At 46.6% G+C, this 69,642-nt stretch overlaps 7 protein-coding genes across 9 annotated transcripts in view; 3 read left to right on the top strand and 4 right to left on the bottom strand.

The window, feature by feature from the left end:
* Window positions 1-7,310: 7,310 nt before the first annotated feature.
* Window positions 7,311-9,826, bottom strand: LOC117854629 (uncharacterized). Its single transcript, XM_034736859.2, has 3 exons — window positions 9,472-9,826; window positions 8,938-9,060; window positions 7,311-7,721 (listed from the first exon to the last, which is right to left on the bottom strand). Exons 1-3 carry the CDS (start codon window positions 9,662-9,664, stop codon window positions 7,504-7,506), a joined length of 534 nt encoding a protein of 177 aa, XP_034592750.1. The 5' UTR covers window positions 9,665-9,826; the 3' UTR covers window positions 7,311-7,503.
* Window positions 9,827-16,207: 6,381 nt separating this feature from the next.
* Window positions 16,208-16,657, bottom strand: LOC140222867 (uncharacterized). Its single transcript, XM_072293994.1, has one exon. The coding sequence runs from the start codon at window positions 16,655-16,657 to the stop codon at window positions 16,208-16,210; it is 450 nt and encodes a 149-aa protein (XP_072150095.1).
* Window positions 16,658-33,880: 17,223 nt separating this feature from the next.
* Window positions 33,881-42,663, bottom strand: LOC117858325 (protein ANTI-SILENCING 1). 2 transcript variants are annotated; one of them, XM_034741373.2, is made up of 11 exons: window positions 42,506-42,663; window positions 39,492-39,867; window positions 38,293-38,461; window positions 37,655-38,196; window positions 37,145-37,168; window positions 36,883-36,975; window positions 36,147-36,225; window positions 35,415-35,499; window positions 34,686-34,797; window positions 34,458-34,574; window positions 33,881-34,369 (listed from the first exon to the last, which is right to left on the bottom strand). In XM_034741373.2, exons 2-11 carry the CDS (start codon window positions 39,822-39,824, stop codon window positions 34,304-34,306), a joined length of 1,620 nt encoding a protein of 539 aa, XP_034597264.1. In that variant the 5' UTR covers window positions 39,825-39,867; window positions 42,506-42,663; the 3' UTR covers window positions 33,881-34,303. The 2 variants fall into 2 exon arrangements, with proteins under 2 accessions (XP_034597264.1, XP_034597265.1); XM_034741374.2 differs by having other exon boundaries at window positions 34,686-34,782.
* A 1,345-nt stretch (window positions 42,664-44,008) lies between these two features.
* Window positions 44,009-47,459, bottom strand: LOC117858747 (V-type proton ATPase subunit c''2). Its single transcript, XM_034741872.2, has 4 exons — window positions 47,208-47,459; window positions 47,016-47,093; window positions 44,546-44,716; window positions 44,009-44,454 (listed from the first exon to the last, which is right to left on the bottom strand). Exons 1-4 carry the CDS (start codon window positions 47,318-47,320, stop codon window positions 44,286-44,288), a joined length of 531 nt encoding a protein of 176 aa, XP_034597763.1. The 5' UTR covers window positions 47,321-47,459; the 3' UTR covers window positions 44,009-44,285.
* Window positions 47,460-54,543: 7,084 nt separating this feature from the next.
* On the top strand, window positions 54,544-58,063 carry LOC117856393 (L10-interacting MYB domain-containing protein). 2 transcript variants are annotated; one of them, XM_034738771.2, is made up of 4 exons: window positions 54,550-55,087; window positions 56,760-56,870; window positions 56,952-57,257; window positions 57,348-58,063. In XM_034738771.2, the coding sequence occupies exons 1-4, from the start codon at window positions 54,653-54,655 to the stop codon at window positions 57,927-57,929; spliced, it is 1,434 nt and encodes a 477-aa protein (XP_034594662.2). In that variant the 5' UTR covers window positions 54,550-54,652; the 3' UTR covers window positions 57,930-58,063. The 2 variants fall into 2 exon arrangements, with proteins under 2 accessions (XP_072149704.1, XP_034594662.2); XM_072293603.1 differs by lacking the exon at window positions 56,952-57,257 and having other exon boundaries at window positions 54,544-55,087.
* A 2,577-nt stretch (window positions 58,064-60,640) lies between these two features.
* LOC117856392 (uncharacterized) lies at window positions 60,641-62,101 on the top strand. The gene has a single exon (XM_034738770.2). The coding sequence runs from the start codon at window positions 60,928-60,930 to the stop codon at window positions 61,510-61,512; it is 585 nt and encodes a 194-aa protein (XP_034594661.1). The 5' UTR covers window positions 60,641-60,927; the 3' UTR covers window positions 61,513-62,101.
* Window positions 62,102-66,345: 4,244 nt separating this feature from the next.
* The window catches only part of LOC117856821 (ABC transporter G family member 37), an 8,038-nt gene continuing 4,741 nt past the window's right edge, over window positions 66,346-69,642 (top strand). The window contains exons 1-6 of the mRNA XM_034739237.2: window positions 66,346-67,141; window positions 68,282-68,615; window positions 68,698-68,774; window positions 68,871-68,924; window positions 69,024-69,114; window positions 69,255-69,556. Of these exons, the coding sequence (XP_034595128.1) occupies window positions 66,692-67,141; window positions 68,282-68,615; window positions 68,698-68,774; window positions 68,871-68,924; window positions 69,024-69,114; window positions 69,255-69,556 (1,308 nt within the window). The 5' untranslated portion in view covers window positions 66,346-66,691. The remainder of the gene's footprint in view (window positions 67,142-68,281; window positions 68,616-68,697; window positions 68,775-68,870; window positions 68,925-69,023; window positions 69,115-69,254; window positions 69,557-69,642) is intronic.

The raw sequence follows: 69,642 nt of genomic DNA, 5'->3' as shown, positions 1-69,642 counted from the left end.
GGTACTGAGCACATGGGGGTACAGTGCATCTCCATCTCAACATTCCATATATTGGACCTCCCTCTCCCGTATCCTTCCACACCACTAAGCAGGAGCAAGAACAATGACATCCGCAAGAGGAAGAGGTCGTGGGAGGAGGGGAAGAGGAGGGGATGTGTAACATCCGCAAAATCACCAACCTAAATCACCCGTTAAAAATCGTTTTCAAAATCTTTTTACCGCTGAGCTCTCGGAATTCTAAAACCTTCCCGGCGATTTCGCCATCCCGGCACCCAAGCCGACAGCCATCATTTTATCCGTGCCCGTAACTGTCACCGCATGCTGTCGTCAGACCGCCGCGCGCGTGCTCCGACCGCGTGCCGCAATCGCCGTCGGTCTCCCCTATTTCTTTTCTCTTTTCCCCCTCCCTTTTTCTTTTTCTTTTTCTCCTTCCCTTCTTCTTTCTTCTTCCTCCTTCCTCCTTCTCTCTCCTCTTCCTTTCTTCTTCCTGGTTCCTGGCGCCACTCCTCCAGCCGGACCCCAGCTGGCCCCTCCTCTCGGGCGGTGCCCAACCGGCCCCTCTTCCCCGCATTAACTGCCTGGCGTGCCGCCCGGCGCCTCGCCGGCTAAACCCCGCGAGCGTGCCGCGCCGGTGCCCCTCGGGCCGCGCGCACACACCCTCCCGGTGGCCGGCCGTGCCAGGCCCCTACGCCGCCGCCGGCCCGGCCCCACCTCACGCTCCGCTCCGCGCCGCCGCACGCCACCGGTGCCGTGCCGCCCGCCGCACCTTGCCGGCCCCGTCCCCCACCGCCGGCGCCGCCTGCCCGGTCCCCCACCGCCGGCACCCATGGCCTCCGCCGGCCCCATCTCACCCCGGCTGCCCCCCCCCCCTCGCCGGCCTATAAAAGGCCTCAACGCCCCGGCTCTCCCCATCCTCCATCCACCAACACTACCCCTCCCTCGCTAAGCACCGCCGTCGCCATGCGCCGCTCCTCCCGTGCGCCGCTGCCACCCGGGCCACCACCGGCCGCCCCTTCCCATCTCCAACCCCCCAAGGTAAGGGGTAAAATGGAGCCCCCTCCCTTTCCTCCGCTGCCCCCGGCCCTCGGCTCGCCGCCGGCAAGACCCGGCCGGCCGGCCGCCGTCGGCCACCCTCTATCTCTCTCTCCCTCTCCAAGTTCCTGGAGAAGAAGATAAGAATGCCCCAGATTTTTGATCCGACCCCCTCTTTCTTCCTATTTACAAATCAGTCCTTCCACCACCCTCATAACCCTCTTCACAGATAAGCCCCTCCACCTCCAGAAATAATTACAGATAGGTCCCTGGTTCCCCGCAAATCAGTCCTAAACCTCCTTTTTAAGCACTAATCCATGTTTAACTCGTCATTTCATGCGCCAAACTTCCTCCAATTAATCCCAAATTCGACCACGGCATCCTCCGGTATACTTCCGCCGATCCATATCCAAATTTTCGAAAAATACTCTTTCTACCTATTTTTCGTTCGCGTTTTCTGTTCGGAGCTCAACGGGTAAAAACCGATTTTCTTTTATTTATTTGTGTGCCCATTTGTGTGTGCCGTAGATCGCGGAGTACCCGAGGAGGAGCCCGAGGAGGAGTTTGACCGCGAGCCCGAGCCCGAGGACCAGCAGCACGAGCCGGAACTCCTGGAAGGCTTTGAAGACGGCAAGTCCAATCTCACCCTTTGATGCATACTTAGTACCTAGTTTTGCAAACACAACCTATCGGCCTGTTTTATAAAATGCATATTGATTTATTGCAAGACATGGTTGGATAGCCACCCCTTGATTGTTACGATCATTCCTTGATGCCCTATGTTTATCTCTAAATATGACTTGCTCTGTTTAGATGATAACTACTGCTAGAATGCTTAGGAATTTGTTACACAACTTCAATCATTATTACAATGGTTTGTTTGGAGAATGAATGCGTGTGCGTGTTCAAATGGGAAAATGGGTTTCCGGGTTCAAAGGCAAGGAATGTGTAGATGAGATGGATGGGTGTTTCTTGTGTGAAATGCCAGGATGTGGTGCTCGTACCTTAGTGGTTGAGCAAAGTTGGGAGATATCCATCTTGTCATGGTTAAGGACCGAGTTGATGTGTCATCTTGCCTAATTCAACCATCGTGCAACCACTCGACCGTTGTATGGGCAACGGCTTAGCATAAATCCCACTAGCTGAACTGTTAGTCTTCAGGTGTGCTGGTGAGCAACGGGAGCCCATGAAAAAGGAGTAAGGTCTTGGTGACTTAGGTTCCGGTTACGGTCTCATGGATGAGTTGTTAACCCCTTGGGTGCTTCCATGTGGACTAGTCCGTCTTAGCTAAGGTGGGTAATAGCTTTGTTAGGATCCGCACCGGCACTAAGGTGATCGTGCTACGGTACCCTACTTGTGGAAAAAGTGTACAACCTCTGCAGAGTTAAACCTATCTGGGTAGCCGTGTCCATGGCATTGGACGAGTTATGGCTTGGTCACATAACTAGCACTTGGGAATGGATGATTACAGGTGTGTGTGTGTGTTGGATTTTGGAAGTGTCCGGCAGTTGTGCCGTGAGCTATGGCGGACGGGGAGTCCGATAGCAATAAAATTTGGATCCTTTGTGTAGGATCAACCCCACTCAACGTTTCAGTCACTAAAGAAAAGCTCTACAAAAACTCTTTTGAAAACAAGCCCGTGCATGTGTTGAAAATCTAGCTTTATTGCAAATGAACCCTAGCCTATCCTTGTTATATCCTGTGCATACAATTGTTTGTATCCCCGTCCGTGGATGGGGTTGGACTTGTTGAGTACGTTTGTGCTCACCCTTGCTTCGTTGCTACAGAGGAAGACTCGGACTTCATCGTCGAGGAGTTTGAGTAGGAGGTTGTGTCTGCACCCAACGCTGCCTGTGGTGTTGGCCTTTCCAAGATGCTTTTGCTGCCGTGTAGTCCCGAGTGCTGTCTTTTGGCAGTCGCTTGGTTAGCTGTGGTTATTTATTTACTTCTTATCGCTACGTGACTTTCACGCCCACTCCCTCGGGAGTTGTACGGTAACTGAATTATCTGTCGAATAAATGGGTTATCAGCCTCCTGGGACTGATATTTGCATCACATTTAGTCTCTACTTTTGTGGGGACGCTTCAGGATGCTCCTATTCCTACCATCACTTGGCCAGGTTCTTTTGGCCCAACGGAGTATGAGGCACCCTTCGACGACTTCCTTCTGTATGACGGGGCTAACTACGCCCCTCCAAACTCCATTATGCCTTATGACGACTGCCATGATGCGTGACCAATGTGTCACCATGGCGTGGCTTGTGTCGTCCAGATGAAGCCGGCATTTCTTTCGATGCCCGTATTTCTTGGTGAGTCAAGTTATTACTTCCTTACTCTTCCTAAGCTTTTCGTGCTACAGATTAACATCACGTTCAGTCTTATCTCGATGAAGAAAACTGTCACTATACGAAGTGGATCGATCCTCCACTTCCTGAGCCAACCCAAGAGTACATCTACTACCTTAAGTGCAAGTCGAGGATCTTCAATCTGAAGTTGATGCAAATCCTTGGGCGGTTAACATCGCAGGTGACTTGATTTGTACTGATCCATGGTGCAAGTGCCCCTACCACCACAACAAGGATTGCCCCTCGTCTCCACCATCTCTGGGGGTGGTGGCTACTATGAGGCTAGGCCCTCCCAGCTCTCGCAAAGCTAGTTCTACTAGAAAGTAGAGATGGCTTTATCCCCGACTATTTCAATTACCTAATGCATGTTAGGTTTAGCAACGGCACATGTTTAGGATAGCATTCGTGCCGCACATGCCACTGCAATCTATAATTAATTGTTCACTCTAGAGTCGTTGGTGTTCGTATGTTGTGCACGAATTTTGTTTCTATCTATTGTAATTTTGCTGGAAACAGCTATGTATCTAATGGCTGGGAGTTAATTCATTTTCAATTATTTCCTCGAAGCGCTCTACCTCTCTCAAATTAGGAAGTTTCATATTGCAACCAATAGTGATATATCCGAATATTTAGTACTTCCAATGTAACTTGATATTTTTTTAACTCGGAGAAAAAATTGCACAAGAACATAAAAAAAACCAAGTTATAGCCGTTTGAACCGGCTATAACTGGATCCACACAACGCAACCGGCGGTTGAAGGGGAGTGCCTAGCTACCGCCGATTGAAAGGGCGGCGGCTACCGCCGTTTCAAATGGGGGTAGCTAGGTCCACCGCTCCAACCGCCATTTGAACACGCTACCGCCGTTTGATCCAACGGCAAGGGTTCATTTCTGCAATTTTTTGGATCGCCTATTTATTTCTGCAAATTTGTAAAATAAAAAATATAAATTTTTTTTGAACCTATATAGGTTCCACAAGTTTTTTTTTACATGGCTTGGTGTTTGAGATCCGTGCTATAGTATATGTATAGCTAAGATAAGGTGGGGTAATCCAACCATACATAAATACCTCATCTCCCAAGCTAACTACAAATAAATATCTGACCCTCATGACATCTTGAATTAGCCTATTCAAAATGTTGTATCAGGTTTGCAGATTGTTGAATCAGTTATAAGAAAATGTTGAAGCGTGTATGATATGTGGAAAAATCTTGGTAAGGTGAGGGAGCAAGTCAAAAATAAATATCTGATCTCCATGCAATGTTAAGTTTGCCTATTCGAAAAGTTGACATAGAACTTATGTGTTGTTGAATCAAGTGTAAGGAAATGTTAAATAATATTCGTGGAAGAACATTGATAGGCTGCAATAGTTGTGATAGATGAGCCTAACGGGTTTCAAAGTTGCGTGGATTAACTGCTTCCACAAGCCACATGAGAGCCCCCATCAATCAGTTATAAGAAAATATTGAAGCGTGTATGACATGTGGAAAAATCTTGGTGAGGTGGGGGAGCAAGTCAAAAATAAATATCTGATCTCCTCCGTACAATGTTAAGTTTGCCTATTCGAAAAGTTGACATAGAATTTATGTGTCGTTGAATCAAGTGTAAGGAAATGAAGATTGATAGGCTGCAATGGTTATGATAGATTAGCCTAACGAGTTTTAAAGTTGTGTGGCTCAGAGCAACACAAAGAGTTTCTCAAAAAGTTCTTCCAAAATTGTTTTTTCCAAAAACATATCAGCCCACAGCAGATCACTAATAACTAATCTCTAATATTTCAAACAACTAACATCACCATAATTGGACCTATTAGTTGGGCTGCTCACCTGCTCCTCACGCACCTCCCCCTCGCGATCTCCAGTGCCGCCGCCAGGAGCTCACGCCGCCGGCCCCTGCGCGCACGGAGGAATTTTCAGGCGCACGGAGCAAACATTAAAATCACCGCAAGACGCTTCCAATCCACGTCAACACCATATTACAGCAAGAAATTGTGTTGGTTAGTTGGTTACCTTCTGGGAACAAAGGAACAGATATATTCTGAGATAAAATCAAATACTGAGCAAACATTAAAATCACCACAAGCTGCTACTACTCTTCGGGAGGCACGGATCCTGTATCGATGCTGACGCCGATGATGAAGCAGACGGGAAAAAGAAAATCATGACGAACAAGGAACACCAAAGAAAGGACAAATCAGTGGCGGGCGTGCCGGCGACCGGCAGTCAGATCAAGCCGGCGGCACGCCGCCGCCACCGCTGCCCTCGTCGCTTCCGTCCGTATTCTGCTGGCGCGACACTTCAGGATGTGACTGGCCCGACGACGATGGCGGCGGGGATTGCTCCATCTGGTACGTGAGCGCCTGCGACGGCGGCGGTTGCTGCTGCTGCTGGAAGAGGAAACCGCCCTCGTACGGCACCGCGTCGGGCGGCACGACGGCGACCGTGGCGCCGGCGCTGCTCCCGGGCACGGCGTGCGCGTAGGCCGCGGCCTGCCTCATCATGAGGTCCTGCTCCCTGGCGACCTCCAAATCCGGCTGGTCGCGCGCGCGGGAAGGGTCCGATTGGGGGAGGAGGCTGGTCGCGCGCGCGGGAAGGGGTCGATTGGAGGAGTCTGCTGCTCATGAAAATATATATGCGCGGTGACAGGTTGTGTTTCGACATCGTGATTGGGGAAGTTTTTTGAGAGCTGATAGAGTTTTTTCTTCTTTTTTTCTTCCTAAACACAAGGTATTAAAGGTAGGATACACTTTTTTTTTTAAGTTAGAGATAGTACACACATTTTTTTGAATCATTTTTAACTGCTTCCGCAAGCCACCTACCCAGTTCCTTACGTCCAGCTAGACCCTTCTATAACCTTCCTTGCGTGTTTGGATACGAGGTACTAAACTTTAGCAAGGTCACGTCGAATATTCAGATGCTAATTAGAAGAAATAAACATGAGCTAATTACAAAACTAATTGCACAGATGGAGTCTAATTCGCGAGACGAATCTATTAAGCCTAATTAGTCCATGATTTGACAATGTGGTGCTACAGTAACCATTTGCTAATGATGGGTTAATTAGCCTTAATAGATTTGTCTCGCGAATTAGACTCCATCTGTGCAATTAGTTTTGTAATTAGATTATGTTTAATACTCCTAATTAGTATCAAACATCTGATGTGACAGGTGCTAAAATTTAGCACGGTATTCCCAAACACCCCCCGCTTGCGAGATGTTACCGTGTTGAACTGTTGAATCAAGTAGATAAATTTGTGACAAATGGCATCAAAGCCATCATCCGTGTGTCGACGAGCCTATCTCCAATCCGCTCACCATGAGCTTCGAGGAAGAGTGCCGCCATGTCTAAAGAGCAAGACCTGATTCATCTACTTCCTTCATTTCATCGTTTTAATTTTTTAGGTTGTATTTGGAATAGAAGACCTGATTCATCTACTCCCTCCATTTCAAATTATAGATCGTTTTAATTTTTTAGTTGTATTTGGAATAGAAGACCTGATTCATCTACTTCCTCCATTTCAAATTATAGATCGTTTTAATTTAAATTAATTTTTTTAAGTTGTGTTTGGAATAGAGGGAGTACATGGTCAATGCATCCGAACACTAACGGCAACATCACCGGCTATGCGACATCGCCTACTTCACCAACATCCCCGGCCATCGATAACTCCGCCGAAGTTCACTGCATATCGAGCGCTTCATACGGCAGAAACATAGCATCACAAAAGAATGAAGGCCTACCATGACACATCTGAACCGTCATGACTCTTAACCAAAACGAGCATGCCAAAGATCCTGACATCATGATTCATCAAAATACAAGCCCGAACCTATGCCGATTTTTCCCATGTAACATCATAGCTCTCCCACGAACACATCGAACCAAGAAACCGTTGGGGCACGAATCCATGTAGCAGCCTGGCCGTTGGGGCAAGTGGAAAAAAAAGAGCAGTCTCAATGTAAAATGATAGTCTCAGTGCTGTATAGCAAGGCTACCCAGACGTCTATAGCGTTAGAGCTCACAAAAATGGAAACACAGCACGAACTGCCACAGAACAGCAACTATCTCCACCAGAACTCAGGAGGTGGTGGTGGTGGTGGTCTCACAAAAGGTGGGCGGGTGGCTGATCATTTCTTTGTAGCAGCCTGGCCGATAAATTTTGTAAGAACATAGCAATCTGGCGGCGTTATGTTCATGTAGTAGTTATGTATCGTCTGTGTTATTTCAAACCCAAACTTCTTGTAGAAAGCGATGGCGTCGTCGTTATTTGTCTGAACATGCAAGTATATCTCAGAGATGTTCTGCTTCGCAGAGAGATCAAAAACATGGTTCAGCAGCTTTGTACCTGTCAACATAAAATCAATCAATTATAAGATGCTATAGATCTTATTATGCAGAACATTCTTATGTTCAGAGTGCAAAATTTCAGAATGATGTTTTCTTTTTGCAATTTGTAGCCCAACCATGAGAAGTCAACCAAAAAAAATATTCATATTCTTTTTCAACTAGCTTCCATCTACGCAAGCAAGAAACAGCACAGGTAGCAAACCAAAGTTGATAAGGAATAACATCCGGATACAAACTTTCTTATCAAATGCTTTCTTGCGTCTTTATTTATAAAACCACCATATGGACCTATTTGCTCTTAGAATGGACTCAAATGTAAAAGGCAAAAATTGCAGCACAATGTCCACAAGTAGCATCAGATTTTATTGTTAGCTCCTAAAACTCTATCTGGAATCTATGAAACTTGATGGCGAGAAAATTCATGAGCCTGTTTCTGGTTCTTTACTTTATGGAAACAATAGCAGAGTCAACAAGTGGTGTTACCTTAGTATTTAGCTAACTCTGAAACAATCACGGGAGTAAAATGACCAAGAGGCTAGCTGTCAAAGGCTAACCTTATGAGCTCCAGTGTCGGGGCTTAAAACATGTGTGTTTGGATTTTTGGTTAAAAAAAACACGGTTACAGGCGAAATTCTACACAAAGTCATTATCATGCTACACAGTTATTGCGCAATGATTCTTTAACCTTCCTGTTGAAGTTAGAAAGTATTTTATATTTGACATGAAAAGAACAATCAAGTAATAACACTGATTATTTAACATGAGGCTTCAGTTGTGCCAAAGAACAAGCACACTAAATTTTAATATGTGATTTTCTGTAGTGACACTTGAAAATTATTGCTTAAGCATTGAAAAGAAGCAGCAATATGCACCAACTCTACTAGCAGGATCAGAAAGCCATATGCGGTTAAATGCAAACAAGTTGAGAAGACAGTACTAACCCAAATGGTATCAGCACTTTGGAGATGCTCTAGCAAATAAACAGCTGTAGTTCAATTTTTTTATATGTTTTAACAGAAGGTGTCACTTAACAATAATATTGTCAACTAAAAAGCACATACGATGTTCTACACAAGATGTAGTCATCGCATATCAATCCAAATTAATGATGATGTACGCATATCTATTCACTTCCGGAGCATCGACCACGGCAAAAAGGTTGATCTTCACAGTCCACATACATGAAAAAATGAATTAGAAGGCGAAACACTCACCAATACCAAGGCCACGATACGGCGCCAATACACCCAAGGTCATGATGTAAACTCGGACCGCCCCTCCTTCCTTCTTCTCCAGGCGACATGCTATCGCACCGACACATATATCGCTGTAGTAAGCTGCACAAATGCAGGGAAACGAGCAGAAGCTATCAGCATCACCCCCAAGAGGGGCAGCAACCGATTCCAAACGGAATCAGCTGGACCCAACAAAAGAATCAATATAAACAGTATCTGCCCCAAATGCATCGGTACAGCATGGGGCAATCACATTACATTGCCCAGCCAAAACACCACAGCTACCAATAGCCTCCAAGATCGGCGCTAACCAAACAAATCACCCCTTTTACACATCGCCTCCGTCTGAATCCTAACGGCCTGTTCTTAAATCAGGCCGCAAATGCTCATATTTTGGGGCTCTAATCGCAGATCCAATGACTCAAGGGAACCAATCATGGATTAAACAATCGAACAGAGGATAAAGGGGGGCGAGACGGAGAGGGGAGGGGTGGGATGGGTGGACGGGCGCACCGAGCTTGGAGAAGTCCTTGGATGCGATGGCGTCCTGGTAGTACTTGTCGTTGTAGCGGACGGGGAAGAGCGCCGTGTTGAGCTTCTTGAGCTGCATCACGTTCTTGTCCCGCACGCCGTCCAGCGACGTCCGCTCGGCGCCGCCGCCGCCCTTCTCCTTGCTCGCGGCGACCTCCCCGTCCCCCGCGCCCATCCTCGCACTCCCTCCTTCCCGTACGGCTCCTGTCCTCTTCCCTCCTTGGCCGCTCTTTCTCGTCGGAGGAGTTTGAGCGTTGCGTGCGGCGCGAGCAGGGGCGGCGGTGGCGTCTGGCTGACCTTCCTCCCTGGTGCGGTTGGTCTCCCAGCCAAAAACCCTTCTTCCGGCTCTCCTTTTGGCTGTTCCCGGCTCCTCTCGCTGGTACGTGGGGCCCACCCTGCAGCCACGGTGGAGAGGTGGTCTGCAAAGAGCCAAAGATGATGTTGCGTTGCGTGCGCTAGCAAGTTGCAACCAGATCACACCTTGTTCTTTATTCTCCTTTTAGCCTTTTATAGGTAGAAAAATGATGCGAGTATTTCCAAATTCCAAGCGATTGAATCGCTTTATACTTTTATATGAAATATGATCAATTTCTTTCTATCACAAGAGTTTACTAGACCGGTCCATATTTTCGACAATAAGATATGATTAACTGCAAACTAATTCGGTTGTTCCAAATATCAAATAATTTTGAGCGGAGGGAATATTACGAATATGATGTTCGCATTCAAGCTTACTTGTAAAGCTTCAAAACAAGAGAAGAGAGGCATGGAGGTTACATCCACGGCAATATACGTACTGAGTTTAGAAAAAGAAAGGTATATTATGTTACCCTCAACAACTTTTGATCGTTTCACCTCTGTATAAAATATCACCTCAATTTGGTCCCATATACAATTCAAATTTACCCACGTCACCCCTAGTGAATTTATATTCTTTTTTTCCCTAATGCAACTTGTGTTGGAATATTGTGAGTGGTAGTTAACACTATGAGCTATGTTAGAAAAGTAGTTCAAAAATTTTCGTGATTAGTTTTATCAGTTGTGAGCATATGATATATTTTATCCTTCAGATATAAAATGCATGAAAACTACAAAAATTATTGTAGCATTTTTCTAATTTAACCTACAATGGCATGTATGATCTTACAAAACTTAAATCCAAAACACAACACAACTCACACATTGGAGGGGGGGGGGACTAGTTTCTTTATAGGGTGAATTAGATCACATTTCAAGAGCTATCAAGTTGTGATATTTATTACAAAGATTAAATAGACAAAGCGAATTATTTTGTGTTATAAAATTAGGTTTAACATCTGAAGTAACAAATCCTTTCAAATATCTACACAGGCGACTGGCAAGTGTAATACCTGCGCAGAACGGGTAGTCCAGGGAGTCCAGGGTGCCATGGCGATGCAGAGACTCCCCGGTACGCGTGCGTTCGTGACGGAGGATCCAGAAGACAATTTGGACCTTTTTGGGCGTGAAGGTGTCCCAGTTGAGCTCCGTCATCGGTGGAGCCCCAATTGGCGCCCGGAGGGCGTTGTAGAAGTCGGTCACCCGCGGCTTGGCCACGTGCGCTCCGGGCACCCATCGATGGTTGGGGCGACGGTGCAGCTCAAGGCCAGCCACGGCGCCCACGAGCCGGTCCAGCTCCGCCACTGCGGCCATCGTGAGCTGGGGCTGCAAGTCGCCGTAAGGGATCCCCCTCTACCGTGGCCACCTCCGCCACGGTGATGTTGACGTCGAGGCAGTGCAAGACGAGGGAAAGGAGGGCGTCCCGGAGCATCCCAACCTCAGCCCAGCGGTCGTACCAGAAGGAGGTCGTCTCCCCATCCCCCACTAATACCATGGTCAGGGCGCGGTTGTGGCGGAACCGTCCAAATTAACCTGACTAAAATGCACTTAAGTCGTTTGACACGCGATCATGCACTTTAAGCAAGTCAACTTGGTCGTCCGTCGGATTTCATCCGATAAACCACTTACTCAGAATCGAGAAGCATTGCTCACACGAAGGTGAGTGGGCACAGAGATTACAACATTCCCATCACATTAACATAGTTCAATAATTTATTACATCAGAGTTTTCGAAACTCAAACAGAGTTTGCAAGGTTGTAAACAACGAAGAAGTAAAATAGGCGGAAGCTAAACGTCGATACATAATATCATGGCGAAGCCGACCATAATATCAATGATCCCTGTCCCCGCCATCCGAGGAGGGATCCCACTCGACTGTCCAACCCGGAGGGAGCTGGGTAAGCCAAGTGGCGCTAGTAGCCAAACTATCAACATTACCTGAAAAGTTATGCCACAAGCAAGGTTGAGCAACTAATACTCAGCAAGACTGACCCGACAGGTGATAACTACTTCACCGACTCCTAGACATGCAACGCTTTTTAGCTGTGGGTTTGTTTTTGCCAAAAGTGACTAAAGTTGGTCCTTACTTTCAACATTTTAGCTCAAGTTTTAAGTTCATTGACCAGTCTAAATTAGCAACTTATACTAAGCAAACATAGTTTCCAAACAATTAATGACAAGCATCAAGATTAATATCATCATCATGTTCCATCTTTACTCAATGCGGAATAGCGATCAAGCAGTCCCGAACTGTGAGAGGCAGACGAATCGATTTGAATTTATTAACCGTGCATGGCGAACCTAATCCCATGACATCCATGCACCACGAAGGGTCGCTTCACTTGTCAGTTGTCCCCATCGATCCCCAGGCACGTGTCAGGGCCAAACTTCCCTTGGCATGCAATGCTCCACAGTCCCAACCTCTTGCCGTACTGTGACCGCACTTGCACCCACATGATGCACCATGGGAACCTCGTTCCAGGGACAGCAGGAGTATAAACCATGCCCCAGTTCAATCAGGTAGTAGGCTTCCCCATCCCATACTAGGTATGAGATTAGTACTTTCAAACACTTGATCACGAACGCCGACACGTTTTGACCTTAGCAAGTTCATTACTAGACAAACGGGGCAAACCACCACATTGGAACCATTCCCGGTCCTGTCCGTCATCCTTATGGTTGTAGTATGAGTAAACAACAACTCCTATAACTTGCGAGTGACAGGCAATCACTCGACTTTTACCGAGTCCTATTTAGCACAGCAACTACTCGACTTTAGCAACTAGTATTCAAATCAAGGTACTAAGTTCATGCATCTAAAGTTTCAATCAACTCCTATAAACGTAAATGCACAATTATAAGCATCAACATATTGCATAATTTAAAAACAAGGAAGCATACACGTGATGTAGCTCTGCGGCGGGTTCCTCTTCCGGCGTAGGATGGAAGTCATAGGTTCCGTCAGCGATATTAGCTTCTACACGACATGCATATGCAGAAAGTTCAAATTTTTCATGCTTTTGTATGAAGGATGCAAGACATGAATTTTGTTTAAGTGTAAGTTGCATTTCGACCACATTCACCTAAGCAAGGTTCTAAACTTTCATTATCTTCATGAAGTAAGGTGTGTTGTGGTTTAAAACTCGGGGTTGACTTTGATGGTGATTGTATACATATATAAGGTTCTTACAACTTAGAGCTTCAAAAGGAAGGTGGGGGTCGCTTTTAGGATTGCTCGGGGTTCATTTGGAAAGTCATTTATTTCTGAATGTTTTTATGTACCTCTTCCAAAAATTACCATTTACGCTTACTAGGACTTAACATTTTCTTTATTCATTTAAACTGATTCATCTTCCAAAACATGTTTCCATATTTAAACAGTAACATATGACACTGAGAAATTAGCAGTATCTCACTCATGTCATCAATGAGTTACTTTAAAAATTTGGGATCCAAAGGATTAGTACAAAAATAATTAAAACTATTTTATTACCCAACGGTAGCATGTACTTCACCATTTTTATCTCAAAACCTACAGTGATTCTGAGGGTGAAACTTTAACAGTAGGTTGAAGGCATGTTGCAAAGACTTTGGTGAAATTTTTATGATTTATAGTGAAGGACCACTATTTCCCACATTTATGTTCAATTTATCTTTCTTCAAACATAAAGGCATGCCTCAACATGTTACATTTAGTGTTTCATACTTTTCCTAAGAACTACTCTTCAAAACCAGGGTACTCCAAGTGGTTTCATATTTTTCTCTGCTCTGGATTAAAACTTATGCAAAAAGAAAGATTTAACCTTAGACTTCAAAGATAAAGTTAAAATAGGGAATTAAAGTTCTACACCAGGGTCTTAACTATTTTTCCAAGCTTCTGTTCAATGAAACAGACATTTTAAGGGTGGATTTGTCATTTTTACATTTCTCTGTGATTTACCATGATTTAAACGGCCTAAGCAAGAAATAAAACTATAGGGTATTATTTCTAACAGTAACATGAGAAAGGTTATTTTTTCATGAAACTATGTACTTCAGTGAGTCCAACAAAATTTATTTGACTTTTTTCTGAACTTCCTACATTTTTCAGTTCATTTCCAAAGTTCATTCATTTTTCTGCCGAAATAAAACAACAAAATCGAAACGACTTTACAGCCAGGCCCCTAGAGTTTTCAAAACATCACACGTATGCCCTTGGTTCTAACAAAAAGATCCCTGCGGTGTTTTCCCAATCACACCCGTGCCCTTATGGCGGGTGCGGTGGCGGGAATGAAATTCCAGCGAGCCTAAGGGCCAAACGATGCGAACAACGGGCGGGAAATGTGTGGGTGCTCATCGTGCCGGGATTCGGTGAAGGTCGGGGCGGCGGAGAAGGCGTGCGGACGACGAACGGCGGTGGGGATAAAACACGGTCAGCGGAGGAGGATTCTCCGGTGTTCCGACACCGGCGGTGCTTCGGGCGGCCAACGGAGGGGCTGTGAACTGCGCGTGGTGTTGATGGAGCTTGCGGAGGTGTTGGCGAGGTGTGGGGTGGCGCAGAGCAGGGAGCTCCACGGAGGGGTGGTGCGGCGGCGCTGAGAGAAGAGGGGGCAGAGGACCTTTGCGGGTGCGGGGAGCTGCGCAGGCGGCGCATTGATCCCTTTTATAGGCCCGGGAAGGTGCGGAGGGCGGGGGCGGAGCCAATGCTGGCGGTGGACATTGCCAGGGGCGAGCGGGGGAGAAGAACAGGGTGGCGCCATTGGCCGGCGGTGCTCAGTGGCGGAGGGAAGATGCGGTTGCGTGCGAAGATCTTCCGGCGATTGGACGGGGGAGATAGGAGGTGTGTGAGATTCTCTTTGTCTGGCGGAGCGATTGGGCAAGCCGGGCGTCATCCTATCACCGTCGAGCGGCGGATTGGGGAGGCAGAGCTCGACCAACATGCAGCAAAGGCATGGCGGCGGGAAGCAGCAGAGGCGTGGTGCGGCATTGGACGGAGATGCTCGGGCAGGGGGAGGATAGGGTCGCGCGGTCATTGGGCAAGGCGGCGTGTCGACCCATGTCATCCTAGCGCGGATAGGTCACAGCGGCTCACCGGTGGGGGATGTCCACGTGGCGGCGGCGAGCTGGGCAGGCAAGCACTGCACGCGCTCTGGAGCGGGGGCGACGTGAGGCAGGCCAAAGGGCCGAAGTTTAGGCCGAGCTTAAGCTAGATTTTTGAACTAAACTCCAACTTCTGCCTTTCTAAGATCTGTAGCCCTTAAACCAAAGTTTAAAACTTACAAAAGGTGTTACTTCCAAAATGGAACAGATTTGAAGTTATGAGGTTCCAAAGTTTGTTAGAACGCCGGTCATCCAGACTTTGGTAGATTTGGAAGTTTGCTGATTTTCAGAGTTTTTGCTGTTTTTGACCCGAAATTCGAATGGTTTCCTAATTGAATTAGGCCAAGGTGTTATTGACAAAGTTGTTTTATAGACTGAGTACTAAAATGCTTATAAAGGGTTTTTCTTAAGTTTAGTTTAAGTTTTGTGAGTAAAAAGCTTGCCAAGATACAAACTTTGAACTGCTCTCAGACTTGGCATCTTTTTTATGTTTTGGCTGGGTTGACCATTTTGGTCGACTTTGACCTGACTTTTGAAGGATTTTTGTGCAGATTTTGGCCAAACTCCAGTAATCAAAGTTGTCAAAGACTTGTAGCACTAAAACTTTTAGATACCATTTGACTTGAGCTCATATTAGAAAATTTGAGAAAAAGGGCTGCAAAGTTGGGGAAATTCACTGGTTTCAGCACTTAGAGTTTTTGAAGTGAGTTTCAAAAGTTACTGATTTTAATTCTAGTTTTTGAACCTCTTCCACTCCAAACTAGCGAAAGTGCTAATAAAGAAAGTTGTTAGAAGTGTAAAACTCTACAGTTTTAGTTTGGCAAAACTTTAAGTTTCTATACAAAATTTCAAGTTTTGAAATAACTCCAAACTTAAGCTGTTAAGGGCCAAAAGGACTTTTCATGAGCTAGATTAGTGTCTCAGCTTCCAATTTCAGCTTAACCAAGTTTAGTTAAGTAGAGTTGTTACAGTGGTACTGGGGATTAGGGCCTTGATCGCGCTCCAGCACGACGTCTCCTCATTGGCAAGCTTGTCATTGTACCAGAGTCGCACCTAGTCTGTCCACGGGTTGCTTTCACCGGAGAAGAGCTTGTGGACGTGTTTGAGGAGGAGGCTCTTGGTGGGAGGAAGAGGGCGGCGGACATCGTGTAGATCTCTTTGCACCGTCAGAATGACCTCAGCGAGTGTGAGCCAGCCCCCCTTGGAGAAGAGGCCTGTGCGCCACCCGGGGATCGCGCGCTCCACCTTGACCACCAGGGAATCTAGTGTTGCCACCGAGAGCTAGGCGGTGGAGAATGACAGCCCCGGGTACGTCTGAGGGAAGGACGCCACCGGGCACCCGAGCTTGGCCACCAGCTCGGCGGCGTGCCCATCATCGACATGGAGGGGGACAAAGGTACTCTCGTGGTAGTTGATGTGGAGCCCAGTTGCTGCTGCAAAAGAGTCCAGTACCTGCTTCAACCACTGGACCTGATCCTCCTCCGTCCAGACCAAGATCAAGGTGTCGTCGGCGTACTGGATGACGGCGCAGTGGAGGTCGTCGATGAGCAGGTGTAGCGGCCCAACTTCTTGGTGCACCACCATCCTATGGAGCAAGTCCGTAATGACAAGGAACAGGTAGGGACTGATAGGTTCACCCTGCCTCAAGACCCAACGACACTGCATCCAGGGTCTTGGGACGCTGTTCAGCAAGACGGCGATCTTGCCCGTGGCAAGGAGCGAGGCAACCATGCCGCGCCATCGGTCCCCAAAGCCTCGCACTGCCAACACCGCATCAAGGGCCGTGGTGCTCACTGCAGCATTAGACGAGCTTCGTTGCGAAGAGGAAATTATCTGTGATACACCACCCTTGGATGAAGCCAGTTTGGAGATCAGACACCAACGCTGTGATGTGGCTCTGGAGGAGCATGGTCAGGATCTTGGACGCGATCTTTGGGGTGCAATTTTTGAGACTGACCGGGTGGAAGTCTGTCGCCGCCATGATGACCTCCTTCTTCGGGATCAAGACGACGTAGGCCCGATTCACTGCGTCCATGTTAGTGCGGCCCCTGTGGAAGGTGCTGAGGAAGTGCATAACCGCCTCGCCCACCACCGGCCAGAAGGAGCGGAAGAAGGCAAGGTCGAATCCATCCAGGCTGGGGCTTCTGCCGGTGTGCATGCTCCATAGTGCACCTTTGGCCTTCGCCTCCCTTAACGGGTCGACGAGGCACGCTAGCCCTGGGACCGGTGGGACCACCGCCTCCAAGTCGAAGTCATGCATTGTAGGTTGCCTAGTGCCTAGAAGCTCCGAGTAGAAGGTGTGGAACACGCATTCCTTGCTCACATGGGTGTAGATAGGCACACCGTCACTGTGTAGGACAACGATGCGGTTGCGGCGGAGCCGAGCAGACGTGTAGGCGTGGAAGAATCTCATGTTTTCATCCCCCAATTTGCACGCCTTGAAGGTGTACCGCTATCTCCAATACACAGCAAGGGCTTGGTTGTCCGCTGAGAGCTTCGTCTCCACCAGACCGTGGAGTAAGAACTCGCCGGCAGAGAGGCGACAATGCTCCTCCACAAGATCCAAGAGGCCGAGCGTGGCGGAACCGCCCAAATTAACCTGACTAAAATGCCTTGTAGTCGCCTGACACGCGATTAAGCACTTAAATCAAGTCAACTTGGTTGACCATCGGATTTCATCCGATTAACCACATAAACAGGATCGAGAAGCATCGCTCACGCGAAGGTGAGTAGCACAGAGGTTACAACAATCCATCACGACAACATAGTTCAACAATTTATTACATCAGAGTTTTCGAAATTCAGACCCAAATTTGCAAGGTTGTAAGCAATAAGAGTAAATCAAGCGGAAGCTAAACGTCAATACATGACATCACGACGGAGCTGATCATGACATCAAAAATTCCTTCCCTCGTCGTCCGAGGAGGGATCCCACTCAACTGTCCAGCCTGGAGGAAGCTGGGTAGGCCAATTGGTACCAGCAACCAAACTATTGACATCACCTGAAAAAGATTAGCCACAACAAGGTTGAGTATACTAATACTCAACAAGGCTTACCCGTCAGGTGGTAACTACTCCACCTTACTCCTAGACATGCAAGGCTTTCTGGCTCTGGGATTTCTTTGCCAAAAGCGTCTAAAGTCGGTCCTTACTTTCAACATTTTAGCTCATGTTCTATGTTCTTTATCCAGTCTAGATTAGCAACTTATACTAAACAAGCATGATGTCCAAGCAATTTAAGAACAAGCATCAAGATTAATATCATCATCATGTTCCATCTTTACTCAGTGCAGAATAGCGATCAAGTAGTCCCAAACTGTGAGAGGCAGACGAATCGATTCGAATTTATTAACCATGCACGGCCAACCTAATCTCATGACATCCGCGCACCACGAAGGGTCGCTTCATTTGTCAGCCGTCCCCATCGATCCCTTAGGCACGTGTCAGGGCCAACTGCCTTTGGCGTGCAATGCTCCACAGTCCCGGCCTATTGCTGCACTGTGACCGCACTTGCACCCACATGATGCACCATGGGAACGACGTTCCAAGGACAGCCGGAGGGTATGCCACGTCCCAGTTCAATCAGGTACTAGGCTTCCCCATCCCATACTAGGTATGAGATTAGTACTTTCAAACACTTGATCACGAACGCCGACACATTTCGACCTTAGTCCAATTTCATTTAGACAGATGGGCAAAACCACCAAGTATCGAACATAAGCCTGACCCCGTCCGTCATCCTTATAGTTGCGACATAACTGAAACATTCAACTCCTATAACTCGCGAGTGACAGGAAATCACTCGACTTTTACCGGGACCTATTAAGCATTGCAACTACTCGACCTTAGCAACTAGTATTCAAAACAAGGTACTAAGTTCATGCATCTACGGTTCCAATCAACTCCTACCAACGTAAATGCACAATCATAAGCATCAATAAGTGGCATAAAAGTAAAACAGGGAATTCATGCACCGGGGCTTGCCTTTAGGAAAAGTTAGTGGGTCCTCGGGGTCTTGCTCCGGTTCGGGCTCGCCTTCGAAGGGGTGAAGCTCCTCAGCGGGGTCTTCTTTCGTTGCCGGGTGGAGCTCATACATTCCATCGGCGAGATTTAACTCTACACGGAAATGCAATGCAGGGGTTAAACATTTTAAACGGTTATTTCAACACACTCGCACGTTTTAACTCAGACACTTGTAGCAAAGCTACAGGAAATGTGGGGGAGTCCAACTTCAGTTGGTGGAGAACATGATAAAAGGGTCGGATTTGGAGAAACTGATGGTCTGACCCTCAGATTTAAGGAAAAACCGTACCGAGGTCCTCAGACTCAACATAGAGAAATCCCCGAAAATATTTCACCGATACCCTTGGGTCAAAGAAAAAGATACAGCCGAGCCCTCAGGCGAGGCGGAGAAGGGTCGGCGAAACTGACAGGGTCGGGCGAGACGAAAAGAAAAGGGATCGGGTGACACGAAAAGAAAAGGGGTCGGGCGACCGAACAGAAAGGGGTCGAGCGAACCGAACAGAGAGCGGTCAGGCGAACCGAACAGAAAGGGGTCGGGCGAACTGAAACAAAAGGGGTCGGGCGAACCGAAACAAAAGGGGTCAGCGGCTTACCTCCAGGTCTACCGGTGAAGCCTTGGGGTCGAAAAGGAGTAGACTTGGGCGGAAGGTCGTACGCACTAAGGCTTGGGCGGCGGCGAGGCTTCGACGGTACTCCGGCGGTGGCGGAGCTTCTTGTGGACAACTAGCAAGCTCTAGCACCGTGCGTAGGAACAGGCGGCTGGTGGGTTGGGAGAAGCGGCTTGAGCGGAGAGGGAAAACTTCCTCAAGAGTGTGGTGGCGAAGTTGCCGGAGTGTGGGGTGGTGCAAGAGGTGAGCTCCACGGAAGCTCAGCAGCGGCGCAGAGGAGAAAGCGGTGGCTCAGAGGAGAAAGCAGCTGCGCGGGTGCGGGCGGTGGCAAAGGGGTGGTGTTGCCGGTGAGGGGGGTTTCTTTAATAGGGCCGTGGTGGGGCGGAGGGTCGAGGCGGGGCTCCGGTGGGGAAAGGATAAGGCTGGGAGCGGCGAGTGCGCGGGCAAGGCGGCCATTGGCCAGCGGCGCCATTGGGCAGAGGAGGCAGAGCTCTGGGTGGTCTTCGGCGGTGATTGGCCTTGGGCGGCGCGCGTTTGGGGCTTCCGGTCTGTCGGGCGGGCGAGGCGAAGGGATACCGTGGGGGTTGGGCGAGCAGGTGGAGGCGTGGGACGCCGTAGGCATGGCAGCTTTCTCGGCGGACGGGCAGAACGGGGTTGGCGGAGCAGAGCCGTGGCAGGCGGAAGGCGGCACGCGCGCGGCCGGCGGTTGGCTAGCCCGGCGTTTGCCCCGTCCTGTCGCGGGCGCGGGTTGGGCGCCGTGGCTCTCGTCCTTTCGCTATCGCGCTGGTGATAGGGCGCCGACGAGCTGCCGGTGGCCGGCGGCCACGCGGCGCGCGGCGCGCGAGCGAACATGCTCTGGCGCGCGGGCGTCGAGGCTCCCTTCGGGTAGCAAGCCCGACCAGCTTTGGGGAGATCTTTCTCCGGATTTTCCAACACAACTTCCAAAATTCTTTTAAACAAACTTGCTCAACTTTGGACGTCCTTCGAACTTTGTTTAAGGTGTCGGTTTAGATTGTGAAAGGATTCAAAGATATTTCATGCCAAAGTTAGCCAAAAATCTGGAATTTCAGACTTAGGATTTTAAGGCATCAGGGGTGAGTTGACTGTTTTACCTCACTTTGACTAGGGTTTTGAACAGGTTCGGGCCCGATTTGGATCTGGGTCCGTGTAACAAAGTTGGAACACACTCGAGGTACTGCAACTTTTATTAAGGCTCTGACTCGAGTTTAGATAGGAATTTGGGAGATGAAAGCTTGCAAAGATGGAGGAAAACTCGAATTCTAGGACTTAAAGAGATTTTTAGGGTCCTATAGTAAACCGGTTTTGATTGCTGTTTTTGACTTCCTTCCACTCCGAATTAGTTAAAGTGTCTTTAACAAAAGTTGTTTGAATTAAAAAGTTTTACAACTCTTATTTGGGCAGAAACTTAAGTTTCTATATAAAATTTCAAGCTTTATTTCAAACTCCAAAAAGAGCTTCTTAGGGTTAATAAGGTCATTTCACTTCTTTAATTAGGGATTGATCACTGGTTTATAGTTAAAAGCACTTAATTTAGGGAGAGTCGTTACACCGAGCACCACGCGGCAGTTGTGCACGACCTTAGCGGGCTGCTTGCATTCGCGGGCCCATTTCTTGCTTTCAGCCCAAACCCATTTCAACAAGCGGACCAGGCGTTGAGCAGGCCGGGCGTCCTGGTTCTGCGGCCTAGCTCAGACATCAGCTACCAGGTCGCGGTACTAGGCCACAAAGGCCCAGGTCTTCTCGTAGAGGAAGACGCATGACACCGGCACCCGGGATGCCGCCGCCATGATGATGAGCACATGGTCCGAGGTGGGGCGGGGCAAGGAGCTGAGGACGGAGTTGAAGAGGACATCTCCCCAGGCGGCGTTGATGAAGGCCCTGTCAAGGCGCACCAGGGTCGGCACCTCACGGCAGTTGCTCCAAGTGAACTGCCTGTCAGAGAAAGGCAGTTCTTGGAGCAACGTGGTGTCAACGGTGGAGTTGAAGCTGAGAGCCGCCGCCACGTCGAATTTGCCATTTTTGCGGTCAGAGGAGTCACGCATCAGGTTGAAGTCCCAGAAGACCAACCAAGGGACGGCAGTGAGGGCCCCCGCCAGGCGAACCAGCTCATTGAGGAAGAGGGGCCGGAGGTCGTGGGCGCACGGAGCGTACACGCTAGTGATGGCCATCCAGGAGTCGTCTGCTAGGAGCACGAGTTCGACAGTGACGGAGAAGTCGTCAACGGTTGAGCAGATATAGCGCACAACGCCTAAGTGCTAGGCCACCAGAACGCTACCAGAGGCCCCCAACTGCTAGCACTTACATCCTCAATCAGAAAGGGCATGTCTGCCCTATAGTCCCTAGAAGAACAGAACGTGCTCACGTAGGAGCGGGGACAGGGCTCCTCACGCAGGAGTGGGGGCATGTAGATGAGGGGAGCCCATGCACAAAATGGGGTGTGATGCGGCGGCGCTTAGCCGCAGGAGGCGGCTCTAACATCCGGACGGAGGGGGCTCTAGCTCGCAAGCCGTGCCCACGGCCTCGATGTTTGGCAGGTCGAGCTGACAAGCACGAGGCATGGTCTTCAGCTTGAGGGAGGTGAGCGTCGCGGGCACCTTGGAGGAGGTTGTGGGCTCACCCAGGTAGCGGGCCTTGAGGTTCTCTGCCATGGCCGCAATCTTGACAAACTTGGCATCATCCTTGTCCCGGAGCCATGAGCTGAAGTGGGAAGCCTTGACGGGAGAGCGGACGAGCTTGTGGCGCTCCTCCGGGGGAGCTAGCGCAGGATCTGCTGTGGGCGAGGGGACCATGGAACTCAGGTCACTCTGGTCAGGTGCCATGGTCACCGCGATGCCCAGAGCAGCATCTGGACCCACGTGCGTGCGCGCCACATCTGCCATGGCAAAGGCGATCACCTCAGAGGAGGAGCGGATCTCAACGGCCACCAGACGTTGGCAAACGATATCCCGGGGGCAGCCTGGGGGCATACCCACGCTACGGATGAGGCTAATGGAGCCGGAGATCACGTTCACCATGGGGATGCCCTGCGGGCTATTGGTGCCTGTCGGTGTTTAGACCCCACAACCTACCGAGGGGGGTGGTCGAGGTAGTGTTTTGGTTAGTGGGGTTCATCTAGATTAGGAACTCAAAGGTAACGCAGACACACAATTTAGACAGGTTTGGGCTGCTAGATTGCGTAATACCCTATGTTATGTGTGTTGGTTGGATTGAATTGCTTTGGAGGGAGTCCCTGCCTCGCCTTATATTGCTGGGGGCAGTGTTACAAGTCGGTTGGTTACAAGAATACTGGTCGGATACGACTAGAGGAGTTCTACTCTTATTACAACGAGTGCTTTCCTAATCCTTGATTAGTTCCTGTCTTTCCATGGAGACTACACCGTCCTGCGCTATGGTCTCTATGTGAGATGCGTCTCGATGTCAAGCCCTATATTTAGGACTATCCAGACCTTCTGGTGGGCCCATAGATGTATGCACGACAAGCCCCCTAGTACTTTTTAGTCAAATGCAGCAGTTCTAAGTACTTTTGTAGACTTCACCGACTAGTTTTGGTGCTCTTCGAGTACTTCATCTGGTTGAATCTTCAAAGGTACCCAAAAACTGTCATGCGGCTAGAATATGCTCAAGCCTCATTTAACTTAGCCTTCTATCTTTCAACCTTGAATTTTACATGAAAGTGCGATGAAAGTCGCACTCCATATGGAGTAGCCCTCGAGCCTTAGGTTGAATTGAAGAATCAAGCTGAGGGTCAAACTGTAATTTGCATCATTTTCCCTTTAAAACCCGGAGAAAAAACTTTTTATCGATCGACACATGGCACACAGCCCCTGAGCCTTTAGCCGACTAGTTTGGTAGGTAAAAGGGTTAACCTTTAGTCAACGTGACCATTTGTGGAAGGAGATCTTATCTCCCTCTGAAATACTAGTAACTGCCAATCAGGTGTTCAAAATTTTGGGGATCTTTTAAATCGAAATCCCTTTAATTGCGCAATTTTTACCACGCTACTATTATAAATGATGGAGGAAGTTATCCCTTTTGTCTTACCCTTGCCATTTGCCTTTCCAACTTCCACGCTTTAGTCCTAGCGCCGTTGCTGCCCGATCTCCGAGCGCTAGCGCCCCTGTCCTCCCACCAAAGAGCCCCCGAGCGTACGTAACAAAAGAAGCTCGTGATATCAAGGATCAGTAGGAAAACTGCTGCGTCCAAATCAGGCAAAGACGAGAAGAAGAAGACATCTGACAAGAAGAAAGAGCTGCAGTTGCCGGCACCCAAATACGGGAAAACTGATCAGACCACATCGCCAAATCCCATTTGTGACTGGAAGCGGTCAACTCTGAAGGAGGAGGATATCAAGGCGCTCGTAGCCGCCAATTTACTGCAAGATCATGACTTCATCAAATGGTGATCTGCATATGGCCACGCCTGCCCTTTGGATACCTATCCAGATAAGACGGTAATTTTTGCCCACTTCATCGAGCGAGGCCTTGCATTGCTATCTTCAGATTTCTTCCGAGGCTTACTCCATTATTATAAATTGGTGTTGGTGCATCCAAACCCCAATATGATCCTTCATACTGCAATCTTCATTCATTTTTGCGAAGCCTTTCTGGGATCAGGCCGCACTTTCAGTTATTTCAGAAGTTTTTCCGTGTAAAGCCACAACCCTCAAAAGATCATACTCTCCTAGTTGGAGGCGCCAGGATCCTGATGTAAGAGAGTGAGCGGCTAGTATCTAGAACGAGTTGATAGATTCCAATGCCGGGTGGAAAGAAAAGTGATGCTACATTAGCAACCATGATCCAAAACTACCCAAACTCTTAAGTCACCGTCCCTCTTGGAACAACCGGTGGCTTGATGAGCCAAAGCATGACGATTGCCTACAGTTGCCCAAGCTGATTGCTAGGATTGCTCAGTTGAAACAAGAAGGGCTTACTGGCATTGGAGTAGCTTTCAACTTTATGAAGCGCCGCATCCAACCTCTGCAGCAGTGGTGCCGTTACATCTATGAATACACCATCCTGGACGATTCTTCCAGATTCTCTCCAAAAGAGATTTGCACTCATGAAGTCATGGTGAAGCTCAAACGGATGTTCAAAAATGTGGGCGAGATCCCTACTATTGTGCGGGAATTCAGTGCCGCCAACCTACCAAAGCCTATAAGTACCCATGGTCGTAGCCCCCGAGTACTTATTTGAAATTGTTAGGTTTGCTAAATTGTCTTTCTTTGTAGGAAGATATTGCTTTGTACTTCTCTCCTCCTCCTCCTCCTCCTCCCGGATCGGATGTTACTTGCGAAGCTGCTCCTCGCGTGTATACGGTGGAGAGCGCAAAGAGTGATGACGACCAGGAGGAGGAAGTACTCCAGTCCTCCAGTGGCACTAGCTCTAATGTCGTGGATGAAGTCAGGGCTCAGCCATCTACTAAGGCTGGGTCTTCCTCCGGAACAAGGAAATGCTCGACTGCTGATGAGTTTGAAGCTATGATTCCTCCACCGTCAAAGAAAAAGCGATCCGTTATAGCCAAACGGGTCGTGAAGAAGTCTGTCATTGTAGAAGATGTCCCTCCCGCGATAATTACTTATGAGGAAGGACAAGATCCTGAGAATTGTGTATTCCTAATAGGCGATTTCAATATCACCACCATGTCTCCTCAAGATGACGTTGGTGGTTTGCAGGTACTCAAAGAGGTGACCAGAATGGAGAAGGCGGCTGTTGTGGCTGCTCAAAACAAGTCGCCAATCGAAATTGAGGATGATCCAGAGCCTCAAGATGTCGCTTAGGGTGATCCTCAAGTAATGAACCCCACTAGCACAGATACAACTCAAGCAGCAGAGGCAGAGCTCAAAGCTGGCCAAGATCCTATTGTGGATGTGCCAACCGCGCCGAAAGCACCGTCTCCAGCTGTGAAGCTGCTACAGTGGTTTGGAGAACCCACACTGAAGCTGAGGAGATCGTCAAGGTAATCTTTTATGCTCTTTCTAAGTACTAATTGTAACTCAAAATCGACTTGTTGTGTCACTAAAGCTTTGTCTTATGCAGGAAATCCTCTAATATGGACATTGGAGGGCCTAGCTTGAGGCCCGTGATTGATGGCGGTAGCCTCTCAGTCCAGGACGTTGCCCCGGCCCAAGCAAGTCCACAGCTAGAGAATCAGTCCGCGATGACAAGTAGTCCAGGTGATGTCTTTTGCAGTAGCATTGATGCGAGAAGTCTTTTCATTTTTACTAATGTTGTACTGCCAGCCCCCGAGCAACAAGTACTAGAGGATACGGTGGCTGCTGTGGACATGGAGACTGCTTCTGCAACCCCCAAGGAACCGATTGTGGTTGAGGCGACGACTACCTCTAGCATCGTGGCTGCGAATCTAGCCCCCAAGCCAGAGATAGATGTCGAGACGACGACAGCCCTCGAGGCCGTAGCTGTTGATTCATCCTCCAAGCCTAGGACGTCTGGTGGTCTTGCCGTAGTTCCACATGCGACCGCAGGTGTTGAGACAAGTGGAGCTAAAAAGATAACTCTAGAGGATATCGACCTGATCGATGATCCGCTGCTAAACCTAGATATGATAGCCACTATCATGAAGATGTACCGTCATCTCGGCAATTATGCATAGGTGAGTTGAAATTGCTTTTCTCTGTTCGCATGATGACTGGCACCCATGTGTTAACACGAGTACTAAATTTTGAATTCCAAGACTTGATCAATCGCTCCCGCCGCAAGTTGGAGATGCTCGACGGGTATGGTGATACCGTGCTCCGTGCTGAAGCACTGGAAAAAGAGCTTGCCAAGAAAAAAGTGTACACCTCCCGCTTGATGATGAAGCACGACAGCTCGACGGCGGCCTTCTAGAACCGGATTCAAGACCTGGAAGATGAGAAGGAGCGTCCTGCTCATAATAAGTCCCTTAATCACAAAATTGAAGGTAGTCTCTTCTCCTTTGTGTTGGTCAACTACTAATTGTATGTCGATTCTTATTAACCTGTTGTTGTTGAGAAAAATATAAGAAATTGGAACCGGAGCTTCAAGCATCAATCTCCGATTGGAAAAATGCCTTCTATCGGGTAACAGATCAACACAACAAGCTGGTGCATCATGTTGAGAAGTTGGAGCATGATTTGAAGAAGGAGACGCGAATGCACGAGGATGGCGAGGTTGATCTTGTTAATGCCATGAAGACCATCCGAGAGCGTGAAGTTGAGCTGGAAACTGCCAAACTCTCTCTTAAGGAGATATCTGAAGCGGCCCAGCCAATAGCGGATATGGTGGAGCCTCCAGTTGAGGGTGTAGAGCCCCATCCGCTATCTGAAGTTCTCAAGGACGTGCCAGGAAAATTCACCAGCTACATTAAAAAGATGGCGAAGTCTGTCTCCAAGAAACTGCTGAGCTTCATCAAGTCTTTTTATCCTCAAGCTAATCTAGCTCCTGTTGCGGAGGGTATAGCAGAGGACTTCTCTGACAAACTCTTCTAGGAGTATATGCAGGAGATGGACCCCATTGCAAAAGAAGTAGCCAATCATCTAGTCCTTGAGTAGTTTTGTATTAAAGAAAACATTAGTTTTGTATTGAAGACATGATATGAATGCTTTATAATGTAAATATTTCTAAGTCTTGTTGCAACCTCTGCTACTTTCGACTTGTTGTTATAGCGCATCTTACAATCTTCCCTAATATTTGCTCGTACAACTGCGAGATTGCTACCACAGTGTTGTCTGGCTAGCGCTTGCGGTTGTGACCTCCCAAATAGTTATTTCGGTTGTCATTGTTAGGGCGATCGTTGCGATTCCTGTCGTTGCGTTGGCCATTGTTCTGATTGTTGTTGTGCTAGGCCTTATTGCGATTAGACTCAAACCTTTTGATCTCCTTGTCTTCTTCATCTATCCACGTCTGTACCATGATCTTGAGGGATTTGACATCACCGGGGTGTCTTCTGCCAAAGTCCTGGAACATCCAGTGGCCGTGGAGGCCATTTTCGAAGCAGTCAATGACGTCGCGCTCCGTGATATCCACGATTATGGCCTTTTTGTCGAAAAAGTGAAGTAGCTCCGCAGGGTCTCACCTTCTTGTTGCTTGACTTGAAACATGTCGATCCTGTTGCTAGGACGCTGCATTGCCCCTGCGTAGTTGTTGGTTAATGCCACCTTAAGGACTTTCCACGAGTCGATGGAGTTCTTGTCCAATGATTCGAGCCATGTGAGTGGCGCCGCGTTCATGCAGATAGGGAAGTAGATGGCTTTGGTGTTGTCATTTCCCTTGCTTCTTGTACTAACAACGAGTAGCATCGGACCATTGGACTGGATCCTGCTTGCCATCGTACTTGGTGATGCCCGAAGGTTTGAACTTTTCGGATAGAGTTGTCCTCCTCAAACATCTGGAGAAGGCGGAGAACCCGTCAGTATAATCTCCTGTGTGTTCGACTTCTTGCTCGTGTTCACGGCGCCATCCGTCAATGATGGTACGGGCGTCGCGGCTGGCGTTGATCTTGTTGCGGAGGTCTTCTACTGGGCGTTCGGGCTCTAGGTTAGCCCCACGGTGGCCACGGCCTCCCGAGGGTCCTGCCAAACTACCTTCAACTCTAGTTTAGCTTGGTCTGATGCCTCTGAGTTGACTTGGTCTGGACAGAGGACCTCTATGGCTGCTGCCACATTGACTTCGTTGGGATGCGGTGCGTTGGACTAGTTGTATTGGATTCTACTGATCGAGTTGTTTGTACGCGCGTTCTGCTAGTTCAGCCAACTGTCTAGTGTACTTGTTTTGCGGCATCGCGCAGGTGATGAGATCAATAGACGCGATGGTGGTGAGGGGAGTACGATGGTGACACTTTTGAACTGCTTCAAAGGCATTATACAGGTTCATGATTGGTAGGTCTGCTGCAAGGCGGCGGCAGCGCTCTGCTCTTGCGACGTTCCTTGCTCGTCGTCGAGTTCTTCTAGCTTCAGTCTCTTATTCGACGATGTTGGCGGTGAGCTCATCCTGCGAGATGTCATCTGGGTGACGCTCATGTCGTGGGTTTCTATGCCATTGCTCTTCTTCTTCGTCCTCTTATCTAGTAATGACGGTGAAGAGTTCTCGTTCTAGAGAGTGACTTCCCGAGCTTGAAGTGATGACCTCCGTGGTGCCGCCTTCCTCATATATGGGTGACAGAGGAGCTCCCTCTTGATACGGCTTCCCGATCTTGAAGCGATGAGGTGCAAATCGTCGTCTTTGGCGAGAGAGGGCGGCTTCATGTTGGGCCAGTAGATGAAGCTGCCTTGGGATTTGATGTGATTACCATGCCCTGCTGCGGACCTGAAAATGGAGTCTCTTCATCTAGATTCGAGTAGTAGTTCAGGTCCTCGATCGGATTGTGTAATGGACAGGACAGCCTAATGAATAGTGGCCACGTTGTGGAATCCGAAACGGGAATCGACTCTGGTAGTAATCCAACTCGCATGATGGCTTATACGCCAGCTCGTGAAAGTCAATCCGACTGGCGGAAGAAGTCGAGTTGTACTCGGACTCTTCCCCCCAGCCTTTAACTAGGTCAAAAATTGAAAATTTGCCTAAATTCTCGATGAGATCCTTTAGAGCTTGGCACTGGAGCTTCATGGTTTGCTGCTTCTTTTCCAGGGTCGACGCAATGTGACGTTGAAAATTTCTAGCACCGTCTGCAATGCAAACCCAGGAGCCAAAGACGAACGTCATGCCTGCTTCAAACATCACAATTGGCTTGATGATGACTTGTGCCATTGAGTTCACCAGTGGATTCTCGACGAGAGCCCCTACCTGGCGCACCAGCTGTCGGTGTTTAGACCCGACAACCTACCGAGGGGGGTGCCTGAGGTAGTGTTTTGGTTAATGGGGCTCATTGAGATCAAGAACTCGAAAGTAACGCAGACACACAATTTAGACAGGCTCAGACCGCTAGATTTCGTAATACCCTACGTCCTGTGTGTTGGTTGGATTAAATTGCTTTGGAGGGGGTTCTTGCCTCGCCTTATATTGCTAGGGGCAGGGTTACAGGTCGATTGATTACAAGAATACTAGTCGGATACGACTAGAGGAGTTCTACTCTTATTACAACGAGTGTTTTCCTAATCCTCGACTAGTTTCTCTCTTTCCATGTAGACTATGCCATCCTGCGCCATAGTCTACATGTCAATTGTGTCTCGATGTCTAGCCCTATATTTAGAACTATCCAAACCTTCTGGTGGACCCATATACGTATGTATGTCAGCGCCGGCGGGTTGCTACAGGCGCGGGGCGCAGAAGTATGTGGCATCGCTCTCGGCACGAAGGAAGAGATGGACGTTCCCGCCGGAGATGAACAGCATGGTGTCGTCCAGGCGGGGGAAGTCGGTGCGGGAGACCCAGGCCAGGGGAGGCTCCGCCAGCATAGGGGCGGGGTCCCCAACCTCCTCGCCATGCAGGAGGACGTCCCCATCTTGGAGGGGAGCGCATGGGAGCGCCCACGTGGGGCGAGCGCTGATGGCCTGGAGGGAAGGCACGGCCTAGCCGCGCGCCCACCATCGCTGAGCGCACCAAAAGGACCTGCAAGGGTGCTGCCCCCCCACCCCTCACCCCCCCACTCCACGGGGGCCACAGCGGGGCTCGGGGGACGGGAAGGATGGCGGCGAAAGGGTGTCTTCGCCCTCCCCCAGCGACGATAGCGGTTGACGAGAGCGCGAATCCCAATGTCGTCATCGTTCTTCAGGTGGAGGAAAGAGGGGAAGTCAAGGTAGCTCTCGTATGGTGATCGCAGCAGTGTAGTCGGCCCCCGATAGCGAGAGCTACGTGATGTTGAGGGGGTTCGCCATGGCCCCTAGGGCCACCTCCATGTGGTGCCGGTTCTAGTGCTCGATGGGGTAGTCCTCCAGCGCGATCATGGTGAAGCTCGAGTGCTCGAAGCAAAACCGATTGCGCAACTCCTCCGGGCGCTCGAAGCGGACGGTGTGCTCCATCACAGGGATGGGCTCACCGTCTGTCGTCGCCTCCCTATCCGCCGGTCTAGCGAAGACGATGGCGTCGGCCCCCATGGAGGAGGGGAGGATACGGAGGAGGTCACTGTCGGGGATGGCCTCGGACAGCAGGGCCGCACGGAGGACAGCCTCGTGGTCCGACGCCACAGGATCGACGAAGGCGTAGGTGTAGCGGCTGAAGTGACTCCAGTTGATCGGGGGCATGAAGACCTCCTTGTAGTGGTCCCGGAAAAGCTCAAGGTCTTTGAAGTCGGGGAGGCGAAAGTCGAGGAGGCGAGGGGCCGAGGCGGAGGGAGGGGAGGCCGCGATGGGAGACCCATGGGGCAGAGGTGGAGTCTCCGAGCCCTCTAACGGTGCCAGCAGGGTGGAGGTCGGAGGAGGCCCGCCACGGTTTCCAGGACGGTAGCCGCGCCATCGTCGGAAGGAGGAGGCGTGGACACGCGATAGTAGGAGGTGCCGGAGATTCCTCTGCCGCAGGCGCCGAGCAGGGGAAAGACGTCGCGGGACGCAACGGGGACGACTACCCACTGGGCGCTAGGTGCAGAGGGACCCCCGGCATTGAGGACAAGCGACGAAGCCGGCGATCGAGGCAGTGGGGAGGCGGTGACCAGAGTAGCCGCACCCTCTACAGTAAAGCGAGTCGCGGCACTCCACGACTTTGTGGTATTGGGCAAGGCAGTGAAATCGGTGAGGGGCGATGGAGAGCGGAGAGGGGGGTGGAAGGGGGAAAAAAGGGGAATCAGCTAGGGGAGATGGAGAGCGGGTGGGGGAGCGGGGCAGAGGGGGACCCTGGGTAGGAGCGTGCCACACGGGAGGCGTGCTGCAGTGCTCCGTCGCATAGCCGGCGTCAGGCGACGGCGGCGGTATCGAGGGCGGCGGGCTGACGTTGCGGCCGGGGCCCTCCCGCGAAGACTGGGATACCGGGGGAGGAGACGCTGACAACGCATCCCCGCAGCCGACGTGGACGGGGAGATTGCCCCTTGCATGCGAGGCCCGAGGGACGGGCCAACGGAGCAGGAGGGACAGGGGCGGGGGTGTCGCTCGCATTAATTGCGACAGGACGCGGCGTGGAGGCCGCCGCGGTAGTGGAGGCCGCGTCACCCGGGCGCCTCGACCGGGATTCCCCCGAGTCCCGAGGCTGCCGGACCGCGGTCGGAACAGCGCCGCCCGGGCCAGCGCGCGTTTGAAAAAACGCCCGTTGGCGAGCCACGGACTCTGAGGCCACGACGAGGAACAGCATGCCGCCGTCGTGGAACCCGCCGATCTTGAGGATGGAAGCAGCGATGGCCGGACATGCCACAGAGAAGGAGAAGACTCCATGGCCGCAGGGGGGCGACCGAGAAGCGATCCTCTGGGATGCTGAACCAGAAGGTGAGCGCCGCCGCGACCGCCGGAGGCCGGTGCACACGGGGGTGACCCCATGGACCGCCCACAGGGTCACTTTCCCGGCGAGCGGGGAAGCCGCGGCGAAGGGGGTGACCACCGGCCCGCCTCCGGGAAGGGGGCGCGACGACCTGAGCCGAGAGCGGCGGGACCGGCGGGGCCGACGAGGGCCGCGGCGGGGAGCCGGAGGAACGGGAGGGGGGTTACCTGGGAGACCTGGGGCGCGGTGGTTAGGGGTGCGGTGGCCGCCGGGTCCGGAGCGGCAGGGCCGGCGGGCTGGGGTGGGCGGGAGGGGGAGGGTAAGCAGGAGCTCGCGCGTCGCCGCGGAGCCATCTTACAAGGAGCCTTGTGGTTGAGCTGAGCTCATACGTTGCCTAGTAAGACTTTTAATTTGTAAAAACTTTTCGGGTGATTCATGAGTATTCTAAACAGGTGCGATACAACCATTTTTAGTAATATTGAAACACGAATACATGACACGTGCTATCAAAAGGCAACAAAATACTATCGCAATAGACTTTTTTTTTTCAAAACGTAAGCACAAACACTAATGTTCACATACACGCAAGCATCCGGCACCATACCTCTATGAACACGTAAAAGATCAAAGCTACACATATCCTGATATATCTTGATATTGTTGAAAATACCACGACGTTTGGCTCACGCACGTCACCTACCACAAATTATTAACCATATATGCAGGCACCCATGCTGAATTTGGGGTTCAGAATTGTTACACGACGTAGGTTTCTAGTCGAATTAACATGGCAACTGATATTGTAAAGCACTAGCAAAGCCATCGACAATGCCAACTCAGTTTGAGCTGATTCCTGGGAGAATATCTTGTGCTCCCGCATCTTTACATGCTCCTGCGGATAAAATGTCCATACATCTAAAAGTGCATAAATATTTCCATCGTACAATCGTCTATGTTCATAAAAAATTTGGGCCTGAACAAAAAATTATGCAAAAAGAAATCAAAATGCAAGTAGATATGTGTTGGGATCGCATATGAACAGAACGATTGCACAGGTTCCAATTCACTGTTGATTTCTCTTTTTCTTTCTCCTTGCACAAATTAACATAGATGATTGTATCATCCATCCATTTATATCTTTGTAGGAATTTTCACTTTGAATGTATATTATTTAGGTGGGAGAACCTAAAAGGTGCGGGAACGTAGGGCATTCTCTGATTCCCCTGAACATTCTAGTCTCAAGTCTCCTGCATCCTTATGCCCAACGAAGTAATGGTCCCCAAACCCATTCCTTTTCGACAAACACAACATACAAACCGTGTTTATTCCCTCTGTTCCAAATTATATGTCGTTTTGATTTTTCTAGATTTATAGATATTATTATACATTTAGACATACACTATATCTATATCTAGATACATAGAAAAACTATGCAACTAAAAAAATAAAACGACCTGCAATTTGAAACAGAGGATAATTGCAACAGAGGAAGTAGATGCTATATGACCACATTCAACTTATATGCTTCTTCCTGGAATTTTGGTTTCCGACATCTAAAGATAGACCACCTCATGCCTACCACCATAAATGCATATCGAATTCATTGCCGACTTGTTTGGATGTGTTGTTGCTAAAGTTTAGTAAATGCTAAAGTTAGCCCATCTAAAATTTAACACCTCCACCCACTAACACTATCAATTTGGAAACATGACTAACGGATAGAGCTAAAGTTCATGAAATGTCACTTTTGCCCCCTTTATCTTCTCACCACCTCCTTTCTCTCCCCTCTTTTGATCTTTTGACAAACCATTAGCACTCATGAGCTCCTTCATTAGCTTCTCCCCACCAGCTAATACTTTTTGCACCTTTTAAGGTGGGCTAAAGTTTAACCCTCCCATTAGCCCTCCCGTTTGGATGTGCTAATGCATAACAGTGTTAAACTTTAGCAGTTTCACCCATTAGCACTTGGATCTTAGCAGAATAGAGGGTTCATAAACCGGTGCCAGAGCCATGGACTCAGCAGATATATACATTCCATGAATAGCTGCCCAAGGCGCAGCAAGTTATGCGCATCATTGGTACACTGGCGTACATTAACTGGTAACCATATGTTAGCCTAAAACAACCTAACGCTACCAAACTTGCTGCATTGGCTAGTTCTGCCTAGGCTACTCTGACTTCTAAAGCTGTCCTTGGATTTGTTTCCCCTTTTCCTTTCTAACATGGATTAACATCAGCAGTCACGATTCGCTACAGTTAGTCCCTCAATGAATGGATGACTCGAACCAAAACGAAAACCTCTGTGCACAACCCTCTTCCGTGAGAAGAAATACTGCTTCTATGAATGACCACCAAGCTCCAAAAGGTGATAATTAAGAAGTCCATCTGATATGGCACAAAGAACCAGCCTGCTACTTCCCTGCCTTCGCAATCCTGCCGCCGATACTTGCAAACCCTCTCCTGTCATCTTTATGCCGCTACAAACCGATTGAACATGCAAATTAAGGTCTGGATGTGAGATACAAGACTGGCATGTATACAAATCTTCAACAGAATTGTATCTACCTTGTGAAGTATTTCAAACTTTTTCTCTTGCTTTTCTCGAAGAAGCATCCAGTCCAAGGCCAGGTCATACTCAATCGTGTTAGGCTGAGAACAATGTGAGGTCGATACAGCCTTCTTCTGCAGGAAGGACAGTTGTGTAAAATATCAAGCCAAAGAAAGGAAAACATCGCAGAGTATAGTAATAAAGCACAAGGAAAACATAGCAGAGTATAATGACAGAGCACCCACCTGCTCTTCTCTCTGCTTTTGACCAATTTTAAAATTATATAAGGACAAGTGCCCAACAAGAGTTCCTGAAGATTTTGGAACCTTAAGTAACCCTTTGCTGCAATAAAGAGGTCTGCAAGTTATACAACAGGCAAGAATTATCAGTAGCTGACCAAGAAAATCATGCTAGGCAAACTTTATTAACAAACTGTCACGCAGCTGAATACAAGATTTACGATGGTGAACATTTCTTTTTGATTTGTACACTGAAACTTGCGTTATATGCAGCTCCAGTGATCACTTATTCTTGTATTGTAGCCAAGCCGCAGAGTATAATTAGATCCTCTTGGTTTTTTTCCCCTTGCAAAGTCTTGACAGATTGGAAGTCATTCAATGTCAAATTATCTATAGTTGACTATTAAAAAAAAGCCATTTTGGACTGCCAGCACAAGTGCTACTATAAGAGTCCCTCTCAATAAGCACATATGGAAGGAATTCAAATGGAAACAACTCTGCTTAAGACTAGGGTCTCAAGGAAAATGTTGCCTGCTTTAGAAAACTGATTGAAGAGAGTTAGAATCCCCTCAAAAGACTCTTCGTTCTAATTCATAAATTTTGGCAGTCAATTTGCTGTGAGACTTCAACAATTGAAACAAATCATAGAGAACCCCACTTGAAGCAAAATTCATTACAGGATAAGACATGCTGGCACTGAACACATAGAAAATTACATCAAGCATAAACACATACCTTCCACCAACAACCAAGCCTGAATTGATTTTGGAAATAGCCACATCAGCAGCATTTTTAGTTTTGAATATAGCATATGCTTTTCCTACAGATAAGAAAACCACTTTTAGTTAGAATGCAGGAAACAGGAAGGGAAAAAGAAGTCTGCCATTAACTGGACAAAGATCACAGTTTATGGAAATAGTTAATTAAGGACCAGTCTACATCTGCCGACAGGTTATTGGACCAAATAGTCAAACTTTGGAGGAGGGGGGGGGGGGGGGGATCCAACAATCCATCTCCTTTCCCTCCCCCTTTGCTACATCAACGGCTCAACGCTGCCTACATCCTAACCTAATTCCAGGTCACTTGCACCCTGCTGCCACACCAGCCATGTCATTGCCATCCCTGGCACCGGTGTGGACCGCCAGTGAGCACCTCCACTACAGATCATCAGCCCTCCCTCTGCTGCCACCACGCATCTCCTGCCTGCATTGACCTCCTCTATATCTCCGGTGAGATGCCCCTGCCCCCACCCTCATCAGATCCACACTCACTAACTGCTCTGATGGTACGTCAAAATATAGCATGACCCATCACCCATGATGAGCTGGTCACCTTTCCCCACCTGAACCCCAAACCCAGTCCATTGTTCACTGGACAAGAAAAGGACAGGGATCTTCAAGTCACACGGTACCCCAGCCCCCTCCAGTCGACAGCTAAATATCATTTCTCTTTAATTAGTGAACTAACCATTGTTTGGATCATCATAAGTGGGGTGGTTAATGGGCTTTGCGATGCAACTTAGCTGTAGTGCCTCACGAACCAGCTCCTGCAGAAATGATAATCACGAAAATTGTCAAAGGAATAGTTATTGGAGAAAATAAAAACCAAAAAAAGGGTAACAACAAAGCCTAAAACGAACAAAGGAGTAAGAAGATTGAGGCTAAAAAGAATGAATGTAATGTTAGAAAGAGAAAGACAGTGCATAAGTTATGTGGACAGAATTAGAATTGCGACCCAACAGACAACAGAAGATATTCACATAATTGAAATAATACTAGCCAGGAATAGAATAGAGAAGCAGCTTGGGCTTCATGACAACTGTAAGCTCTCAAGTCTCAACTCACACAACTCAAGAACACACACGCAGGAAATTTGTGCTGCAAAAGGCAGCTTTTGTTTATCTTGTTCTCTTATTTATAATGCAGTAAAACAGATGCCTTAGTGGCCGAAGCTAATGCCATGATGGCCCTAAAACTCAGGACACGTCCTGAGGAGAACAAGTGACTCTACTGAGTCCACTTCCTAAAGACTAGGACCTGCTAACAACCTTGACTTGTTCAGCTGACTGCTAGCTAACTGACTGACCCTGAAATTTCTGAACTAACAGGAAGAAACAACAAAGACTCAACACTAACAAACTAACAGATAATGAACACAGGGACAGGGATTACTGCCATCAACAACCAAATAGACAGGATGCTACCTCTATGTCAGCAGCTGCAAACTGAATATCAAGATTTTGAATATACACAAGTGTCCCCTGCTCATCAGCTATCCGTAGTCTGTCATCCCATGGCTGAAAAGTTCATTAAAAAAGATCATCACATTAAATTCAAGATCAGATGACATATTAATCAGTTTATGGTAATTCTGATTAATGAATAATCAAGCATAGATATGGCATGCTTCAGTATAATTATAACATATATGCACAGGAGATTCTGTAGGAAGGAAAGGTAACTCACAATTTTAAACCATTTGCTTCTGTCCTGTAAATAGCAGAAAAATGTATTAGCATAAAAAAGGAAACATGGTGAAAATCAGTTGGAGACTCCATAAAATTGGCAAAAAAAAAAAGGAAAATATTCAGATAAATGATACACAAGCAGGAGGATTGCTTGTGTGCAGTAGACATGGGACAAAACTTTAATTGAGATGACGGTTAAAAGTTCAAAAATATTACGATTGTTGAATAATGAATCAAAGGAAAGCAGCACAAGATAATCATATGCATTACTAAATTTCTGCTATTAACTGCATCGATAGCCTCCTCGTCCCATCTCTCATTTAGTGACCAAAGAATAAAGAGACGTGGATCTGGAAAAATGTAAGCATGTACAAAACTTGGTATGGGGCAGTTTAGAAAGATGTAGTTATGTTTCCTATCCAGTCCTAACATTAAACAAAAAAGGAGCATGTTTGCACTCTGGAAACATCTAAGAAAGTTAACAGGCAGGAGCACTCAAAGAACTTACAGCTTGTCTTGATGGTAGCTCCAAAGGTCTTTTTTCAGTAGTAGCTGGGGTCGTGCCCTTCACTGTAGCTTCTTGGGTTAATTTCAACTTTTTTGTCGGCCTCTCCCCAGTGTGAGCATTCTGTGACTGTCTTTGTTTGGGAATGTTCTCTGCAGCAGCTGACCGTGGAGGGGGAGTTAAAGCAACTGGTTTCTCATCCCCTGCGACCGCTGAATGGGAAAGGGGAATGGCAGCGACTGATTTCTTATCCTCTTTCTTGACCATAGACGGGGAAAGGGGAATGGCAGCAACTGGTTTCTGGTCCTCCTTCTTGACCACTGATTGGACAAGAGGAACTGTGGCAGGCGGATTTGCATCCACCTCCTTAACTGCTGGCTGAGAAAGGGGAACTGCAGCATCCGGACTTTCCTCCTCTTTAACTACTGAACGGGATGGGGGGACTGTGGCAGCCAGATCCTCATCCACATTTGCATTCAGCAGAACATTAGCTGCATTCGGACTGGATATGACTAGCTCATCTTTTGGATTCAGCAGAACATTAACTGCACCAGAGGGATGATGATTAGATGCACAGTAAAATTGAAAACATTACCAGATAAATATGTAGGGCGCAAATCAATTCTAGATCCTTTGCTTACCTTCCAGCCCTGCAATTTTATCAGGCAACTGCTCGGAAAGTGTGCAAGTGTTAACATCGAAGAACCTATAGAAGATATAATCAGCCATTGCTTGTTCCTGAGGGGAAGGTTGGCGATTCCTCTCGTCCTTTGAAATGCATATAACAGTACATTTTCCAGCAACAGCTTCCTAATTGAGAAATAAGCATATGACCATTACAATCTTTTAGTTATAAGTCCAAAAATTGTAAAGATGGCAACATTTACAACTCTGATATATAAGAGCAGTGAGCGTGCAATTCTGCATATCTGCCGTTGATACTTGATACTCGATACCATGCTCTACTGAATTAGCATGCTCGGTTGGCTGAAACTCTCCAATGAGAAATGATTCTATGCTTGCTATCCTACCTAAGCTGGCTCCGCTTGGGCTTTGCAAGCAAGCAGACGAGTCATGATAACTACCTCAGTGCCGCAGCCAGGCTTGGCTATTACCTACTTATTTTCACAAATATACATCCAAAATGTGTAATGCGATGATTGATCATTGCAAATGTTGGCACAATTCTTGTACACGGCCATCCAAACTTCTTTTCCACAGAATTACACTTCTTTGTGAACCTATGAAAAATGCAATTTGCAAGTATGATACCAGGGTGGGAATGTTTCCTATTCATGCCATTTTTTATATATGTACTATGTCAATTTGATTGAATAAACAAGTAAAAGACACCAGTTAAAATGGATAATTCATATTTAGTGCTGACAGTTCGCTGGCATGGAGACCAGAATTGACTAATTGAGACACCTGTAACTCATAGTCATGGATGTTTCCTAATTGTAAGTAACTCAAAGAATATTCAGTGCAAGTAAAAGAGGAATAAAGGATGTAAGCAATTAGTACTGATGGTTGAAATGGAGAATTAACAACAATACCACCACATCACTAAAGCAGACCAAGATCATGCATTTATTTGAGTTATAGCTCTCGTCCCCTACCTATCAATGTGAGAAATCTAAAAACCAGATAATTGCGATCAAATATAACTTCAAGCATTTTAATCCATTAACTCTACACCAATTAGAAGCAAACACTGATCAATATCAATAAAATATTTATAGGCTCAAAATGCAAGTCTGTAAGTATGATGTGAGAATGCACAAGTTAAGGATGACGGCACAACACGGAACAATAAGGAATGAAGCTATGATAAACATACCAGCGGGTTGATATCTGCAAGCCCAATACCATTACCAGAAGCAAGAAAAATCTCCTTTTCCTTCACAGGGCTTTTTAAATATTTCTGAATCTCATCAGGGAGGAAAAACCAAAGAATTTTTACTTTCTTAGCCTGATTTTGCTCCCAAATCTTCACTATTTTCCCGATGTATGGTTCTGGATCACCATGCTTAAACAGATAGACACAGTCATACAATGAATATTTCACATTGTCCAATGTGAAGGACTCATAAAACTGTGTATCCATCTTAGCACCGCCCTTTGCTCTACGCTTTCCCCATGAGAATTGGATGTTCTCACTATTTCCATCCATTCTTGCACTGTCAGTGGTAGATCACTCACCGCTTACCATAAGCCTACAATGATTAAAAAAACTGCACATTAAACTACAAGATAGATAAAGCAATACCAGGACATTAAAGTTAACTTATCAATAATGGTGAGCTGATGATGTTGTCAGCTAAGTAAGCAAAAACTTTAAAAGGCACAAGAACCAAATTTCTAAACTATTAAGAAAAATACAAATGTGGAACTTCAGAAAAAAATTGTGTTTCATTGTTTCCAATATTTTTAATGTGTTTCCTTTTTCATAGTTGACCTAGGAAGTTTTAAAAGTTTTCTTATAAATCCTAGTGGCAAGAGATACAATCTCCTCAATACATTATTTCAAGTAGTTCCTTTAGATCTTGAGTAGTGGGCATTGTGAAAATAGAATGCAAGCATGTTCCACCAAAGATTGGTAGCATCATGCTACCAAATATCAGTTGTGTTCACCAGCATGTAGGACATGTATATCAATCACTAAAAGATGCCGATATGGCATATCATCTGAATAAGTCATCTTGGAACATAGCAGCAATATGGCCTGGTATATTGCTCAATATGGCAGACATTTAAACCAATAAATCAGTCTTACAAAACCAATATGTTCCTATTGGGAAAAAATTTGCATGCTTAAGTACCCGTTAAATAAAATGACGAAAATAATACATAGTTTCAGTAAGGAGGCATCTTCGTTTTCTCCTTTAATATAGCAAACTAGAAGATCTTAGTGTAAAGTTTCATGATGTCACCAACGTACTTCCCTATGCTTCTAAAATGCGCTTGCATTGGCCACTTGTTCAGTTGTGCAATTGATTGAAAACTAAGATAATTTACGAGTTTATGCGTAGTTTTATTACTATTGCATCCCTTTAAGTAGAAATAACTCTTCTGTCCTTGAAATTAGAGATATGACTGCAAAATGCCAAAACTTAAGAAAACTTGGAATGCACACACTTTTGATACTTCAGGATAGTCACTCGACTTTCTTTAGTGTCAAAAGGACACGTCACATAAATAGACAAAAAATATTAATTTTATTTCCAAAACGCCAAGATGGGAACATATGACACAGTGTCCAATATGCCGATCCGATATCAACCAACATCAATTTAGAAGCTTTGCAAACACTGCTTCGTTTGCACGAGGGGTTTCAAAAGCTAATGCAGAGAGAATCCCTAAATCAATAAATTGTTTTTGCAACATATTGCACTTGAACCTACCTAGTTGTCATGCTCAATTAAGTTCCTAAACATGAATCTTTGTCCACCAACAGATCTGTAAGAAGCCAATGTTCACTACTTATGTCATGAACATGTAGCAGAAGTGTATGCCCCTCTCCTTAATGATTAAACCACTATAGAACTGCAAAATAAAATACAGCTTGGAATGACTATTTATCATTCCACACGCTGAAAGAGAACTCCTAGACTGTGTATTATTTCCTTTTGGACAAATGACAAATCAGTGCTACATTCTATGGAAAACATGAATTTCACATAAGCACTACTAGTATGAAAGAAAATTTTAAAAGCCCCATGAATGCTGAGTGCTCATAACCATAGATGAATTTTGATTAGTACTTGAGAAGGGGCAACAGCACATATAAAACTTGTAACTCAATAGCACATGCCTTTGATCAATGATCATCAACACAGCAAGAGAATAATATAAATAAGTGCCTTTAGAAATAACAAGTTCTTGTACAACCCCATATGCTAAAAGTACATAAAATTGATCTGCATACAAGCTTTACCATAACCATTTGCTTTGATCGTCCACAACCACAACAATTCGCACTCAAGAAATTTAGTAAAATTCCTTAGAATGTGGATCCAACACCACAATCTATCCCAATTTTCAGAATCTCATGAATCACTTGCACGTTCAAGAAATAAGTTTTACTAATAATCCAGTAAAAGACAGGCCAAGAAGCAGACATGTCCCTTGTACATGCATCATCTACTGATGGAGTACTTCCATGACTGCTTAAATAAATAGATAATTGGCAAATAGAAACCACACCAACGCCCATAGAATCACTATTTAAGTGCAAAACGGACACTAATTAAACAGCAGAGTGAACCACGGTGCGAAATTGTCAACAAGAGAAAGGCAGAACCAGCATTACAGGATCATCATGTGTGGCAAAGCAAAACCCACCAAGGATCAGCGAGGCGGTGAAATTTGGGGAGATATGCTAGGGTTTGAGGCAGGTGCGCGGCTGAGGGGTATTGGGGACGACGGTAAATAGCTGCCAACCGTAATACTACTGCGAGATACTGGCTGACTGAAGACTACCGAACCGACGGCTAATTGGAGGGGCAACAAAGAGAAACCCTGCCCCCCTCCCCCCTCCCCACGAAATGGGAGGAATTGCGCCCCCAAAAAGAAAAAGAAAAAAACTGAAACCCACAGCAACTGATATAGAGAAAAGGGTGCCCTCCGCTCGAACGCAAGGTCGGAGCACAGAGCATCGCCCCCAGGCGCCGCGTGCAACGCGTGGGGTTCAAGGTCGCGCGCGCCAGTGCGGGCGTTAGTAGAGAGCCCAATGGGGGCGGACGCCGGGACGCCGCCGGAGCGGCCCCCAATACCCCAGCAACAGAAACAACACCCCTCGGCACTGAGAGCGGAAGAGGACGAACGGGAGGGGAGGGAAAACTGCGAACTCACCGTGAGATTCGCCGGGGGGGAGGATGCCACGAGGATTGAGGAGTCGGTGCGGCGGAGGTGGGGGAGAGACGGGCTTGGTAGGAGGCGGGGCGGGGGCGTCTCTTGTCTTTTTTCCTCGCTGTTTTTTTCATGCGCTGGGGGGGGGGGGGGGGGGGGGGGGGGGGGCGACCGGACGAGGGAAGCGGCGAGGGCAGTTGCCCTGATGCTGCGTGGCGGCTTGTGCTTCTGTGTGTGCGTGCGGCTGTCTACATGGTTGAACCGCGACTTGGATCGTAGTATAGCCGTACGAGTTCGCGAACCCACCACCGCCAAAACGGCTCGAGTCGTAATCTGAGTAGGCATTGATCGCTGGATAATCGCGCTTCGGTTGGTAAGATCGGTGGGATCACGCTTTAGATCGTAATAATCGTGGCATCAGGATTTGGCTGGCTCCTCGAGCGTGCATTTCAATCGCAACAGACTTGCAACGACAGCATTATCCTAAACCTCTAGTTCGACCTGAATAAACTATACTTTAACAGACTTGCAATGACGGCATTATCCTAAACCTCTAGTTCGACCTAAATAAACTATACTTTAACAATCTAAACTGCAGTATGTCGAGTCATATCAATGCACTACAAATCGCCTGTAGAACCACTTTAAAAATACACCCTCGCAACAAGCCATAGTTTTGTGGATCACAATTGCAAAAATAGTAGGTTTGCTGACAAATTTCTTCAATTTCAATCATAAAAAATAAAAAATAGGAAAAAGTTAATTTTACTCTCTTCACCTATCCACTTTATCCGCTTAACTCCCTTAACAAAGTTTTGGCTCACTTTACTCCCCTGAACTATTTCATTTTCTCTTTTTTATTTCTTGTTGAATTTTGAGTTCAAATTTTATGAGCATATACAAAATATGATGCCTTATGTTAGAAAATTATACTAAGGAATTTTCATGGTTATTTTCTTAGGTTAGGAATATTTAATACTAAATTAATCTTACATATACAAAAATCTACGAAAAGTAATCATGAAAAAATTCTAATATATTTTTTAACATGGAACATCATGTTATAAGTCAACTAACAAAATCTGAAATTAAAATTCAATTTGTATATGAAGAAAGAAAAGAGAAATTAGGGATAGATTGGACCAAATGAAATAGTTGATTTTCATTCTAATATATTTTTTAACATGGAACATCATGTTATAAGTCAACTAACAAAATCTGAAATTAAAATTCAATTTGTATATGAAGAAAGAAAAGAGAAATTAGGGATAGATTGGACCAAATGAAATAATTGAGGGAGTATTCTAAATTTTGCTTAGAGGTCAAGTGGACAAAGTAATAACCCTGCGCAGAGTCGGTGTACCTGCAAGTCTGATCCTGGCAGCCTCTTAACCAAAAAGCTGAACCAGCGAGCAGCTAGCCATCTACATAGCATCAGACATTCGACTAGCCATTTGTCATCCTCATCTCAAGATTGAACCGACACTTTGGACGCCCAGCGAAAAGTGGCTAAAAAATTTCCATCTTATTCAGTTCCAATGCATTTATTCAATAAGCCGAGTGTGTTTTGCAACAGCAATAGCACCTACAAGATATCCAGCACACATGGAGTCTCGGCAGCAGGAATATCAACTCTACAATCGGATGCGCTAAGGGCACCGAATTACTTGTTTTGCCAAAAAGGTGCAAAAGAAAAAAGAGGCAGGAAAAGGCAGTTGGACCACATCTTGACATTCTGATACATTTCATTCGAAATAATTTACAGCGAGATGAATGGGGAAAGTCAAGCTTTGGCTGGCCATGTTGCTTGAGCTGACATGATGATGCCCACAATGACTCCAAACAGTCCCAGGGCGCTGCCAAAGATCTCAATCACCAAGATCTTTACAAAGAGTGACGAGTTCTGAGCATCAGACAGTGCGCAGCTGCTTCCAATTATCCCCACACATACCCTGTAGATAGGAAATTTAATCACCTGGAACTGAAGAACATATTTCACCAGAGAATACAAGATTTGAGCTGATTGCATAGCCTGGTGCTTACCCGCAAACAAGATTAGCAAAGCCAACAATAAGGCCAGAAGCAAAGATTGCATAGCCTGCTCGAAGAGACTCCGGAGCATACATTTGAGCTGATGGCACACTTTCAAGCTTTGTCTGGAGGATGATTGCCACAATTACACCATAAATTGCGACAGCCTCACAGAAGATGACACTGGAAAGCATAGGTAGATATATAAGTATCACAAGGTAAGAAGATTGTTGTTACCCAAAAAAAAATCAAAGACACCAAACAATAAGAATTCACAAATAAAAAAAACTAATATGAAGCTAGAACTTGCAGGGTTCCTTATGCCTAAATGCCATATTCATTGCTCACCTAGAAAGACACAAAAATGAGCAGATGAAAGGGTGAGAGCATCACATGATGTTTATTTAATTGAGGTCAATTGTGGCCATATAGACTATGTAGGTGCAGTCTGGGGGTGCAGATATAACTGCAGAATGTATCCACTCATCTCATGCCAGATGAGTTCAACTAAGGAACTCTCAAGCGGTCAAGACCCTTAATTCATGGCTGCATGTTGCATTATTCATTGTCCTCTGTGTATAGAGTACTCATAGGCATATAAACAAGTGATCTTATTTTGGTTAAGCCATTCAGGGACATCAGGGGAACAGAAATTGACCAAATGCCTGAATGATTCTACATAAATGAAAAGCACCTCTCTAATTCTCAGAATGGTGGAAGGAAGGACACTAAGACAGAACTAAACAACACTGACATCGTCAGGACTAGGCTTCTCTCGTCACAATTAGACAATATAGGATGACAAGCATGGCATACTTAAAAAGGGATCCATCATTGCAATGGACAATAAGGTGGAAAGAATGGCATGCTTCAAAACTGGAACAGTACAGGTCTCAAATTACCAGAAGACTGCAATGTCCCTCCAGCATCGAAAAATGTTCAATCATTTTCTGCATAAGCAGGCAATATTGCTCAACTCTGTTATCGAGACAAACTCAAAGTTTGTCCTCCTAGCAGACTGATGTTCTTCCTAAACACCAAATGCATGGGCATGCTTCCTCTTCTACTCGGTGGTTGTGCTAAATATTATTATAAATTCCTAATGAAACATTACACTTAACAAATGTTGATAACATAACAGCGCAGCCAAATGTTTTCAGATTATCTACATATCCTAGATGACCAGGATAATTAAGCATAAAGCCCAAAACTACATAAGCAACACATCATCATCACCACTGCAACACATACAGTCTAGTTGCACTCCTAAGTCCTAAAGCCCCTATTGATCATGGCCACCACAACAACAAGGATAAGAGCAGAAGTCAACCAATGGATGCTGAGCTATAATTAAATTATACAAGCAAACAAAGTACACGCATTGGAACCCAGAAGCACGATGGAAGAACTTGACTGCACTAGCCACAACACCAGAAGAACAGCAAATCTAAAAATTGCCCCAGCTTTGCTTAACTATGGTCTATATATAAGGGTGTAGTGTGTGACTTGGCAATGTGTGCATGTCAACTACTTGTCAAACAACACTAACATGCGCATCAGGGATTAACACATATCCAGGTGTCCAGCACGGTAACCAGAAAAAAAAACATGACCTCGAAGCATTTGTACACTCTTCAAAACAAACAAAAATAAACAAGCATGTCATTGCATCAGACCTCAAAAATAGCAATCATGTCCCATAATGTCTAGGTTTTTGTTTAGATTGTGAAAACGTGGACATTGCATTCTTCATTTATAGAATAATAAATTTAGTTCACTGAGAGAGAGAGAGAGAGAAACTAAACATGTGTGAAATATGAGAGCTTAAGGGTCCATAATTTGAAGAAGCGGTGAAGGGTCTAGATCACAATGGTAGACAACACACGATAGTAATAACAAGATGGTGCTCACAGCTATCCAAGGCAAACTGAAATTAAGGTGCATTTCCTAGAGGTCAAAGGAGACCAAGTGATTCCTAACAACCGAAGGACATGAAAAAGCAGGTGCTAAACATTTGTATTGAGAGGCGTGGCAATCCCCCTTTGATCCAAAAACATATAATTTTTTGCTAGGAGATCAGTAGCAGGTTGTTGGTATCTATAACTATAAGCCTCTCAACTCAATTCCACAGACCACAGACCTAACTGCATAAAGAACTTTACAGTGAGATAAAAAACTGAATTTTCCTCAGAAGAAAGCTACTCTATCTAAGTCAATTTATGGCACTAACACTTGACAAATCCACTAGATAAGTGTATTCATGACGAGGGTCATTCAATGGACAGGAATTCTAGTATTAAGCCAATGCCCCAGTCCCCTAAGCAGCCAGAACGGGCGGAACTACACGTTGCCATACACATAACAAAGCCTCGGTAACCACGAACTCACATCTCACCACGCATAGCAAAATCTAGCAACAAGCCAACAGCAGCACAAAAAAGACTGAACGCGTAATACGAGTCCAAGCATCGAGATTCCGCACCTAATGAGGTTCTTAGATGTGATCCTGGGCGCCTTGATGGCGGCCCCGATGAGGCTGCTCCCCGTGATGAAGATGCCCCTGGAGATTCAGAGCAAAAAGCAAACAGCAAGGTCAGTGAGAGGCCAAGCACGGATGGCTAGGGCGGCAGATCTAGCGAGACAAGGGGTGCTGGGGGGTCGCACGCGGACTCACCATGCCGCGCCGAGGACGGAGACGCCGATGGAGACGGCGATGCCGATGGCGGAGAAGGTGTAGGGCGAGATCTGCACCAGGGCGCGCGCCCACGACGACGAGTCCGACGACATCTCCGCGCGCGATCTCGTTGTCTCTCTTCTCGCTCGCTCTCTCTGCCTCGGCGTCGATGCGGGGCTGGATCGGGGAAGGAGGGGGATTGGGGAAGAAGAGCCGGGTCGGATCGAGGGGAAGCGATGCGAGAGCCCGTCGACAGGTGCGTGCGTGGTTTGCACGGGGCCAGACGTGGTGGGGCACGGGGTAGACACCGCGTGGTCCGTCCGATCCTGGGATGTACGGTTGGGGTGAAGGGGGCCGATGCGGTCATCGCGAACACGTGCCGATCACGAGCTGGATGCTAGAAAGCCCCAGATCTGTATCGTGACAGAGTTCGAGCCGGCAGTAGTAAAAAACAACTGTAAAACAAGTTAATAACAAGTTTTCTGATGTAAAATGTCAAAAAAAAACTTACGGGGCTCCTATATGAACTTTAAAGCCCAACAGGTCCAATCAGATGTTCTAAGTCAACATTTGAAGAAATTAGATTCTATATTTCTTAAAAATTAGACCAACATTTAAAAATATTAGATTCAACATTTTCTGAAATATAAATCAACATTTTGCGAGAAAGTACTGTGCCCAGCATTTTCCAATGCCTACTTCAACATCTTGACTAACTGAATTCAACATTTTTTCAAGCCAGCATCAACATTTGGAAGATGTTTTTTTACCTTCTTCAACCTCGGTAGGGGCAGCCGACAGCATGCGGGGGTAAGCGTGCGATGGCCATGCATCCATGGGGGACGGCGGTGGTGGCGGGGCAGGCACGTGCGGGCTGTGGCGCGCCTGTAGGGGATGGCCAGCGATGGGACAAGCACGTGAGCTGCGCCATGCCTGCAGGAGCGACGGCGGGGCAGCGCTTGAGAGGTCAGCGGCGCACCCCAGGCGGCGTTCCTACGGGGTCGGCGCGACGGTGTAGGGGCGGCAGCTGGTGCGGGCCGCACACAAGCATAGAGCTGGTGGTGAGCGCAAGGTCAGTGGCGGCTTGTGGGTGTTGGGCGGTGCTAGAGCTAGGGAAGGATGAGATATGCATTGAACGATCTACGTTTGCGTGCACGAATCTCAAACAATGGAAGTTTAATAGGAAAAAACTTCCAAAAGTTATATATGTTTCCTGCCTCGTATGGGCTGCCATTATGGGCATATAGATGAGGACACAAACCAGAACCGGCCCATAAGGCCTATGTGGAGTTAGAAGAAAAGGTAGGAAATCTATTTATGTTTGCTCCCAATCCCATCTTTGCATAAACAAATGAACAAATTCTACTTTGGCGTTATCACGTTCTACAACAGTAGTTTTATTTTTTAATAGGGTAAGTTTATTGTAGTAAGAAATAAAGCTCACGGGATGTCTTTAAGGAGCCACCCAAATTATCTTAATTAAACCGGGCTAATATCCATTGATCGACCCGATTTAATCGAAATAATCCCGGTAGTTCCCGGTATGCGCCTCAAGCATCGTCCAGGAACAACCTGCATACCATTTTTATATCATGACAACCATCATAAGGAAACATATGAGAGCAAGTCTTGATCATCCTACAAAGATTCATGAATTATAATTATAACATATAGCAACTAGGGCATGAGAGTTTTCATCCATTAAAGGGAGGTTCTTATTCAAACTTAGATGTAGCCTAGGTCTAGTGGCTATCCTAGCATGTTTTTCTTAAATTAAGAGTTAAAACGCAGCGGGGAGATATAAAGTAATAAGGTGCAACAATGATGTCCTTGCCCATAAGACATCACCAGCACGAGCTTAGAGCAACATCCACCATTCATCCACTTTGCTGGCTCCGGCGGAATGAACGTGGCAATCACTCACAAGAAGGAAACTTGCAAAACAACTTAACGACAGCACCGTAAGTACATTGCGTACTTGCAGGACTTATCCATAAAACTATACATTTGGTGGATGCATGAGGCTTGTCAAGTTTTAACATTATATGATAAAAATGCGAGCATAATTTATCAAGTGAATAAGCAAAAGACATGGCATCTACTTTCTCTATCAAGCACCAATACAATTGCATAAGTAGTAAAGTGATCATGTAATCCTGAGCTCAACCTTCCATAAGCTCTTCACGGAACTCTACGTTAAAGTCCAAGTACATGAGCGTGCTTTTTGACCGGGAGTGCGGCTAGTGCAATATATTATAACCCTGCAGGGGTGTACAACTTTTTCCACACGAGGCGCAAGACCAACGACCATACCCTTGACCTAGGATAAGTGTTGATTCATGCCCCCGACCGTTCACATACCCACACCCGGCTATGAATGAACGACCGGAAATGTATAGATGCACCGGACACGGCCGATCATACCTCATCCCATCCCGCGCCGAATCCGTTCAGGGCAAGGTACGACTTATGCTACTTGGCTTACCATTCCCATATTAAGTATGTGGTTTGTACAGAATAGTGCTCAAGTACCACATCGATAACGACAAGGCCTTAACCAACTCAAGCAAGCCTATGCCACTTGGATTCCACTCCCAACATGGCCCTAGCACACTTGCTCAAGTCTTGAATCATCATTCATGTTGCTCATCTTTTATGCTTTCTCAACTACTCAAGTATAATTAAGCAAACATCCAAATTCTCGCGAGTGGTGGTGACCTTGACACCCCTCGGCTTCTACTGAAAACTAAGCATGGCTGAGCAATTATGTCAAGATTTCTAGCACCCATACTTTTACTAATAAGTTGAGCTAATTTCAAGAGTTTACATGTCTAGTAGGTTCTACTCATTGCATATGTCTAGATAGAGCTAAGCCCATACACAACCATTAATAAATAATAGCGGTTCACATTCAGAAAATAGAGCTAAGATACATAGGTGCCTGGTTGAGATTGGTGCTCCAAGAACGCGACACTCCGGGACGTCATCATCTACGAAATTAGATGAATGCATGAATTAGAAAAGATGCTATGAATGCGTATTTATGCGTACGATATGCAATGACTCATGAGAAGCACGGGCTAAGATGATTTCAAGTCATCAAGCAAGCAATCAAAGGTTAGAAGTAGGGCACACAAGAAGAATAGAGTAAAGGTGTCAAACAATAACTTATACATGTGCACATAACACTTTAAGACAAGTTGTAGTATAAGAAGGTTATAAACACTAGTTGTGCTACTTTTAGTTATCATATGAATTATCACATAATTAAATTGTTATAACATAAAGAATCAGCATTGGAAGTTGTCTCATGATTGTTACCAACATTAAATAAATGAGCATGCTCAAGCTAGCTAGTAACACTAGTTAATAACAACCTTAGACAATTCATGAATTAATGGCTAACTAGCACATCACATCTTAACTAAGAATAGTAAAGTTATTCCCTAAATTAGAAGTTAGCTAAACTTGTTATACTTAATTAATTGAGGCAAGCATCATCATTCTATATTGTATCATGAAGATTTCTGATCACAAAACTATAGCACATTTATCCTAGCTAACAAAGGTGGTTTTATAGCTCACATGAGCACAATTGATTACCTAGGTATTTTGCAAGCAACTAGTTCTAGAACAAGCATATAATTAAAGTTGTATACTTATACAATCATCTCGTGAAGGTCAATAATTAAAAACAACATATCATGATCATAGGATAATAATAAGATTGGTTTCAGGATTTTAGAAGCATCATCATATAGTTGGTCATGTATTTGACAAGCTAAGAAAGTTTATAATTCAACACTTCATAAACTATGCAAGTGTATGACCAATTCATAAGTCATAATAATTTTAAACACCAATTTAAGGTTAAAGGAAGCTAACAAAGTTGGATCCATAAATTTAGAATCACATATGAAATTATTATGCATTTTACTAATTAACTTGGTTCAAACATATCTAAAATTGTACCAATCTACTCATAGATAATACAAACAAGTACTTACATTGGATTATACATACCATAAGTGAACTAGCAAAATTGGTTTCATTTTTTTGGACTAATAGAGAATTAACCAAGTAATTAACAAGATAAACACTCATACAATTAATTTAGATAATTAATTAATTATTTCGTGAGCAAACATATTTTTAAAATGTAGTAGACATCATTGTGAAATAGTAAAATTTGTTTCACATTAATCAGAGCTATATTCAATTTTATATGAATTATACAAGATAGCACATGTTTATGCATTCAAACAAACAAGATTGGGTACGGTGTACTTGTGGACCGTCCACTCATAGGGGGCGGATTGTCCACCGGTATAGCAGAGGGAGGGCTCTAGAAATACATCGGTTCTGTGTAAACTTGGGAATTGAATTGCGGACCATCCGGGGTCAAATGGTGGACTGTCCGCCGTACAAACACGGGCCGAGTAGCAGAAACGAACCGATTCTGTATGGATTTTGGGGATGAACCGCGGACAGTGTGGGAGGGTTGTGGACCGTCCGCCATACAAATTTCTGGGGATGTGTTTTTATATAGAGGTCTATGTGTTGGGTCACGATTCACAAACCGTCCGCCCCTAGCCCGCAGATCGTTCGGGTGCCGACTGAGGCTCGCGGGCGGTGGCACCGGCTATGGTTTTGGGTTCCGTTTGTTTCTACACCTTCCTAAGGATATGGATAACTCACTTTGGGTGGAGGATTTGACATGCATGGGGTGTTTTGAGCTCTAGGTCACCAATAGTGATGAAGCCATGGACGGGTTTCGGGGCTCGATTGAGGGCAAAAGGAAGATGATGAGCAGCGAGGGGAGCTCACCAGCAATGAGTAGAGCACAAGCAAGGGACCACTTGTTGGCGTAGGGAGCGTTGGAGTAGATCGGGTCGAGTTCATCCTTGAGAGCTTGAGGAAGAAGAAGAAGAAGCTTGGGGATGACCTTCCCCTTGGTCTCCGGGGAGGAAGAGGTAGACGAGGTGATGGAGAAGTTTGTCGGCGACATCCTCCGATGGTCCTTCGGCAAACTTTGGCGAGGGTGATGGTGGATTTGGTGGGGGAGAGGAGTTCTTTCTCCATGGTTTGGTTGGGGAAGAAAGAAGAGAGGGAGGGAGAGCTTCTGGTGTACGAGGAAGATAGTAGAGAGAAGGGGAGGCGCTGGGTGAGGTGGAAGGGAGGTGGGACCCGGTAGGGGCACGTGGTGCAACTTCTTTATGCAGATGACACGCATGCAGCGGCGTCTCACGAAACAAAAATCACGTAACATGGATGGTTATGTAAAAAACTTCTCATTTGCTCTATACTCCAAACTTGATCTTCCAAACCTCCGAAAAATCCATAAAAATTGCATTGATACAAGGAATCGAGAGTAACCCATTTTGCTTGAATTTGGAAGAAAAGCTATGGTAGGTTTGAAATGAAAATTCTTCCCGGAATGCTATTTTTGGATTTTCGGCTGAGCTTTTGGCTTCAAGATGGATTTCTAAAATCCAGTAAAAATCACCTAAATTCATATTTGAGGACGAATTATGTTACCAAGTTATAACTGAATGTATGCCCTATTGGAAAAGAAAGTTTCTTCACAAGGCATGTATTTTCACTTTATTCAATAATTCAAATCAAAAAACAAATGCATTCAAACAAGAACAAAAATTTTATACTAACAAACAACGATGCTCATGATGCAATGCTCAACAATGTAAATTACATTTAGGTCGTTACATCTGCTACAAAGTTGAAAATCTTGCTTTTGTGAAATTTCACAGGTATTCTTTTTTTCCTAAAAATAAGATCGATTTTATATAGTTGCGGGTACCTCTGCATTGGAGTTTAAGACTATGCTTGATTGATTTGGTGCTCGCCGAGAAGATTTACACACACCCTACGTCGATTAAAGTCCATTGCCAAGTTTCCTGCTTTTTTCGCGTATTCAACAAACTATCATCTTGATGAACAGAAAATAGGTTAAGAAACCAATAGCACTTTCTTCTCAATTGAACGGTACATAACTGTACATATTATGCATTTTAGACTTAGCAGCTCATACCATTGGTTACACCTAGGGCTGGACGTGCTCGGCTTGGCTCGGCTCGACTCGCTAATAAAATGAGTAAAAAGGTTGGCTCGGCTTGGCTTGTTAGTAGCTCGAGCTAGCTCGTTAGGCTCGCAAGCTAGATGTGAATTTGGGATTAACATCTCAACATATGTAAAATATTAAACAATACTAATTATAAAGTATAAATGATAAAATTTACAATGCATGAAGCACCACGACTAGCTCAGCTCGACTCCGACGGCTCGGCTCAGCTTTGATCGTTCGACTCCCCCATATTAGGCCTTTAGCCTTCTAGCTTGTTTGGCTCGTGAGCTGGTTCGAGCCAGCTCGTTAATAAAATGAGTAAAAATAGCAACTCGGCTCGTAAAAAATTGATTGAGCTAAGCTGAGCCAGCTCACGATAACAAGCACAGTTCAATTATTCTTGGATGGAAATGCAACTTCTATTGTTGCTGGCAGAAAGGAAAACAACATCAACTTGGATGAACGCACCAGGGGTATGCAAGTCTAATGCACTCTATACGCCGCAGTCAAATGACATTCGCCTCGCATAGTGTGGTTCAGACTTCATACGTGCGGCGCACCACGGTCCACGAGTCCACGAGAATGGTCCGCTCCTTTTCGGCCTCCTCCAACAGAGACGTCTCATACATCTCCACGTTGGATTCATTCCGGCGTGGGAGAGAGAATAGCGTGGGATCAGGAGACAGGCTCATTCACACGCCTCGAGGCGCACCTGGGCCCAGCACCCTCGCGCACGCCTGGCGACGAATGCTGGAGGTTGCGCACCTGTGTTGGGACTCTATGCCTGCCATCACCGATGGCCCCTGCAGTCCAGCCAGATTCCAGAGCACCTGCTAGAAAAATCATGGGCCACCTATACGCACACATGAATCAAGGCTTAGATCCGGTTTGGTTCACTGATTTAAATTTAAGCACCCGTCACATCGAATGTTTAGATACTAATTAGAAGTATTAAACGTAGACTATTTACAAAACCGATTACATATATGGGCCTGTTTGGCAGAGCTCCACGCAGCTCCAGATCCAAAAAAACAGCTCCGCTCCTATTTTTTCCAGCCAAACAGTGCAGCTCCGTGAACACCAGATCCGCAAAAAAATTGGATCCAGCTCCCAGATCCACCAATTCCACGGAGCACCCAAGGGGGTGCTCTCAAAACGCTGGTTTTGTAACCCCTCATGGAGTTGGTGGAAATTACCCACCAATGCCATCGATTACACACATCTCGTACCGGTTCGACCTCTGTTTATTTCCTCCGCGCGCCGCCCCTCTGTTTTTTCATCCTACACTTTTCCTTCTCCTCCCCCGCCGCATCCAGCGCCGGCCGCCGCCTCGTGTCCGTCGGTGGCCGGACCGCCGCCGGGAATGAGGAGATCAGGTCCTCCTCCACCTCCTCCGCCCCCTTCATCTTCCAATCCGGCCCCTAGGGTTGGACTTTCCCGTCCCGGCCCCGTCACTGGCGCGCCCGGCGGCGAGAGCGTGGCCGCCGCGGCCCTGGGCGGCGCGCCCGGCGGCGCGGGCCTGGGCGCCGCGGGCCTGGGCGGCGCGCCCGGCGGCGGGACCCTGGGCGCCGCGCCCGGCGGCGGGAGCCTGGCCGCCGCGGGCCTGGGCGGCGCGCCCGGCCTGGGCGGCGCCTGCCTGGCCGCCGCGGGCCTGGGCGGCGCCTGCCTGGCCGCGGCTGGCCTGGGCGGCGCGCACGGCATGGGCGGCGCAAGCCTGGCCGCGGCAGGCCTGGGCGGCGCGGCCGGCCTGGACGGCGCAAGCCGGGCCGCGGGTGGCCTGGGCGACGCGGATGGCTTGGTAAAATCCATCAATCCCGTTGATTTCACAAATTCCACATGATTGCAGCAGATGATTTCTTCCCTTTTGCCTTGGTTGTAGTAGCAGTTTGCTTTGCCGTGGGAATGAAAATAATATTGCTAGATGTGCGTATTTGATTTAAACTTTTGTTGTGCTCAATTAAAATTTGCTTTTTTTGTGATTGTAATAGTTGCTACATATTGTGGCAAATGTGGTTCATGTTAGCCGGTGGTTCAATCGTTCAGTCGCTTTCAAGTGGATTACTGATACCATCATTCATATGGTTTGCTATGAAAAGCGGTTTAATTGTATTTTCAGGGAAAACCATGTCAAATTGCATATGAGTAGGATGTATTTGATGTCAACAGGGGTACACGGTATCTTTTGTTCTAAAAAATTGCTTACAACCAGTATTCATATTGTGACAGTTCAGCTCAAACAATTTGTTACCTTGGAACGTTGTTGGCTTATTGGAAGGCTATGTAGTTAAAAAATAGTATTCTTATTGGAAGCCTTGGTTGCAGCAGATGATTTCTTCCCTTTTGCCTTGGTTGTAGTAGCAGTTTGCTCACTTGACACCTGGTGCTCAATAGAAAGGGCTTCAGGTTGATTAGTACCACTCCTCGACACACACCTGACCAAGTAATTTAGGTTATGATGAACACAATATAATCAAAACTAGCACAAATATACCTAGTACAAACTATGTTCAGGACCATTTACCTTGCTGATTTTTCAGAACTTGGTGTATCACCTTTTCCTTTTGTCTTGGTTGAAGGTTCACTGTTTTAGCTATGGTTCAAAGAAAGAACCAGGTCCAATTTTCGCTAGTTTCAGAATCAGAAACTCTAGAAGCGACTGGGTACATCCAATGGTATGGCATGTAATGGTTTTAACCCAAATACTCTAGATATCATGAGGAATAAATGTGGCAGTTCTTTTCTCTATTTTGTACATTTAATTGCTTTGCAACTTGTAAGACATGTAAATGAGGTAGAAACCTACGACTACAACAGAGTCCAGTTAGCATTTGTACAAGCATGCCACAAATTCATATAGTCTTATAGCAACATAAATTTGGATGCAAAATGATCACAAATGCTGGAATTCTTTGACAATCCTTGCTAAAATAGTTGCTGAGTTGCTGACAAACTAATATGGTGCAGTTGCGTAACAAAAAGCACACACACTACAAAAACAGCACAGATATTTCACCCTTTTTTTGCATAATGCAAAGAGCAAAAATCTTAGCATATATTGCCACAGATCAAAACAAACTGACCATGAAGAGCTATCAAGTAAAGCCTTAGCGCACCATTATTCCTCAGCTTGCCCTTTTGCCTGAACATGTGACCATGTCTGTTCAGTATTTTTTTATCCCAAATTATGTTTGCATAGCTCACACTAGTCACTGATACTTCTATGAGGCTTTGCCTATTTCCTATTTAATTGAATCCATTAATTTTGCTTCAACTATTGTTATATTTATGTGCTTATAAATGATCTGTTTACACGAGGTTCATCATACTGCCTTCTAGAATAGCCTTGTAATATTCTCTTGGAGCTCCATATGCTTGGCGTGCTATTTTGCTATTTTTGCACCAGGAGCCAATTGGGATTATTGGATTATTGGAAATATATACTAATTGGATTATTGGCAAATGGCATGTAGGACGCAGTGATCGGCGATGAGTTCCTGATGGCATCGCAGGCATCTTCTACACCGGTTGCGCAAGCTAGGAGGCGTGCTGCATCAGCTAACAAAAGGGCAAGGGATGATGAGGTATATTTTTCTTCCATTGTAGTGGAGCTGTTGTATAATAGAGTTGGAATTTGAACAATATTTTGGGGAAATCATTAATAGGGTGATCATATGGATTGGAATGATGGCTATACCACCCTTATTTGCAAGTTGTTTGTTGAACAAGTTAGAAAAGGAAATCGACCAAACACTCATTTGAACAATGTGGGATATTCCGAGGTGAAAGAAAGGTTTTTTCAGAGTACCGGTATCATGTTGAAAAAAAGTCAACTTAAGAACAAGTGGGATAAGTTGAGGGGTGATTTGTCTGCATGGAAAAAATTAATGAGAAAGCAAACTGGTACTGGTTGGAACTGGGAGAAGGGAACTATCAATATGGACGCCGAGTGGTGGAAAAAAACAAAAAAAGTGAGCACTTCTCGCATGGTATTTTGTTCATATATAGATTATATTAGTCTTGTATAATTTCAATTTAATACCTTTGTCAAACACTTTTAGGACATTCCTGGCGTGGGGAAATTTAAGAATAGGCCTCTCCAAAACGAAGATGAGTTGAAGGTGATGTTTGGAAATATCATTAATGAAGAGCAAGATCATTGGAATCCTATGAGTTCCAACCCCATCATACCCCCAAGCGAAGAAGCACCCAATCCTATGAGTTCCAACTTCATTGATGCCGAGGATGGGTTAGAGATGGGTGGTAACAATGATTTAGACAATGGCGATGAGGTCCAGGAGGTTTCTCCTTCCGTTGCCAATGCTAAGAAAAAAGTACATGTGATCCTTGATAAACCTAACAAGAAATCTAAGGCAAGCACAGCATTAGTTATACAAGAACACATCTCCAAGATATCAGATAATGCTTCCTCTTTTGTTGCAAGCAGGCAAGCTGGGATCACTATTGAACAAGTAATGGACCATGTTGCCGCATGTGGGGCTGCGTGTGGCAGTGATGAGCATTTTGTGGCAACTGAGCTTTTTGTCAAGAAAGAGCTAAGGGAAATGTTCATGACTATTCCCACCAATGAGGCTAGGTTTAGTTGGCTTAAGAGGAAGTGCGATATGATGTTTGCAAAGTGATGGTCGAGTGATTTGCCATCTTTTTTTTAGACATGTCATTTTTATTCATCTATGTCATATGGACAAATTTGTGATGCTTAATTTGTTGTCATTTTTAATTCATCCATCTTGTGTGGATAATTTTTAATTTGCCATCTTACGTTGTTATTTGGACATGTTATTTTTATTCTTGCAGTTGTCTAGTGATGATTCTAGTGATGAGAATGAGGAATTTTTCAAAACTATCCTAGGAGGTGCTATGCTTGCTCAAATATATGTTGATATGTTCCTTACTAAAAACCCTACAAGGACATCTACCACCAGTGGAATGGGTTTTATTTTGGAGACTTTGCACACTCCAGGCGAATGCCATAGCTAGTTGCGTATGAGCACAGAAATCTTCTTTGATCTTCATGGCTTATTGGTACAGAGGTATGGGTTAACACCATCGTTGCACATGTCTACCGAAGAGACCTTAGGAATTTTCTTATTTATCTGTGCGGGAAATGAGTCTAATAGAAAATGTCAAAATCGATTCAAGCACTCTGGTGAAACTATTAGTCGAAAATTTGAGAATGTTCTAAACTGTTTGATGGCTATGGCAAAGGATTTCATTAGGCCAAAAGATCCAAATTTTCATAATGTTCATAGGAGAATAAGGGATGATAGGCGAGCATATCCACATTTCAAAGATTGCATTGGAGCACTTGATGGCACCCATATTCGTGTTTCCCTTCCACCGGATGATCAAGTGAGGTATATCGGGAAGACAGGGATAGCCACCCAAAATGTTTTAGCAGTCTGTGATTTCGACATGCGGTTCACATATGTGTCAACGGGCCAACCAGGAGCTATGCATGACACAAGTGTGTTATACAATGCATTGAGTGTGGACGAGAAATTCTTTCCACATCCACCGCAAGGTAAAATTTATTGGAATAGTTATTTTACCATTATACGTGACTACAAATAAATTTATTTTTTGTCATCATTTGTAGGTAAATACTACGTTGTCGATGCGGGTTATCCCAATCGTCCAGGTTATCTAGCTCCATATAAGGGTGAGAGGTATCATATGCCTGAGTGGCATAGAGGTATGGAACCAAAAACCCCAAAGGAAAAATTCAATCGCATCCATTCTTCTATTCGAAATGTGATTGAGCGATCTTTTGGCGTATTGAAAATGAAGTGGCAAATTTTATACAAAATGCCGAACTACCCGATGTGGAAACAAAAAATGGTAGTTATTGCTTGTATGGTCCTTCACAATTTCATTCGTGAGCATAATAGTGAGGATTCAGACTTTGCTCGGTTTGATCGTGATCCTAATTTTGTCCCTACAATACCGCAACGGTACAATCCATTTGTAGTTCCATCGGATGGATCTACTTCAGAAGGCAGTGTCACTACAATGGATATTTTTCACGATGAGCTGGCCACCAATCTTGCTCTTGCTTGGAGGTAGAATGAAATGAAGTAGTGAATTATCAAATTTATTTTCTATGTATGGACAATTATTTATGTATGAACAATTGATTTATGTATGAACAATTAATCAACTTCTTGGGAAAATGACTGGATGCATGCGTATATAAAAAAACATGTCAATACGTCTTCCTCCGGCCATTTTTCTCCGGACATTTTTCTTCGGACATAAAAAAACATGTCAAAATGACTGGAAAATGACCAGTATGTCTTCCTTCGGCCATTTTTATTTTTTCAGAAAAAAATAAGAAGAAAAAATGGAAAATACCAAGGGTATTAGTGGACAATCCAACCAAAAACTCTGTTTCTGGATTTGGAGCTGTTGTCTCAGCCAAACACTTTTGCTCAGCTCCACGGTGAGAACATAGATCCACGCTGGAGCTGCTCTGTAGTGGAGCTACTGTTTTTTTGGATCTGGAGCTGCGTGGAGCTCTGCCAAACAGGCCCATAAGAGCAGGCTAAACGGCGAGACGAATCTATTAAGCCTAATTAGTCCATGATTTGACAATGTGTTGCTACAGTAAATATTTGCTAATGATGGATTAATTAGGCATAATAGATTCGTCTCGCCGTTTAGCCTCCACTTATGTAATGGGTTTTGTAAATAGTCTACGTTTAATATCCCTGATTAGTATCTAAACATTCGATGTGACACCTACTAAAAATAAGCTAAAGGAACCAAACGCCACCTTACGCGCAACGAGCTCCCCGGCACTGACATCCTGCACACGTTCGCCAGCGGCAGCTGCTCGCTCGCCGCCGCCCTCGTCTCCTCGGGGACGTTTGGATTCTGCCGCACGCCAGCGCTGCCAAAGCCTCGGCACGGCCAAAATTCGGCGGCCGAATCGGCCACCCCAATTTGGCTGGCCAAAGTGCGCCAAAATGAACTACGGGAGATCAGGCCTGCCAAATCATGGCCAAAGTCCAAACACCGCTGAATCTACGGTCAGCTGCTAAATTTTGGCCTGGCTCGTATCGGCGCTCATCCAAACGAGCCCCTCATGCAGAGCGACGGAGACTGGGCCCGAACACCTCGTCGACCCATCGGACGCACGACGGCGTAGCTGCTTCTCGGAAACACGTCCGCCGCCACCGTATGCCAAATTGCCGATGCCGCCCCCACAGACCGCAGGCTGCAAGATCGCACGGCCGCGGTGGGCGCCGAGCGGTGGCGGCGGATTCGCGGCACGCGAGGCCGAGTCGGACGCGGGTCGCGGTTCATCAGGTAAATTTGGCGCGCACGCCTCTCCGTGGCGCGAAATCGAATCCGAGCGCGGATGGGCCCAACAGTCAGCCGCAGGGGCTTCGTACTCGGGAACGGAAACCGACGCCGACGCCGATCCCGACATGGAAACGGGGAAGCTCCCATACTCCGGCAATGCGGCAATAAAAGTTGCGAGGTAGCAGGTCCGCTCCTGCCTTATTATCACATCTCGTGATTGCGACTAGCTCTCTGCCTCTCCTACGAGCGCTGTCTGCCCTCCTGCTCTCACTGCACTTGTCGTCGCCGATCGACCAAGCCGGTGCTGCTGGCATGGCGGCCAACTCCGCCGAGACGGAGCGGGCTCTGGAGCAGTGCGAGAGGGACCTGGACCTGGCGATCGAGCGCCTGGTCAACCTGCGGCTTGATCCCGAGCATGACGCCGGCGAAGGCGCCGCTCCTGACATCATCGACGACGACGTCCGTCACGCCCCCGCCCCCGCCCCCGCTCCCGCCGCCGCTAAGGCACGGAGCGCCGCCCCTGTCCCGTCAGGCGGCAGCGGCCACGCGGCATGGATCGAGAGACTCATCAATGAGATGCTGAGCGCCGCGGACGTGGACGACGCCAGGGCCCGCGCCGCCACGTTCCTCAACGACTTCGACGCCTCCGTCGCGGTGGGGCGGGACGTGGTGGCCCTGCAGGAGAACCGCGTCCTGAAGAAGGCCGTGCTCCTCCAGCACCGGCTGGACAACAAGAAGGAGACGGCGAACCGGGAGCTCCAGCGGCAGCTCGCCGGCTGCCAGGAGCGTGTCAGGAGCCTGGAGACGGACAACTACGCGCTGTCCATGTTCCTCAGGCGCGCGCAGCCGCAGGGGGGGGCTTCCATGACCGGTCGCTTCCACCCGGAGGTTTTCTGATAATAAACAGAAAGTAGGAAGGAACAAAGAACAGGTATAGAATTCGAATTCAGATTCGAATTTTGTTTTTTGTTAGAAAGCCATCTGAATTCGAGTCGCATAGAATTCGAATTCAGTTAGACGCTATGTAATCTGACAATAATGGGCGTGCAGTTCCTCACTCGGAGGCTTCTGACAAGCCTCAAACTAGCTATGTACTTCTAAGTATAGAAGCTAGGCACGCCGAGGGGTTTTTATTGTGAACGGCTGCAAACGACTAAGCTAGGTACAACCTCTTTCTGAATGAGGCTTTATAACTGAAACAGCAATAAACAGGCATCCAGGTTCCAGGAAGACGGAAGTCGGAAGATCTGTCTTTATTTTTCTCAACTAGTACTAGTGATGAACTGATGATAGTGTAACGGCTATGTGTACCTTCTTGTGGATTGATAGGCTAGGAATTGTACTTCTACTAGTAGTATTATTCCCTCCGTCCCAAATTACTACTTGTTATATTTTTTCTTGATACATAGCTTTTGCTACGTATCTGAACATACATACATACATCTAGATTCATATTAAAAGTTTTGTATTTAGAAAAGTCAAAACGAATAGTAAATTGGGACGGATGGAGTATAAAGGAACAAATATGGATATATACATCTTTTGCTTCTAGTACCCGGTCAGCACTTGTTCACTTCCTCCCGTACTAGTACACTGTACGTATGGTAGTGCTCTGGATTTTCAAGCTGTTGTACCGTATGTCTGAAAACGGAAAGTAAAACTGTTCAGTTACTGTGTGTGTTGACCTTGAGACCGTACTGCTGTTCCGGCGTCTCAAGTTGTTGCACCTACTGCCGTGAGGACGATGATTGGTCAAGACTGTTTGCATTGATCAGTAATCAGTTCGTCCTTCTCATGCGGAACACAAGGAAAGTTTGACCGCCTGCTCCCTCACACCACTTGGCTGCAGTCAATGTCAATCCTTCTTGGTTCCTCCTGGTCCGCAGGACCAAAGTCCAACCTGTGAGGATCGGCAGCTCCTCCAACTTCGCACATGCGTTTTCAGATTGTTCAGGCAGCGAGAATATGTTGATCTGGGCTGCTGATCGATCACACAACTCGACGATCCAAAGCACGCCGCGGTCGTTCTGCACTTGCGTATCAGCTTCAGCCATTGGAAGCTTCGGCTGCTTCCAGGGAATCGATTACAGTCAGCGTTGAGTTTGAGTAGAGCCGGTTCTTGCAAGACGCCCCGTACTCTGTTCTCGTTTCCATTTTTTCAGTTGGAATCAAAAGCTGCTAAAATTTCATTGAAGAACAAGAAGAGCATTAATAAAGGAGGTTAACAAAATAACAGTAGTAGTATATCTTAGCGCCGGAGACTTGCTAAACGCCTCCGCCATTCCGCTTCCGGCGTTGAAGTTTTCTTGCTCTCTTCCGTGCTGGACACCGATCGGCCTGGTGGTCAGCCTCTGCCTCTGAGAAATAAAACCTAGCTAGCCCTGTTCACATGCAGTCAGAGTCAGTACATGCAGTCAGAGTCAGGTTTCGAAGCCGTCGTTGTATTCCGTAGACGAAATGATCAGGGTACGTGCTTCCGTCTGTCTGACCTTTTGGGGGGAGACCTTTAGGGTTTGGTGAGTGAGAAGGTGGGGACTGGCATCTGAGGTGTTAGCACCTCCGTTCTCACGGCTTTGGGGGTATGAACTTGGAATTGCAGTCTTGTGCCCTGTTGAAATGGTTAAACTTTATTTGGTGACAATGTGAATTTGGCCAAAAGGAGTTTGATTTTGCTGATCTGGAGTAGAAACAGTTAGACTGTGGAATTCTCTCGTGAAATGAAATGGAGGAACATTAAGCATCGCTCGATCATAAAACGCCCAGTGGCATGCACTAGTGTCCCCCGCTGAAGGTTCCAAAATACCCGGCAGGTTTTCGCTAAAAAAAGGTGCTTCGTAACCTTTTTTCCCTGCGATTACCGGAGTCAGGGATGACGTGCTCATCAACACAACATCACGCACGCGCACCAGACTTAGAAATTTGAATTCTCTCCTCTGGTTCCTCTTCCCTCAACACATGTCCAACTTGGACCGTCACTGCAATGGAAACAACACTTCAGTTCCAAGACAGGCACGGAACGGCATCGCCATGGATGTACGCTGCCGCTGTTCGCTCCTCAATTCAGTAGTCCACTCTGCATCAGTTCTTCTTCTTCCAAATACCTGTCCAGGTCGGTGATCTCATCGCAGAAGAAATTCGTACAGGTTGCGGCCACTGGACGAAGTTAAATCGAGGATGGTCGTCATCTTGTCAGAAACGACACCTCAAGTGGCACTTCTGTCAGCACGGCCCTTCTTCTCAATTCAAAGCTCGTGCGTCAGAGAAAGAGCGAGTTACATACACACATTGGCTGCTATGGGTGTCGTCTGCATGAATTATTGTTCTGTGTGATAGGGATTGCTGAAGTTAGAAGGAGATATCACGGAACTATTAAGGAGGTAGCTGTCGAAGATAGGAACGTTGAGTAAGGGGTTGTTTGTTTCTTTAGCACCTCCTAAAATTTCTATCTCATCGAATGTTTAGATACTAATTAGGAGTATTAAATATAGGTTAATTATAAAACCAGTTGCACAGATGGAGACTAATTTGCGAGATGAATCTATTAAGCCTAATTAGTCCATGATTTGATAATATGATGCTACAGTAAACATGCACTAATGATGGATTAATTAGGCTTAATAGATTCGTCTCGTGAATTAGCCTCCATCTATGTAATTAGTTTAATAATTAGCTCATGTTTAGTCCTTCCAATTAGCCTCCGAATATTTGATGTGACATGACACCCCCTAATTTACCTTCACATGCATTGGATCTTACCTGGTGTTAGGTTGGATTGTGCACTGTGGGACTGTGGGATCTTATCATGTTCCAACCCTCAGTTTCCCAAACCGGTGAAAATCAACAGTGTTCCTACAATTTCACCAAAAGAATATACATAGAAATTGAAATCAGTAAAAAATTGGTCTGGAATGAAGTGTGTTGCATGGTGCGATAGTATACTCGAACACTGAGTGGACTAGGCAAGAACACTTTAGTACCTTTCATCAATGTATGAAGATTGCGGTTTATGACCAGTTTTTATGTCCAACCAACATATTATAGAATTTCGGCGTCAAACGCTTCCCTTCGGAATTCCACGTAATGTGATAACACTACTATGTCCTTTTACCAATTTTACTCAACTGAATACTTCAACTCGCAAGCAAAACATAAGGTGATTCAAATCACCTGGAATTCGGTCAAGTAACCAAGAAATGATATGAAATCATCGGTCAAGCGATTTTTGTCAAGTCCAGGGGACAAATCAACAATTTTAAGCAACCTAAGTTAGAAATGGCGAGTTCCTCGCACTTAAATATAACAGCACCTTATTTTCCTACAACTCGTATACATACATCACCATGTCGTTGCGTGATATCCAAATCATCAGAGTCAAACATGAGGGCAGGTTTACAGTGGATGAAATCAAATAACTAAACTGAATCGATCAAATAACCGATTTGAATCAATCATACAAGCTGAACGCGAAAAAGAGAAGCTCAAAGGTAAGCAGTTTCCTGGTCATCAGCGAAGGAATTCAAACATTTGACTCGATTATATGTACACAAACATTGTTAATTAATTAATTCCTTTTAGCTAGCTAGGGAATTAGACTCAAAGCCTTTCATCAGAGGGCACGAAACTGTCAACACCTACTCCTTTGGAACAATGCTAAACTTCTTTTTTCCTAGAATACAATAATCCTGAGAAAGATAATAGGATATGAAAGGACGTTAAAAGGACAGCTGCGGTGAAGCCCACTCGTTACTGAGAAGCCACCGGGCAACAATAAAAGATTGAGACGGTGAATACTTGAGAAAAACATGCGTGCGTTTGGAAATGGACATGGTAATTAAGTGCAGGTACATGCTATGCTGTACTATTCCCTTAGGCTTAAAATTTAAATCGTCCTAGCTAGCCAGTTCCCCAAGAAAGTGACACCGGACTGTACTTTGGAGCAGCTGCACAACAATGGTCTGTCCGTATATACAATATATACAAACAAGCAAGCTAGAAACTGAGAAAAATGACGCATGAAAATTGCTATTGTAATATTCGAATTGGACCGCAACCTTTGCTAAGAGACATACATAACAGAAAGAAGTCCAGATAATGTTAAACATTTTCTGAACTCGAAAGCGACACAATAAACAGCAACCTGAATAAACCCAACGCGAGCAAGCAAGCAATTTCAACACAAACGAAATTGGCTCACACAAGATAAATCTTAATACTAAACGATCACGATCACACTGACCAGTCAATGCTCGTGTGGTCAACATTCGTGTCGACATACACACAAGTCGACTCCAGTAGCACCGCCGAGAGCCGTCGGATCTCCGATCCGACGGTCCATAGCGCATACCCCTTGATCCTAGCTGACAGGGATTTGTTCAGCTACAGCTACGATTAGCAAACAACGGAGCAGCAATAGGATAGGATTTTTATTCAAGCCTTGGATGAGCAGCCAGTCGACCGGCCACATCAGCATCAGGGGTATCCCATCAGGCCACCACCTACCGCTGAATTGAACAGGACCACATTCTCAAGAGAAGGAAGCAGCCCCGAACGAAGCAGTTCCTCTGTCAGTGTGGGTCCCACGGGGGGGCTGCATGTTGATTGTTGACCGCCTCTCCGAGCAGCCCGGACAAAGACAAGCTCCCCGGTTGATGCCAGGAAGCTCCCGCGGCCCGCCAGAGTTATAAACACGCGCGCGAATTGCAACGGCCAATCAATAATGAAATCAAATCCGCCGCAGCCCATGCCGAGTCCAAGCTAGAATAGCAATGTCCTAGTAGCAGGAAATACTTAACAAGTCTCTGTGTGAGGGATCGGTCAAGGGTCAAGGAAAGATAAAGGGCGCGCTCCCTCCCTCTGGTCCTCACCAACTTCGCAGCCACGGCCTCCGTATATATAGCGGCTTCTCCTTCCTCCGGCAAGCTCAGCACACACACGCAGCCAAAGGCTGACAGCTCCGACCACGGAGTTGTTGTTCAAGCTCAATTAATTACTCTGATCGATCGACCGAGCTTTCAGGAACCGAAGCAAGAATTGATCGGAGAGGTAGCAGCAGCAAGCAGTAGTCTACGCTAGAGCCATGGATCGGGAGATCCACCGGGTGACGAGCCTGCGTCGGGACAGCTCGCTATGGCGGCGCGGCGACGACGTGTTCTCGCGGCAGTCGTCGCGGTTCCACGACGAGGAGGACGACGAGGAGGCCCTGCGGTGGGCGGCGCTGGAGCGGCTGCCGACGTACGACCGGGTGCGGCGGGGCATCCTGGCGCTGGACGAGGACGGCGAGAAGGTGGAGGTGGACGTGGGGCGGCTCGGCGCCCGGGAGTCGCGCGCCCTCATCGAGCGCCTCGTCCGCGCCGCCGACGACGACCACGAGCGATTCCTCCTCAAGCTCAAGGAGCGCATGGACCGCGTCGGCATCGACTACCCCACCATCGAGGTGCGCTACGAGAACCTCGAGGTCGAGGCCCAGGTGCACGTCGGCGACCGCGGGCTCCCCACGCTCATCAACTCCGTCACCAACACCATCGAGGTGATCCATCACACTGGACCTTCTCTTCTCTTTTTTTTCTCAGTTTTATTTTCTTAATAACAAGTTATTATTTGTCGGTCGGATATAGAGATGCATGCATGTGTCACGGTCATGGCAGAGCTACACAGCAAAACGTAGCCCGGTTGATTTCTTTATGGTTGCTACTTGGCGTGCTCGACAGCGACGCCGGCCGGAGCGGGGAAAACAGGCAGCTGGGGAGGAGGATGATTTTTCTTGGGTTCTCTTGCTAGCAGCAAGTTGCGTTCTTTACTCGATAGCTTAGGGGTAGGTGACGAGTGACCTGTGAGGCTGTGACCATTTCCGGCTGGCTTGGGCCTGGTACACGGGTCGAATGGTCGACGAGAGATTTGCCTCGTGTGAACGAAGGCGACTGCAGGATAGTAACATAGGTCGCATTGAGTTACTCAACTTAGCAGTTAGCACGCGATCGAGCTAGCTGGTTTGGGTGTCGACTGACGGCACCAACCACGGGTTGAGGCGTTGAGCCGTTCCAACATTTCGGCTTCCTGCAGCTAGCTACCTGCATCAAGCGAACCTGGCCGTAGCCAGCGAACATTTTTTTTTCTCTCTTGGTGGAAGCAGCAGCTTGAAATTTCTTTGGTTTTATATAGTTTGATTAAAAAGGCAACAAGAAAAAAGGGAGCAGATTTGGTGGAGCCCAGCAAAGGCCCAATCTTTTGCGAGAACCAGTCCAACGACAGACCAGGCCCACATGGCTTTTTTTCTCCCTAACTAACCAACTGCCTTTTTCCGCTTAAAAATTTGGAAAGGGAAAGAAACGGACATTCCACCCGACCTCTCCCGCCATCCGCCACCAACCACCACCCTTAGCCGCCGCGGCCGCCGGCGCTACCCCTACCAGCGGCGCCTTGCCTCGCATCGCACCACCCCCCGCACCTCCTCCATCCACACCGCGAGGATCGCCATCATGACGTCAGCTCCCCGCGCCGCGGCCCCGCGGCTCTGCGGCATTTCGTCGAGCGTCTGGCGCGCGTGCTCAAGTACTCGCACCCTTGTCGCTTAACTGCCGCGAGTTCGTGATTACTCATTGGAGAAGCTAATTCATGTGCCTGAGGCCTGAGCATGCTAAAATGGATGTTTTTTTTTCTTTCCCTCCAGTCCATCGGGAACGCGCTCCACATCTTCCCGAGCAGGAAGCAGCCTATGACCGTCCTCCACGACGTCAGCGGGATCGTCAAGCCCCGGAGGATGACTCTGCTGCTGGGCCCCCCCGGGTCGGGCAAGACCACCTTGCTCCTGGCGCTGGCCGGGAAGCTCGACAAAGACCTCAAGGTCTCGGGGAAGGTCACCTACAACGGGCACGGGATGAACGAGTTTGTCCCCGAGAGGACTGCCGCGTACATCAGCCAGCACGATCTCCACATCGGGGAGATGACCGTGAGGGAGACATTGCAATTCTCGGCGCGTTGCCAAGGTGTTGGCACTAGATACGGTATGCAACGCACATGAGCATTGGCTTGTTTGACAACATTCAATGGGTTATGCCCTAAACTTTGTTGTTCACCTTGGTTTAGAAATGCTCACTGAGTTGGCCAGAAGGGAAAAGGCAGCGAACATCAAGCCAGATCACGATATCGATGTGTATATGAAGGTAAGGCTGTTATCTGTAATTCGATATATTATTATACCTATTTATTTGCAAGTAACCAAGTAGGTAACAGTTGGTTCTTTATTTTAACTCCTGTAGGCTTCAGCTATGGGTGGACAAGAATCAAGTATTGTTACAGATTACATACTGAAGGTACATTTTGCTAGCTGTGGATCTAGCTGTAACACAATGATAGTTTTTGTGGTCACGTGATTCAAATCTGATGCCTGCTGCTCGGTTATATACCTGCAGATATTAGGATTGGAGGCCTGTGCTGACACAGTGGTAGGAAATGAGATGATGAGGGGTATTTCTGGTGGTCAACGGAAGCGTGTCACAACAGGTATGGAAATTATCAACGGGGCTGTCTAGAGCATGCCCGAGTGTTTCATCCCCTCATAGCACTCGACTTTTTTTTATTCTGCCAAAAAAAAGAAAGCTAGAATACACATTCTGACCTTCTGACATGTCTTCAATGCTTAGGTGAAATGCTTGTTGGTCCGGCAAGAGCTCTGTTCATGGATGAGATATCCACTGGACTGGACAGCTCAACCACATACCAGATTGTGAATTCCCTTAGGCAGACTATCCACATCCTTGGCGGAACTGCAGTCATTTCCTTGCTCCAGCCAGCGCCTGAAACATACAACTTGTTCGATGACATAATACTCCTCTCTGATGGACATGTTGTGTACCAGGGCCCCCGAGAACATGTGCTTGAGTTCTTTGAGTTCATGGGCTTCAGATGCCCTGCCAGAAAGGGTGTTGCTGACTTCTTGCAGGAAGTATGTGCATGATCTATAACTCATGTCATCTTATGATTTTGATTCTTAACGATGAAGTGCACTGATATGTTTAATGTATTCAAAAG

The sequence above is a fragment of the Setaria viridis genome, chromosome 5, assembly GCF_005286985.2.
Source record: "Setaria viridis chromosome 5, Setaria_viridis_v4.0, whole genome shotgun sequence".
NCBI lineage: Eukaryota > Viridiplantae > Streptophyta > Magnoliopsida > Poales > Poaceae > Setaria > Setaria viridis.
Note: the sequence above shows the minus strand (reverse complement) of the source record. Positions and strands in the feature narration are given on the sequence as shown.

What these genes read in the sequence shown, in the direction of transcription:
- LOC117854629 (XM_034736859.2), bottom strand. Translation starts at nt 9,664, where the DNA reads ATGGGCGCGGGGGACGGGGAGGTCGCCGCGAGCAAGGAGAAGGGCGGC. An exon ending in CAAGGACTTCTCCAAGCTCG is followed by an intron (nt 9,061 to 9,471) that starts GTGCGCCCGTCC and finishes GCATTTGTGCAG; the next exon opens with CTTACTACAGCGATATATGT. An exon ending in GTATCGTGGCCTTGGTATTG is followed by an intron (nt 7,722 to 8,937) that starts GTGAGTGTTTCG and finishes TTATGTTGACAG; the next exon opens with GTACAAAGCTGCTGAACCAT.
- LOC117858747 (XM_034741872.2), bottom strand. Translation starts at nt 47,320, where the DNA reads ATGTCGTCGGACTCGTCGTCGTGGGCGCGCGCCCTGGTGCAGATCTCG. An exon ending in TCCGTCCTCGGCGCGGCATG is followed by an intron (nt 47,094 to 47,207) that starts GTGAGTCCGCGT and finishes CTGAATCTCCAG; the next exon opens with GGGCATCTTCATCACGGGGA. An exon ending in TTTGCTAATCTTGTTTGCGG is followed by an intron (nt 44,455 to 44,545) that starts GTAAGCACCAGG and finishes TCCTATCTACAG; the next exon opens with GGTATGTGTGGGGATAATTG.
- LOC117858325 (XM_034741373.2), bottom strand. Translation starts at nt 39,824, where the DNA reads ATGGATGGAAATAGTGAGAACATCCAATTCTCATGGGGAAAGCGTAGA. An exon ending in TTGCAGATATCAACCCGCTG is followed by an intron (nt 38,462 to 39,491) that starts GTATGTTTATCA and finishes TTTCTCAATTAG; the next exon opens with GAAGCTGTTGCTGGAAAATG. An exon ending in AAAAGCAGAGAGAAGAGCAG is followed by an intron (nt 34,575 to 34,685) that starts GTGGGTGCTCTG and finishes TCCTTCCTGCAG; the next exon opens with AAGAAGGCTGTATCGACCTC.
- LOC140222867 (XM_072293994.1), bottom strand. Translation starts at nt 16,657, where the DNA reads ATGGTTGCCTCGCTCCTTGCCACGGGCAAGATCGCCGTCTTGCTGAAC.
- LOC117856392 (XM_034738770.2), top strand. Translation starts at nt 60,928, where the DNA reads ATGGCGGCCAACTCCGCCGAGACGGAGCGGGCTCTGGAGCAGTGCGAG.
- LOC117856393 (XM_034738771.2), top strand. Translation starts at nt 54,653, where the DNA reads ATGAGGAGATCAGGTCCTCCTCCACCTCCTCCGCCCCCTTCATCTTCC. An exon ending in AAAGGGCAAGGGATGATGAG is followed by an intron (nt 56,871 to 56,951) that starts GTATATTTTTCT and finishes AATCATTAATAG; the next exon opens with GGTGATCATATGGATTGGAA. An exon ending in GGTGGAAAAAAACAAAAAAA is followed by an intron (nt 57,258 to 57,347) that starts GTGAGCACTTCT and finishes AAACACTTTTAG; the next exon opens with GACATTCCTGGCGTGGGGAA.